The sequence below is a fragment of the Pleurodeles waltl genome, chromosome 3_2, assembly GCF_031143425.1.
Source record: "Pleurodeles waltl isolate 20211129_DDA chromosome 3_2, aPleWal1.hap1.20221129, whole genome shotgun sequence".
In the NCBI taxonomy this organism is placed as follows: domain Eukaryota; kingdom Metazoa; phylum Chordata; class Amphibia; order Caudata; family Salamandridae; genus Pleurodeles; species Pleurodeles waltl.
In genome coordinates, this window is record NC_090441.1 from 107,351,029 (window position 1) to 107,423,117 (window position 72,089).

Sequence of the window (72,089 nt, forward strand, 5' to 3'; positions counted from 1 at the left end):
ACTTTCTGTACTCCTGAGGAATCACCAATCTCCTGGCAGTTCCAGGTTTTGGATCCCTTGCTTCAGTGTACAAGAGGTTGTCCTCCCAGTAAACTCTGTGAGAGTCACTGACATCCCCATTTGCTTGTTTGACAGCTTGCTGCCTTAGACCCTCTAGTGTGGGACAGGTATGCTGTGCCACACTCTGCTCCTCCCTGGCAGGCCCCCCATCACCCAAAAGCTCAGCAGTGTCTGTTTCCAGCTCCTTTGGTGTAGGTTCTGCACAGGGTGGAAATTCTTCTTCCTCAGACGTAGAATCCACTGTAGAGGGAGGGATAGTAGGTAGTGCTTTCTTCTACTAGCCCTAGCTTTAGGGAGCACTTGGTCCATTCTTCCAGGATCCAAGTCACCCTGTCCTTTTTGCTTTTTGGCCTGAGCCCTGGTTAAAGCAAAAATATGCCCTGGAATGCCCAGCATTGCTGCATGGGCCTCCAACTCCACATCTGACCAAGCTGATGTCTCCAAATCATTCCCTAGTAGACAGTCTACAGGTAAATCTGAGGCAACCACAACTTTCTTTGGACCAGTAACCCCCCCCCCCCCACCAGTTGAGATTTACAACAGCCATGGGGTGGCTAAGTGTGTTGTTGTGAGCATCGGTTAGTTGGTACTGGTGACCAAGTAGGTGTTGTTCAGGGTGGACCAGTTTCTCTATTACCATTGTAACACTGGCACCTGTGTCCCTGTAGGCCTGAACCTCAACACCATTTATTAGGGGTAGTTGCTTGTACTTATCCATGTTAAGGGGACAAGCAACTAAGGTGGCTAAATCAATAGCCCCCTCAGAGACTAACACAGCCTCTGTGGTCTCCCTAACAAGACCAACCCCAACTAAGTTACCAAAAGTGAGCCCAGCTACTCCCTTGGATTGGCTATTAGTAGGTTTGCTCCCACCACCACTGCTATTACTAGGGGCACTAGGTGTAGCAGCAGGGGTTGTAGTGGTAGGAGGCTTGGTGCTTTTCTTTGGACAACTGGGATCTGTTGTCCAATGGCCTTTTATTTTACATAAATAGCACCATGGTTTCTTTTCTTTGTTTTTTTTTTAAGAGGATTTGGACCCAACGCCCCCACCAGAGTGTTTTTGTGGGCCTGATGAAGACTCATTTTTAGATTTGTCCCCACCCTTGTCAGAAGACTTACCATCCTTCTTCTTGCCATCTTTGTCACCCCCTGTATGAACTTTTCTGTTCACCCTTGTTCTGACCCATTTGTCTGCCTTTTTTCCCAATTCTTGGGGAGAGGTCAGATCAGAGTCCACCAGGTACTGGTGTAACAAATCAGACACACAATTATTAAGAATATACTCTCTCAGGATTAAGTTATACAGGCTTTCATAATCAGTAGCTTTACTGCCATGTAACCACCCCTCCAAGGCCTTCACTGAATGGTCAACAAAGTCTACCCAGTCTTGTGAAGACTCCTTTTTGGTTTCTCTGAACTTCATCCTGTACTGTTCAGTGGTTAAGCCATAACCATCTAGGAGTGCATTCTTAAGAACTTTGAAATCATTGGCTTCACTTTCTTTCACAGTAAGGAGCCTATCCCTACCCTGTCCACTAAATGATAGCCATAGGATAGCAGCCCACTGCCTTTGAGGGACATCCTGTACAACACAGGCCCTCTCAAGTGCAGCAAACCACTTGTTAATGTCATCCCCCTCCTTATAAGGGGGAACTATCTTGTGCAGATTCCTAGAATCATGCTCTTTTGCAGGATGACTATGGGGAATACTGCTTCTGCCACCATGGGTTTCTAAACCCAATTTCTGTCTTTCTCTTTCCACTTCTAAGGACTGCCTATCCAAATCCAGCTGTTGTTTCTTGAGCTTCAGCCTGGTTTGTTCCACTCTCAATCTATTGAGCTCCCTTTCTAACACTCTGTCATCAGGGTGGGTGGGTGGGACATGACTTGAAACAGAAGTATGGTGAGAATGAACAGAAGTAGACCTGTCCCTAACAGATGGCACCCCAACAGCTTGGCTAACAGAAACATCACTTCTACTATGATGAGAAGGAATACTCTTACTGTGCGACAACACTATCAGTATGGTGTGACTCTACATCAGTACCAGCTATGCTAGGTTGCCTGATAATGGGCAGGCTAGGAAGTTGTCTTTCTAAATCTTTTGCTAGGGGTGCCCCAGGGTCAGATTGGGAACCATCAGCTAATTTCTCAACAGAAGTGGCACCTCTGGCCTTATCCTGTTCAACAAGCATATTAACCAACAGTTCTCTAGAGGGATTCTTCCCTACACTTAAACCTCTTTCTATGCAGAGACTCCTTGCTCCTTTCCAGCTAAGGTGATCATAAGCAAGTTTGGACAGATCAACAGTTTGGCCTGTACCAGACATTTTAGAAAGTGTTTAAGTGATAGAAAAAGTGAAAAAAAGTTTTTAGAACTTTTTAAAGAACAGGAAAAAAAACTTGTAAAACTTTTAAAGAACTTTTTGAAAGTTTAGAGGTACTTTTCAGCACTTAGTAAAGAAGTGAGAGAAGAAAAGCAAAACTTTTTGGTTAGGTGTACATACACTGAACTTGTTTTGTATATTTTTCTCTTATGAAAAGTACAATGACAAAAGTGGTAAGTAGTTGCAAAGTACTTATCCCACCGCTGCACAACCAATGTAGGAGGCTGGACTGGCTTGTAGTGAGTACCAAGGGGTACTTACACCTTGCACCAGGCCCAGGTATCCCTTATTAGTGTATAGGGTGTCTAGCAGCTTAGGCTGATAGATAATGGTAGCTTAGCAGAGCAGCTTAGGCTGAACTAGGAGACGAGTGAAGCTCATACAGTACCACTAGTGTCATATGCACAATATCATAAGAAAACACAATACACAGATATACTAAAAACAAAGGTACTTTATTTTTTATGACAATATGCCAAAGTAGCTCAGTGAGTACCCTCAGTATGAGGATAGCAAATATACACAAGATATATGTACACAATACCAAAAATATGCAGTATAGTATTAGAAAACAGTGCAAACAATGTATAGTTACAATAGGATGCAATGGGGACACATAGGGATAGGGGCAACACAAACCATATACTCCAAAAGTGGAATGCGAACCACGAATGGACCCCAAACCTATGTGACCTTGTAGAGGGTCGCTGGGACTGTAAGAAAACAGTGAGGGTTAGAAAAATAGCCCACCCCAAGACCCTGAAAAGTGAGTGCAAAGAGCACTAAAGTTCCCCAAAGAGCACAGAAGTTGTGATAGGGGAATTCTGCAGGAAAGACCAAAACCAGCAATGCAACAACAATGGATTTCCAGACGAGGGAACCTGTGGAACAAGGGGACCAAGTCCAAAAGTCACGATCAAGTCGAGAGTGGGAAAACACAATACACAGATATACTAAAAATAAAGGTACTTTATTTCTTATGACAATATGCCAAAGTATCTCAGTGAGTACCCTCAGTATGAGGATAGCAAATATACACAAGATATATGTACACAATACCAAAAATATGCAGTATAGTATTAGAAAACAGTGCAAACAATGTATAGTTACAATAGGATGCAATGGGGACACATAGGGATAGGGGCAACACAAACCATATACTCCAAAAGTGAAATGTGAACCACGAATGGACCCCAAACCTATGTGACCTTGTAGAGGGTCGCTGGGACTGTAAGAAAACAGTGAAGGTTAAAAAAATAGCCCACCCCAAGACCCTGAAAAGTGAGTGCAAAGTGCACTAAAGTTCCCCAAAGAGCACAGAAGTCGTGATAGGGGAATTCTGCAGGAAAGACCAAAACCAGCAATGCAACAACGATGGATTTCCAGACGAGGGTACCTGTGGAACAAGGGGACCAAGTCCAAAAGTCACGATCAAGTCGAGAGTGGGCAGATGCCCAGGAAATGCCAGCTGTGGGTGCAAAGAAGCTGCTACTGGGCAGTAGAAGCTGAGGATTCTGCAAGAACAACAAGGGCTAGAAACTTTCCCTTTGGAGGATAGATGTCCTACGCTGTGGAGAGTCGTGCAGAAGTGTTTTCCTGCGGAAAGATTGTAAACAAGCCTTGCTAGCTGCAAAGCTTGAGGTTGGGGTTTTTGGGTGCTGCTGTGGCCCAGGAGGGACCAGGATGTCGCCAATTGCGTCAGGGGACAGAGGGGGCACCCCGCAAGACAAAGAGCCCTCTCAGAAGCAGGCAGCACCCGCAGAAGTGCCGGAACAGGCACTACAAAGTGGAGGGAAATGGTGCTCACCCGAAGTTGCACAAACAAGTCCCACGCCGCCGGAGGACAACTCAGGAGGTCGTGCTATGCAGGTTAGAGTGCCGTGGACCCAGGCTTGGCTGTGCACAAAGGATTCCCTCGGAAAGTGCACAGGAGCCGGAGTAGCTGCAAAACACTCGGTTCCCAGCAATGCAGTCTGGCGTGGGGAGGCAAGGACTTACCTCCACCAAACTTGGACGGAAGAGTCACTGGACTGTGGGAGTCACTTGGACAGAGTTGCTGGATTCAAGGGACCTCGCTCGTCGTGCTGAGAGGAGACCCAGGGAACCGGTGATGCAGTTCTTTGGTGCCTGCGGTTGCAGGGGGACGATTCAGTCGACCCACGGGAGATTTCTTCGGAGCTTCTAGTGCAGAGAGGAGGCAGACTACCCCCACAGCATGCACCACCAGGAAAACAGTCGAGAAGGCGGCAGGATCAGCGTTACAGAGTTGCAGTAGTCGTCTTCGCTACTTTGTTGCAGTTTTGCAGGCTTCCAGCGCGGTCAGCAGTCGATTCCTTGGCAGAAGGTGAAGAGAGAGATGCAGAGGAACTCGGATGAGCTCTTGCATTCGTTATCTAAGGAAATCCCCAAAGCGGAGACCCTAAATAGCCAGAAAAGAGGGTTTGGCTACTTAGGAGAGAAGATAGGCTAGCAACACACACCTGAAGGAGCCTATCAGAAGGAGTCTCTGACGTCACCTGCTGGCCCTGGCCACTGAGAGCAGTCCAGTGTGCCAGCAGCACCTCTGTTTCCAAGATGGCAGAGGTCTGGAGCACACTGGAGGAGCTCTGGGCACCTCCCAGGGGAGGTGCAGGTCAGGGGAGTGGTCACTCCCCTTTCCTTTGTCCAGTTTCGCGCCAGAGCAGGGCTGAGGGGTCCCTGAACCGGTGTAGACTGGCTTATGCAGAAATGGGCACCATCTGTGCCCATGAAAGCCTTTCCAGAGGCTGGGGGAGGCTACTCCTCCCCAGCCCTGACACCTTTTTCCAAAGGGAGAGGGTGTAACACCCTCTCTCTGAGGAAGTCCTTTGTTCTGCCATCCTGGGCCAAGCCTGGCTGGACCCCAGGAGGGCAGAAACCTGTCTGAGGGGTTGGCAGCACCAGCAGCTGCAGTGAAACCCCGCGAAAGGCAGTTTGGCAGTACCCGGGTCTGTGCTACAGACCCGTGGGATCATGGGATTGTGCCAACAATGCCAGGATGGCATAGAGGGGGCAATTCCATGATCATAGACATGTTACATGGCCATATTTGAAGTTACCATTGTGAAGCTACACATAGGTATTGACCTATTTGTAGTGCACGCGTGTAATGGTGTCCCCGCACTCACAAAGTCCGGGGAATTTGCCCTGAACAATGTGGGGGCACCTTGGCTAGTGCCAGGGTGCCCACACACTAAGTAACTTTGCACCTAACCTTTACCAGGTAAAGGTTAGACATATAGGTGACTTATAAGTTACTTAAGTGCAGTGGTAAATGTCTGTGAAATAACGTGGACGTTATTTCACTCAGGCTGCAGTGGCAGGCCTGTGTAAGAATTGTCAGAGCTCCCTATGGGTGGCAAAAGAAATGCTGCAGCCCATAGGGATCTCCTGGAACCCCAATACCCTGGGTACCTCAGTACCATATACTAGGGAATTATAAGGGTGTTCCATTATGCAAATGTAAATTGGTGAAATTGGTCACTAGCCTGTTAGTGACAATTTGGAAAGAGATGAGAGAGCATAACCAGTGAGGTTCTGGATAGCAGAGCCTCAGTGAGACAGTTAGTCATAACACAGGTAACACATTCAGGGCACACTTATGAGCACTGGGGCCCTGGCTGGCAGGGTCCCAGTGACACATACAACTAAAACAACATATATACAGTGAAAAATGGGGGTAAAATGCCAGGCAAGATGGTACTTTCCTACATGGATCATGGTACATACATCACACACTACCTACTATGTATCAGGGGTAACAGTCTTTCTATGCACATGGGCACGTAACCATCAGCCCACACATGCTAGTTCAATTCTTCATGCACATTTTATCTACCTCATCATCATACACTCAACCTTTCACTCATTGGTATTGTATTGGACTCACCTGCTCCTCTGGGGCACCATAGAGCTGTTCATACAGGGGTAGGACGTCCTCCACCAGCTTGTCCAGCTCTTCCAGAGTGAAGGCAGGGACCCTATCACCTACAGGACGTGGCATGGTTGCTCCCAGAGGAAGTACACTGTAGCTCAGGTTGTGGAGGTCTTGCTAGCAGCAGTGTCAGGAGTCAAGTGAGGGATTGTGCTGAAGATGGCAGTCACATCTGCAACGTACAGGATTGTCATCACCAGTGGACATCGCCATTGGCCCACATCTGCCAAAAGCTGTGATGTGTTCCAATGGCAATGTCCACTGCGGTTGTAATCACCTACTGCCATGACGACATATGCCGGCAAAGTCAGGTCACTTCTTGATATCCAGTAGAGTCAGTCAGGCAGCTGCCATTTTAGGGCTCACATATGTATGATGTAGTAATGAAAGTAGCGCCCTTTACTCAAACCTCATATCTATGACAATGTGTGGAGTGTAGGCTTACCGTTTACAAGTATTGATATGCATGCCATTAATACAGGGAGTGAAAAGAGAAATTGAGGCTTTTGTACATTAAACAGTGTTGTCACCATACTGATCACAATCTGAAGATGGTCTAGGTGCAAATAGCAAATGTTACATGTCTACAAGGATGATGTAATTATCACTGACAGTGACATGTATCCACACGTAAGGTACATGCAAGGGTTTAGGGGATTAGATTCTGATACACTTTCATAAATAGGCTCGATATTTGCTGTTTACCACTTATTCACTGTTTCATGTGACATTAGTCAGATATATGTGTGACGTTGTTGTGATCATACTTATTATGTATGGATTGAGTCATTCACATACATTCTGGTGTTGTCCCACATAGTTACACTGGCGTGAGGAGAGCAAGACAACCTCTAGTGTACCATCCACTAGCAGACCTGCAGACCATGGAGGCATGACATGTAATCCAAATATATCGCCTGGATAGGCATACAATTATGGATCTATATCATCTGTTGGAGCCAGATCTGATGCCTGATATTCGCAATCCCAATTGCATAACTCCCATCGGTCAAGTCATGTCAGTCCTGCACTTCCTGGCCACTGAGTCCTTTCAGAATACAGTAGCCCTAACTGCAGGGATGTCTCAGCCCATGTTCAGTCTGGTTTTGAAGGCTGTACTGTCTGCATTGTTGAAACACCTGGAAAGCTACATCAGATTTCACCAGTGTAAGGATTTGGCCCATGTGAAGGCAGATTTCTATGCTTTAGCACCCATGTAGGCTTGGTACCCCCAAGTGCAAATGAACAGGTGTATAAGTACAGGAAAAAAGTCCACTCCATAAAAGTTCAAGTGGTCTGTTTGGCTGACCTCTACATTTCACAAGTTAGTGCAAGGTATCCAAGCTCAGTCCATGATTCCTTCATCGAATGGAACAGCAATATCCTACTGCTGAGGATACAACTATACTCAGAGAGGCCCTGGTTGGTTGGTAAGTCACATATGTCATGTGTGTCTGTACCTTTTTTCATGGTACCATTTATGTGTATGTCCGAGATTAAAGTTTGGATTGGTGTTACTGTACCTTACAGGGGACTCTAGCTACCCAAACCTTCCTTGGTTATTGACACCAGTGAGGTTCCCAACTACATCAGAGGAAGTCCGCTTCACTGAGGCCCACGGAAGGACAAGGCATGTCATGGAGCTGACTTTTGGGCTCCTGAAGGCAAGATTTTGCAGCATAGACAAATCTATCTGGAGGATACAAGGTATGTGAAATAATTGTAGCCTGCTGCATGCTCCACCACCTTGACCTGAGACATCAGATATCATTCATACCAGATGATGGGGAGCCAGCAGATCCTGTGGGTGCCAAGTGAGAATGAGCAAGATGGGAATGAAGCTGGAGACATTAGGGCAGATGTCATCAATCAGTACTTCAAATGACTCAAGGTATGTGATGTGATGTTAAAAATGTGATTCCAAGGAGTATTGCTGAGGTAATGCATGCCAGGTAATGTTCTTTTTACCACCATCAGTTTGGTCTTAAGTGGCTCCAAAGCTCATGGCTCAGATATGAATGCTGCATGTTCCTTTGAGTTGTGTACAGAACAATTATGTACATAGTCTATTGCTCATAAAATACACACTCAAAGTCACTTTTGTAGTTATGAATAGACAATGTGATATTTGTCTTCCACCCTGGCATATGCCTTATCTTTGTCAATCACAAATTTGCAGATTGTGTCATGACTTGAACGCTTCTTACCACAGTAATCCACCTGTCTCTGTGCACCACCTGGTTTCTTGCTTGTTCTTGATTGACCAAAGTAGGGGCGACCCTTTCCAGTAGCCATGGTGCTGCTGATAATGAAACACCAAGCAGGCCATAACCTCCAGAAGAAGTCCAAGAGAAAGAAAACACAGCAGGGAAAAAAACTCTAATCAAGGAACTCCTGGAAGATAAGAAAGAAAAATATTGAGGCAAAAAAAGGACTGGAACAAAAACTGAAGTCAGGAAAAAAGGTAGAATCCAAATCACGGGATACAGGAGCGAGGAGCACAACTGGAACGGAAGTGTTTGCAATGCAAGGAACAGAAGCCAAACTGTGCTTATATACAGACAAGACAGGAAGTGACATGCAGGAAGTAATGAAGACACCATCCTGAATTGGGAAGAGCCACATAAAGGTAAATGAAAAAATAACCATAGTATAAGATAGGAAGCAAAGCATGCAGGGAAAGAATACAGACTTCTGAGTAAGAGAAAATATGGCCAAAGAAGAAACAAAAACAAAAAAGGGAAAGAGAAGATAGGAAGAAAAACAGCAACAAAATGGTAATAAAAATTAAGGGGGCAAAAGGTGGATTTAGCGAGATATGGAGCCTAAAGGAAAGGTCTCAGGTCGCGCTGCAGCCTGAAAAACAGGATGCAAACTGAAAAGTGGCCCACAGCAGAAACAGCTGACCGAGACGCGGACCGCCGATCTGACTGCGGCCCGCGAGAGGGGCGCCGCTGTTCTGCAAGGCTTCACAGTAGGCCACCTCCCCGAAGCCCCAGGCTTGTCTGAAAAATGTTGAAAAAATGTGCGGACCAAGGGCGGAGCATGGACAGAGGAAGCATCTTCCCACAAACAATCACTAATGGGATATCCTCTCCAGCGAATCAAGAATTGGAGGCGATTTTGAAAAAAGCGAGAAACGCATATCTCCTGTACTTCATACTCTGGATGGCCATCAACCAAAAGAGAAGGGGGACAATGGGCATCTCTCTTGTAAGGATCAGGAATAAAAGGTTTAAGTTGAGACACATGAATAACAGAATAAATCTTCCAAGTCAATGGTAGACAAAGTCGAACAGAGACTGGATTCACCACATGCAGGACTCTAAAAGGTCCATAGTAACGGGGTTTGAACTTATTCTGGGACAGGCGAAAGGGCAAAAACTTAGATGAAAGCCAGACCTTGTTCCAAGGCTGGTAAGATGGTGCAGGACTACGCCTAGTATCGGCAACCTTCTTCAGGTAATATTTTGTAGCTAGGAGATTGGTTCATAGCAGATCCTGAACCTGACGGAGAGTTCAGACAACTGAGGTAACTGTGGGTTAAAGTACAAAAGAAAGGTGTGAACTTTGTTGCACTATGGACTGCATTTTTATAGGAAAATTCAGACAATGGTAAGCATGAAGACCAATTACTTTGAGTTGCATTACAAAAGCAGCGTAGATACTGTTGTAATTCTTTCTTTAGGCGTTCTGTTTGACCATTGGTCTGAGGATGGAACCCCGATGATAGAGCTACCTCAATATGCAAAAACTTACTAAATGTTCTCCAAAAACGGGACACATATTGAGGGCCTCGATCGGAAATGATTACTTGCGGGAGGCCATGCAATCGAAATATATCTCATAGAAAGATCTGACTCATCTCCTTAGTGGTGGGTAATTTCTTTAGGGCCGAAAAATGAGCCATTTTAGTAAATGAGTCAACCGTTACCATTTTGACCTGATAACCAGCAGAGGATGGCAAAGAACAAATAAAATCTGTGGTTATAGTATGCCATGGAATAGATGGCACAGACAATGGCATCAAGAAACCTGCTGGCTTAGTCTGAGGTGTCTTTGTTTGAGCACATATTGGGCAAGATCTTACATATGTTTCAGCATCAGATTTTAACGTGGGCCACCAAAAGGAGTGGAGGAGCAGTTCCTGGGTGTTCTTAATTCCACGATGTCCAGCAATAGGGGAGTCATGACACATTTGCAAAGCTTCAGTTTGCACTTTCTTGGTAGGCAAAAATAAGGTGTTTTTATGATAATAATATTCTTGATGCTCCTGCAAATGGGAATGTAAAGTGTTCCATTCTTTCATGGATAAATTCTGAAACTCTGTCTTCAGGCGGTCGAGAAAGGATTGAGCGACTCCCACTATTCGACATGGCTCTATGATGTGTGGGAAAGTAGTAATTGTGCTCTCAGGATATTGGCGAGACAAAGCATCTGTTAGAACATCTTGGGATCCAGGTATGTATGTACAAAATCGAATTGACTAAAAAAGAAAGCCCATCTGACTTGCCGATTATTCTGGCATTGAAAACTGCGGAGGCATTGTAGATTGTGATGATCTGTTCAACATCAAAAGCTTCCTGTGAACCCATTAGAAAATGTCTCCATTCTTTGCAGGCAGTCTTTAATGCTAGTAATTCCCTCTCTAACATGGAATAGTTTTGTTCTGCATCTGACAACACATGGATAAAATAAAAGACAGGATGTTCGAGGCAATCATCGTCTTGTCTTTGTAACAACAGGGTTCCAATAGCTCTGTCTGATGCATCTGTGACCAAAATACATTTCTTAGCAGTGTCAGGATGACATAATATGGGAGCTTGTGTGAAGGCACATTTAAGACCGTCAAAGGCTTTTGCTGCTTCTTCTGTCCAAATGAAACCTTTCTTTAAGCTTTCTTTTTTAGTGGTCTGGGTTATCTGACTCTGTTGGTGGGCAAACTCCTTTATAAATTGTCTGTAGAAATTAGTTAACCCTAGAAAGCAATGTGTCTTCTCAACCGAAGTAGGAGAAGGCCAATCTAGTATGGCTTGTACCTTTTCTGGGTCCATGGCGATGCCAGCTTGGTTGATACGGAAACCAAGATATTGGACCTCGGTCTTGGTAAATTCACACTTTTGAGGCTTACAGTATAGATTGTTTTGTCGAAGTCTTTCCAGTACCTGAAGAACATGCTGAGTATGGTGTTCAGGACAACGAGAATAAACCAGAATGTCATCTAGATAGATTACAACACTTTGATTCAAAAGATCAGAAAAAACTGAATCCATAAATCTTTGAAATATGGAAGGTGCATCAGTCCGACCAAAATGCAGTACGCAGTATTCTAAATGACCTAATAGAGTGTGAAAAGCAGGCTTCCATTCATCACGCTCCTTAATTCATAAAAGATGACAGGAACCCTGTAGATCCAACTTGGTGAATATAGTGGCCCCTTGGACTGCTTCCAAGATATCCTTTATAAGAGGTACGGGATATCTATCCTTGATGGTAATCTTGTTTAACTCTTGAAAATATATACAGGGGCGGAGATCTTTAGTCTTCTTTGGTACAAAGAAAAGAGGAGACCCGGCAGGTGATGAAGAGGGAACAATCAATTTGGTTTGTATGTTTTCATCTATGTATTCCTTACGTACTCTTCTTTCCTGCTCTGATAAGGAATACATTCTTCCAAATGGAACTACTTCCCCAGGTATTAAAGGAATAGCACAGTCATAATCTCGATGAGGAGGCAAAATGGGTCTTTGACCAGTGCATCCTTTATTTCGTCTCATAACCCTCGATGGAAGAGTGTCACAAATGTGCGTTCAACCCATGTGGTTTAATCTGCTAGTTGTTTGAAACAGGTGATGTAAGTCAGAACATCTTGAGTCCCTTGTTGTCGCCTCTTCCACAGCAGCTTCCAGTACAGGTCTTTCGAACATTTGTTTGAAAGCTTGAAGAAAATCTGAATAGTTAGACAATAAAGAGTCATTGGCAGCTACCAAGGGGGTTGCCCATGCTAAGGCCGGACCAGACAAGGAGCTTATCAAATAACAAACCTTGGTCTTATCCTGGGAAAACTGAGAGGGTGGAAATGCAAAATATACTGTTGAAGAGTCCAGAAACTCCTTTAACTTGTTAGGATCTCCAGAACAGCATGGTGTAGAGGCGGTGATAGTAGGCACTTCAATGGACCGAGATACCAGAGCTTGTGTTAGAGCTGTATTTTCGGTAATCAGTTGTTGTAGTTCCTGTGCCTCTTGCTGTACGCTATGAAGCACAGACTGTGCTGTTTCCACTACATCTTCAGGTGGTCCTTCCATGGTTCCAGAGCAACGCAGAAATGTTGGGCGTTGCAATCTGTCACGACTTGAATGCTTCTTACCGCAGTAATCCGCCAGTCTCTGCGCACCACCTGGTTTCTTGCTTGCTCTGGATTGACCAAAGTAGGGGCGACCCTTTCCAGTAGCCACAGTGCGGCTGGTAATGAAACACCAAGCAGGCCGTAACCTCAGAAGGAGTCCCAGATGAAAAAAAAACAACAGGGAAAAAACCTCTAATCAAGGAACTCCTGAAAGATAAGAAAGAAACACTATTGAGGCACAAAAAGGACTGGAACAAACACTGAAGTCAGGAAAAAAGGTTGAATCCAAATCACGGGATACAGGAGCGAGGAGCACAACCGAAAGGGAAGTGTTTGCAACGCAAGGAACAGAAGACAAACTGTGCCCATATACAGACAAGACAGGAAGTGATATGCAGGAAGTAATGAAGACACCATCTTGGATTGGGAAGAGCCACATAAAGGTAAATGGAAAAATAACCATAGTATGAGATAGGAAGCAAAGCATGCAGGGAAAGAATACAGACTTCTGGGTAGGAGAAAATATGGCCTAAGAAGAAAAAAAAGGAAAAAAGGGAAAAAGAAGAGAAGAAGAAAAACAGCAACAAACAGGTAAGAAAAATTAAGGAGGCAAAAGGGGGATGTAGCGAGAAGCCGAGCCTAAAGGAAAGGTCTCAAGTCGCGCTGCAGCCCGAAAAACAGGTCACGAAGTGAAGAGCGGCTCGCGGCAGAAACAGCTGTCCGAGACGCGGACCACCGATCCACTGGGGTGCTGCCATTCTGCGCGGTGTCACAGATTGGCTGTTTGTCTCATCCTCTTTTGGCAGTGTCGCAGGCAGATGGGATTTTCAGACTGACATGGGCAGTGGACATGAATTGGACCAGGTACTGTTTTCCATCAGTTCTGTGGTGTGTGAATTATATGCTCAGACTGTCAGGACAGTGGTTTGGAGGTGTCCTTTTCCACAAAATAGACTTGTTTGATATTGGAGGTGGCTCAATGCTGGCATGTGTGTGTCCATTTGAGTCTAACACATGTCATGATGTGGTATCCAGGCACTATACCATCATTTTGGTTTGTGTTGTATGTGATCTAACTTGTGCATAGCTGTTAGTGTGTTTCCTCATGGCAGACAAACGTGCATGTGTCTGAAGACTGACATAGGTGAGAGGCAATCCTACAGATACCTGACCATAGTAAGTGGAAGGTTCCATGACTGGGAGATTAGTACTGGCCTCTGTCTGTTTAATGGGGTATAGTCATTTGGGAGGATAAGGTATGGGTATGTGATAAGGCTTTAGTTAATGATACATTGAAAGGATCTTTCTGCCTCCTGGGATGGTGATAGACTGACATATCCCTAACGTCTGTTTTCTGTGGGCTGATAGTGAATGACACCTACGCTGAAACACTGAAATCCACAGCATGACTTCACAATGTGCTGATTGCCATGCTCCAAATAAATATGTGAAGATGTACAATACAGGTGACTTGTGTCATGTGTATGTTAAAATTCCCAATGCAATATGTATCCTGGTTGTCCAGTATATGTGTGATGACCATAACAGAGCTATAACATTGGAGAGGAAAATGTTGGTACAATAGTTGTCATACATGACTGTTATTTATGGTTGATACATCACACTTACACATGATCTGGGAGTAAGTAGTATTTATTGGGGAGTAAACAACAAAATGAGTGAATTGTATCAGAAAGTAAATAAAATTAACAGTGAAGCATTCAGCCATGTTTGATGAAATGCTCAGGGTAGCAGCTACACCATTTGGGAACTCAAGTCCAGTGTCCTTGCACTATATGAATATGGAGTTCGGTACCGGGATAGCGAACAGAATGTATCAGTCACACACAAGGGGAAATAGTCAGGAGAGGTTCACTTCCTAGCAGTGGGTATAGCTTTGGCATCTGCTCCTCCTGGATGTCTGGGTGGATGTCCATGTTTGCGGGGAGTGTTCTTCTGCTACAGAGGGTGGAGTGTCTGAGGCATTCCCTTCCCTTGGCAGGGCCTCAATTTCACTAGCAGCCACAGATGTCATGGAGACTGATGTCTCATGGTTAGTGAAAGAGGCCTGATGTTTCGGTGCCAGAGCTACTCAAGGTAGTATTGATGTCCCTCAGCCCAGGATATCATTTTGGGCCTGCCACTGCTGCATGGCTTCCTGGTGGTTGTCCCTCTGCAGCTGTCTGATCTCCTCCATGATGGTCAGTACCTGGCCAATAATACATTAGGAATTTTGGTATGCTCCCAAGACTTGGGACATGGTCTCCTGGTCAGTAGTGTCCAATGGAGCTCCCCATACTCTGGCCCACACCATCCTTCCTGTGCAACCTACCCCCACATACCTGTTCCCTGGCACAGTGTGCCCACTTCCACTTGTGGCAAGACCATCATTGTAAGGGGTGACATTAGGAGACTCAGGTACCTGTACTGGGGGGCACACAATGGACAAGACTGTCCTTGGGACACAGGTTGGGGGACGAATAGTTGCTTGTGATATAGTTGCAGCAGGGCTGGGAGGAGTCGCTGTGGTCAGGGAGAGGCTGACAGTTGTTGACTGACCAGGTGTCATTGAGAGGCCAGCTTTGTCCTGAGTGTCCAAACATCCAGGGCTGTTTTTCTCACATGGGCCTTTTTCCAGAGGGGTAGTGTCTGTCTCTGGTATCCTCTTCATGTTGGGGATGGCAAGGTTACATGTAGGAAAAGTGGAACACACAGTTGGTGTAAGTGATGCGACTAGTGAATAATCCATGTATAAATCAGACAACTGAACATGGTATGTGAGATGCACACACTGCCTTTACATGCACACACTCCCTTTACAGGATGCCCTGGCATAACAATGACAGCTGTTACTTAATTTGGGTCAGTGCAACGTGTGACACAGATATGTGCAATTGCATACAGCATGCTTCATGCTCTTGAAATATGCTGGTGTTTAAACGGCTGCAAATACCCTCAAATCTTGTCTGACATGACAATGTACACTTCTCTCCTAGTAAGGTGTATGACGTAATTGAGCCAACTAAAAGCCGAACAATGCACAATGGTGCCATTGCTGGAACACCAAATTAATGTTACAATTTGCCCTGGACCTCTGTCTGAATGTACTGCAAGTGCGTCCAGTTTACCATTTAGGTTTCCCCCCCCAGATGAGTACATCACATTATTAGGGATGTTTTCTCTGAGTCCAGTTTGGTGTGGGACATCGTTGTAACTGTGATTAGCTTGTAATGGTACTTGTAGTGGGCCATTGTATAGCTGTCACTGACATGGTGTGTTACATGGTGGACATTTCAGTTTTATTAACTTAGAATATTTGTTTCACATGCAAGACATTTCATATTTAGTACACCGTTCTGGTTTTGTTAATGTTGAAACAGTGCCTTCTGGGAGTTGTAGTGCTGTAAATCCCTAAGACTTCACATGCCCTTCCAAACACTGTGGCCCAAGATGAGTTTACTTGACATGTGGCATGGCAGTGAGGGTTATTTAAGGCTTTGGACAGGGGGTGTTGGTTGGTTTGGTCATTGGGGAGGGGAAAGGTGATTAGTGAACATGCAAGACGTAACTGTTTAGTGACATGAATGTTGTTGTGACCTACCCAACTCCACTCCCCCAGGTATTTCTGTCAGGTCCTCAGGATGTCCAAGACCTTCTCCTCCCATGATGTGAACTGTGAGGCAGGAGGTGGGGGCTACCGCCAGTCTTGAGGACCTCCAGATGTTGCCTGGATGCCATGGAATGTGTCTTGCAGCTGAGGTCATTCCAGATGTCCTCCCATGTGCGTGGGTAACTGCCTACTGCATTCACCCTGTGAACTATCCTTTGCCACAGCTCAATTTTCCTGGCTATTGATGTTTGCTGAACCTGTGCTCCAAATAGATATGGCTTTACCCTGACAATTTTGTCCACCATGACCCTCAACTCATCATCAGTGAAACATGGGTGTTTTGTGGGGACATGGTAGTGATGATAAAGACGGTGAGGTTGTGATTAAAAGGATGAGTAATGTTTGTGATGAGGTGTGGGTGCTGTGATGTGAGTGGGTGACAGTTGTTGTGTATTGTGTGGTTTTATGAATTGTGTGCTGTGTATGTTATGCAAATGTGAGATGTGTGCTGTGTGTAATGTGTAGGGTTGCCTATTATTTGTTTTGCTAGTTCTCTCATTTTTGGCTAGTGTCTGGCTGTGAGCGGAATTCTGGTTCCAAAGGATTATGGGTTGTGTAGGGGAGTGTTTTATAGTGCAGTGTGTAGGTGTGTCGGGTGTGTGACTGTATGTAGGGGGAATTCCAACTATCCAATGTGGTTTAGTGTTCTGACTGATCTGAGTTCAGACCGCCGCGGTTCGCACCGCCAATGGTTTCCTGCCGCGGAAGATCCACTGTCGTTATGTGTGGATCGTAATTAGATCAGTTGATTTTTGCCAGGCTGGTGGTGCTGGTGGTTGGACCCAATTTATACCCTCCTTCAGTATCCTGCTGTTTTCAGGATTTTGGCTGTTTTTGGCAGGCTGAGCTCCTTAACTCTTAAAACGGCAGTCAGATGACTGCCAGCATGGTAGTCTTTTGGCGGGCGCACTTCGGCAGTCCTATTGTCAGACAGCTAAAGCCATAATGAGGTCCTAAATCTTCTATCATAATGATAATGAGGAGACAGTAGCTATTCTGTGTTCCTCATAAATATAATTTCACTCTGTTAACACAGATAATTTGGATGTATCTTTCCAACAGTAGAGTATAACTTTGAAACCAAGTGCAATAAAAAGGTCAAATAAGGTTTGGGGGAAAGGTGATCAAAGTCAGGTGTCATAGATCCTAAGAAAACATTTTGGATTGTTTTTTGTATATTACATTGAACAATTGTTAAAAATGTAGACAAAATAGTTTTCCAAAACGTATATACATGAGAGCAATAGTAAAGTAAAAGAGTTAATGTACCATTGGAATTAAACAAGACTAGCATAATGGAGAAGTAGCCAAATTACATTTAGAGATACATCCCGAAGTGATTATAGCACTATTATAAATAAAAAATAGAGATTGTTTCATATGCATAGCTTTGGAATTATTAAATAGTTTGAGCCATAGCTTATCCCAGTAATGAACGGAAAAGGATACGGAAAGGTACATTTCCCATATTTCAATAGAATGTTGGGTTCGCACAACAGTTGGTATTAATAGGGTTTTATATATGCAATCAGCTTTAAGAATAGAATGATGATGGATAATATCTAAAGATGTCGAAGGTAGGAGTGGAATTAGTGAAGGAAGGAAATTATGAGTGACTAAAAATGAATAGGGAATTGAGGACACTAATTCATATTCCTTTAAAAAGTGTTTGGTACATTATGTTGTGCTTGTAGTTCAGGAAGGGATATAACTGAATTATCTTTTACCAGTTGGTAAACAAACATAATACCCGTCTCTTTCCGGTGCTTAAAATAAAAAGGTTTGTGACAAAATGTTGGAAACCTATAGTACCGAATTGAGGAGTATAAAAAGCATTGTTGAAAATCAAGAGCAGCAGAGGATATTATATGTAATAAATGCCAGGAGTATTTTAAAATGGATTGTTTGTAAACAAATGCACAATTTAACATATGAATCACATCTGTGAATGAAAAGTCATTCATAAGTATTGTTCAAATAAAATCCATAGTGGTATGAGATGGTTTGGAATGCCATTAATGAAGGCCTATAATTGTTGAATTAAAAAAGCGGAATGATATGGATTAAAGTCAGGAAATCGAACACCACCAACTTAATTCTTTGTGCGTTTGAGTTCAGAGAGGGCAATTAGTGGATCTTTGTTCCAGAATTTTTTTTCACAAATGGAATTAATTTGTGAAAAGTAATAATTGAAGATTTTGAAGGTTAACATAGAAAGTGTAGAAAGAACAAGTGGTACAATCACCTTTTTGAAGGTATGTAATCTGCCCCACCATGATAAATGCAGAAGAGACCAAGATGAGAATAACATTTGTATTTTTTTTTTTAATATTAACGTTATGGCTGATTATTTAGGAAATGGTAGGAGAAAACCAAGAACTAAAATATGTAATTCAGGAAGGCCACCATGTAAAGTTTATGCTTGCAGACATGTACTGACAGAAAGATGAATTTAAAGGTAATATTTCAATTTTGGAAAAGATGAGTTTATATCCAGAGATGTTAGAATATACATTAATCTCTTGTAAAAAAAAAAGAAAAAAAAGATCTAAGGAGGACAGGGCATTGGATATGTAAATACGAAATTTCCTAGCTATCGTGAAGGAAAGTTTCAATTCTATTAAGGACACGGAGGCGAGGATTATGCAAATCTTTCTTCACTCTTTATTCAACAGCAAGTTCAAAGTTAAACAAAACATGAACAGAAAAACTACAAGTTCCATGAGCCCGCCGCCATGGTAACGAGTATCCAATGAGGTGCCCTCCTTCACGTCAGTATAAATGGCCCGAGACACGTCACACTTCCTCGACTTCACTGCGGAAGGAATCCTGGTAGAGTCAATTGGTCGTAGTTTCGGAACCTAAAAAATAGGTGTAATTAGATGCAAATCCGATAGAACACAGGAAACCTACCAAAGGCAACAAAGTTATGAACTCTAAAACACATATAAATGAAAATATATCTGAATCAAGTGTTTACCTGAAAAATTAAAAATATGAGCAGAATAACCAATAAACAAAGGCATAAACGCAAGTATACTACCTTGCTACGCAGATAGATGTAATCGGGAGGGAACATATCCGCGAAATGTATGTGGGTGGGATAATCCTCGCCTCCGTGTCCTTAATAGAATTGAAACTTTCCTTCACGATAGCTAGGAAATTTCGTATTCTATCACAGGACCGGAGGCGAGGATTATGCAAGTTCAAAGCTTACTTACCACCAGTGCGGCTGCGTCGTGAATTGGTTTAAAGTAAAACTTCTTAAAAGTAGACTCTGAAGACCAATCAGCAGCATGCATGATGTCCTCCAACCTGCCCCCCACTTGTATGGCTTTGGAAGCCATAGCTCCCCGAGTAGAATGAGCCCCAAAAACTCGAATATCTATACCTGCCTCAGAGAGAATCCACCGAATCCATCTGGCAATGGAGGGAGAAGAAACCGCCCTAAACGGCTTCTTAATAGAAATCAACAATTGAGTCTCACCTGGAGGTCTACAAGAACTGGTCACTTCCTCATAGACTTTGAGACATCTAACCACACATAGCCTCGGGGAATCAGGAAAAACGGGATAGGACACCGACCTGGTATTATTCTTTGTTCTCCTTGCAATAGTAAACGTGACTCCTTCTGGAGTAAAGACTCGAGCGGAAACATCCAGTGCTCTGATATCTGACACACGCTTACAGGAAATGAGGCAGAGAAGCATGGCAAATTTTGCCGACAATTCCTTCATCGACAAATATTGGTTGTCCCGCCAAGAGGATAAGAGATTAAGAACCAAGTTCACATCCCAGAGCTCCGAATATCTAGGTTGTGGAGGTCTGGAGAGTCTAATACCCCTAAGAAGTTTACAAACCCAGGGATGCCCCCCAATCGGGAGATTATTCAGGGGAGGATGGCCCGCAGAGATGGCCGAGCGAAAAGAATTGATGGTGCGATACGCTAAGCCGGATGCAGCTAATTCCGCCAGGAAATTGATGATGTCGGCAATGCTGGCCCCCATGGGATCGCAGTGTTTGCCCACACACCAACTAGACCACCTATTCCATGCTGATCGATATCGTTTGCATGTACCAGGGGCCCAGGCCTGTGCGATGAAGTTATTAGCTTCCTGCGAAAGCCGGTTGTTTTGCCAATGATGCCGGAAATCTTCCAAGCTATGAGGGGAAGATGACCTTGAAGGATTAGAGGGTGGCAGAACCCCGACGGATCCAGGAGTATCGAGGGAAAATCCGGGAGGCGAAGAGGACACTCGCACGAGAGTTCCAGCAGAGTCGGGAACCATGCCTGTGATCTCCACCAGGGGGTTATTAGAATCACCGTCGCCTCTTGGCGGCGAACTTGAGCAGCAACCCGCGGGATAAGAAGAAACGGGGGAAAAGCATAACCCTGAAGAGTGCCCCAATGTTGGAGAAAGGCATCTACTGCCATCGCTCCCGGATCCGGACGCCAGCTGAAGTATAGGGGAAGCTGGGCATTCCAACGAGACGCAAAGAGATCCACTGAACAGGGACCCCAATGATCCATGATCGCCTGAAAAAACGAGCGATGTAGTCGCCAATCGCTGGGATCCCGGAGAAACCGAGAATTCCAGTCTGCCCACACATTCTGGGTTCCCGGAAGATACTCCGCTGTGACTGAGATTTGGTGTTGAAGGCAAAAATGCCAAAAATCTATCGCTAGCCCCGCTAGGGCTCTTGATCTTGTTCCCCCTAAACGATTTATGTATTGCACTGCCGATACGTTGTCCATCCGTAGTAGAACTACGCATGAGACCTTGTTTCTCGTGAGAGACTTGATTGCAAAAGAACCCGCCAGGAGCTCCAGGCAGTTGATATGCATGGTTAGTTCCTGCGGGGTCCAGCGTCCCCCCAACGAGATGTCCCCGCAACGAGCCCCCCATCCCTGGCGACTGGCATCTGACTCGATCACCAGATCCGGGGCCGCTCCAAAGATGGCCCTGCCATTCCATGCCTCCATGTGGTCCAGCCACCAACACAACTCCGTCCTTGCCTCTTGAGACAGGGAGATCAACTCGGAGTACGTCACCCCTCGGCGAAGGTGAAACGCTTTCAAGCGTTGCAGGGCTCTGTAGTGTAGGGGACCCGGAAAAATGGCTTGAATCGAAGACGAAAGCAGGCCTACCACTCTGGCTAACTGGCGTAGAGAGATCTGGTCCCGTTGCAGGACCTTTCTCAGTTCCTTCTTTATCTTGGAAATCTTCGTCGCCGGGAGACTGAGAGACGCTGAGCGGGAATCCACTAGAAACCCTAGGAAGACTAACGATTGAGTCGGAGTAAGTTGCGACTTCTGTTGGTTGATCACAAAACCAAGGTCCTGGAAAAGCGCAATAGTTGTGTTCAGATTGAACATCAACCGAGACCTGGACTGATCCATCAAAAGGATGTCGTCCAGATAAATTATGAGGCGAATGCCTTGTAACCTCAGAGTTTCCACTACTGGTTTGAGAAGTTTTGTGAAGCACCACGGCGCCGACGACAGGCCGAAGGGGAGTGTGGTGAATTCGAACACCTGGTTGTTCCATAAGAATTGCAGGAATCTGCGATGGGGTGGAAAAATAGGGACCGTGAGGTACGCGTCCTTGAGATCTAGACGAACCATCCAGTCCTCTTGTAAGAGGAGGTCGCGGAGCATGTGAATACCCTCCATTTTGAAATGTCTGTAAACCACCCACTCGTTGAAAGCACGAAGATTGATAACGGGACGAAACCCTTTGTCCTTCTTTTCCACCAAGAAGATGTTGCTTACGAAGCCTGTGGGGTGAAGGGAAGTAAAGGAAATGGCACCTTTGTGAAGAAGGGCCTGAACCTCTAAATCTATGAGTTCTGAGTCTTCTGCCGAGAACGCGATGGGCTGAGGCAGTTTCTCCTGAAATGGGGTACCCCAGAATTCTATTTGAAAACCTGAGACAGTTTGCAGAACCCATGCGTCGGAGGTAATGCGCCTCCAATTGTCCCTGAAAAACCTCAATCTCCCGCCAAAATTTGTTGGGGAAAAAGGGATAAGCCTCACCCGAGGGACCTCCTGGGGCATTATATGCTCCTCGTGCATTTCTGGAACCTCTGCTTCTTCCCCTGCCTCTGTTGGGGAAGAAGGTTCCTTGTCTGCCGTCCCTCCAACCGTTGTTGCGGAAGGAGCTGGGGCCTTGCTGGAAAGGACGGCCGGAAGAGCGACCCCTGCCTCGCCCGGCCCCGCCAAAAACCTTGTTGGGGAAAACCTTCTTAATCGAAGATTGCGCTTTATCCAAAGCTGAAAACGTAGCCACAAATTTTCCCAACTCTTTCACAAAGGGATCGCCAAATAAATTGCCTTGGGCAACAGCCCCTGCCTCCGAGTTAGACAGTTCCCCTAACTTGGGGTCGATTTTGATCAATAAAGATCTGCGTCTTTCTGCAGAGATGGCACAGTTCGCGTTGCCCAGAAGACAAACAGCTCTCTGAGCCCATCCCGCTATGATGTCCGTCTGAAGGGGAGTGTTTGCTTGCTTGGCCCGCTCCGCCAATTGAATAATCTGTGTGAGGGGACCTAACACATCAAGAAGTTTATCCTGGCATGCCCTCCAGGAGCGATCAATCCCTTTTTTGGGATCCTTGGTGTACTTGGAAAAAAACGTACACATTTTTGGGTCAATAACTGGCGTGAAAGCAACCTTATCCGATAAAGACGGGCGTGGGCACTCCGCCCGTAGACGAGTGCGCACCTCTTTGTCCAGAGGTTGCCTAATTTTACTGGCGACATATTCAGCCACCTTGTGGTCTGGACGCCACTCCGAGGAACGCGGATGGTAGATACCCTCCGGTTCAAACATATCGGAGTCAGAATCAGCGTGATCCGAAGGATCTGGTAGGGTAGCACCCGGACGCCAAGGGCGACCCGAGTCGTCATCTAAAGATGATGAGTCCTCATCTGAACCTCCCATGAAGCCTTTGGGGGATCCCAGATCAGGGTTCCATAGGTGGTGAAGCTTGTCACCCAGTACTCCGGGCAAACGGTCCTCCCGGGAGGGTACGCGCTTATGCGCGCGCGCACTCTTGGGATTGGGTGAAAATACACCATCCCCCAGGTGCCCCGCGTCGCGCTTGCGCATTTTCCTGGGGGCCGAAAGGGTAGAGGAATCACCCTCCGCTCCCGTCACACCAAACATGCCCGTACCTCTGGACACCTGTTCAGTAAGCTTAGCTACAGTATCCCTAAGAGGGGCTAAAGCGTGAGAAATAGCCTGGGAAAACAAAGTGTCCACTCCGGGGGGAAGGGTACGGTGAGAGGGACCCTCACCTGGGGACATGTTGGTAAAAGGTTCATTCTCTTGGGAGGAATGCATAATGAGGACTATGACAGAGTGTACACCCAACAAAAAATATACAATATATAGGGTAAAAAATCCCTACCCTCTCTGTCTACCGATAGCGAGCCAAGAAGTAATGCCTTCCCTAATGGGGTAATTCTTACCCAAACGGGTGTCAGGGTAGGGAATAGGAAAAAAATGCACCAAGGTGCCAAGCATGTAGTAGAGGAGAAGCCCTCAATTCTGGGAAAAAAGAAGCAAACGCTAAACGCGAGCCGCGCACTGAGAGGCACGCTCTCCGACGATAAAGAACACAGCGCGCGCTCCCTCTGGTGGGCCCGACGTGTATTAAACACGGCGAGGGCCGAAAGGAAATTAAACGCTCGAGCGGCCCGTCCGTTCCGGACCGCTCATGGCGATAAAGCTGCTACAACAACAGAAAGCCCCGCAAAACAATTGAGCGGCAGCGCGCCAAGTTTAGGAAACAAACTCCCAACGGAGGCAGAAAAGGCACTTATCTGAGCAGTGAAGAAAGAGGAAGTGTGACGTGTCTCGGGCCATTTATACTGACGTGAAGGAGGGCACCTCATTGGATACTCGTTACCATGGCGGCGGGCTCATGGAACTTGTAGTTTTTCTGTTCATGTTTTGTTTAACTTTGAACTTGCTGTTGAATAAAGAGTGAAGAAAGATTTGCATAATCCTCGCCTCCGGTCCTGTGATAGAATCAGAACATCATCAGCATAAGCTGATAGCTTATGGCCTGATTATGAGTTTGGCGGTCTGTTGACCGCCATGGTGGCAGCAGCAGTCCAACCATTGCCTTGTTGGTGGTCTGACTGGCATGTTACAAAACATGCCAAAGACCCATCCACAACGCCCACCCACACCGCAAGCACACCTAGACCCTGGTGTTGGCGAGATAGGCAAATGCCTCTATCAGACTGTCAGTGCAACCACCATCCCAATAATGATATTGCTTCCTACTGATGTGACCATAGTGGTCCTACCACCACACCACATTTGAGCTTGGGAAACAAAGGCAAATAAGTCTGAAACTCACTTGTTGGCAGCCTCACACATCCGGTGCTGCCATGGAGCTTATCCTACATGTTCTGCCGATGCTCGTGATCTTCATTGGCACACAAAATCAGCCCCATTGTGGATGCAATCAACGGTAAGTCACATACCTACCCGTTTCTTCCAACTCCACAGCAAATCAACTTTTCCCACTGACATGGTATGTGTGCTGTGCTTTGTGCCCCAAATATATTTTGGGTGCCCTGGTTCAGAGTTGTACACAACGTATGTCCCAACACAGCCCCACAGTGCCCCCTTTGGCCAGATCACTGACACTACACTGCCACACTCTACAAAACTTGATATGTGTGCACATCCCAGTTTGTGATGTTTTCATAACATTGTGTCACACAACAGCAAACCCATATCAATATCACACCTGTAAATTGAAGTGACACCCTCACATTGTACACATGCAATGACCTTTTGTGACAGAACACATACATCTGTATGGATGTGTCATTGAACCTAAACACACCTTCCCTGCAAAATCCTTCTAATGGACTCATACATATCAACCACATTGCAAGAGAATGTAAGGCGAATGGAATGCAGAATCATTTGTGTGACAAACATCCTAAGCACACAATGTAAACAATTCCTGCAGAATAGGTATGGTGGCATCAGGAGGTCAGCAGAAAGGCTGCTGTGCTGGGACGCAGTTCACTTTGCACATACCTCAAAAAATGCTATTCCCCCAGTTACTGTGGCCTGATGAATATCACGGTCAACCAATAGCATAACCAAGTATCATGTCCATGTGGCAAATGTGTAAGTGCAAGTCTAGAAAGCACATACTCCAGTAACATCATGGGTCACACATTTAGATAAAGTAGGTTTACAGTACACACATTTCAATGGGCACATATCCATTTGATTGTATAGGAAGGTAGCACAATGCTCATCCTCCATGTGTGGACAAACAAACCTCTAGCTTCTACACATTAAACAAAATTCCAATATACATCAGGGGGAGAAATGTAACCCAATAGATGTTGACAGTGGCCAAGCCAATAAGAAATACTTGCTATATGAAACAACATCCAATGCAAGGCCAACCCAATTGAATCACACACCCCACATCCCTCCATAGTCCTTTGTCCTGGGTGACTCTATCAATGGTTCCAAAGTCAGATATTGTCAATCTCAGCAAATGAATCATCAACCAGGGTGAAAAAAACACAACTGTAGTCATTCCTCACACATTAATCATTGTTGGACCTGGCCCTTTTTGTTGCGCTATCCCCAAGCTTTTTTGCCACCTTTCGCCTACTTTTTCTGAACTCTTGCTGTTGGCTCTAGGACTCTGAGCACTTTATCACTGCTGTTCAGTGCTAAAGTGCAGGTGCTCTCCCTTCTAAAGTTGATATGATTGGCTTACACCTAATTGGCACATTTAATTTACCTGTAAGTCCCTTGTACAGTGGTATCCCTATACCCAGGCCATGAATTAAATGCTACTAGTGGGCCTACAGCGCTGCTTGCGCCACCCACAGAAGTAGCTTTTCAAACCTGTCTCAGGCCTGCTAGCGCAGGGCCTGTGTGTGCAGTTTTCTGCCACAGGGACCTGGCATCTAAATGTACTTGCCAGGCCCAGAACTCCCCTTTTACTGTATGTAATTCACCCCTAAGGTAGGCCCTAGCTAGCCCTATGGGCAAGGTGCTATATATGTAGAAAGCAGGGCATGTGTCTGGTTGCGTTGTCTGTCCTGGTAGTCACAAACAGTCTATTTGGTGTCTCACTGCTGTGAGTGCTGCCTTGCTCATAGAATTGCATTGAAAATGCATTGCCTTATGTCTGAGGGGCATTGTCTGATTTATGAGGGGTAGCGTAGGCATGTTTGGTATAGTTGTAATGGTAGTGAGGAATGCTGCATACTGGTGTAGGTGGATTTTTTATTACCATTATAGAAATACCACCTCTAGAAAATGACAATTTCTCTGTGCTTATGACTATGGTGTTTTGCAGCTTGACTCCAATCCACGTCTGGGACAGAGTGACAGCTGGGCTTTGTGCATGTTTTTCAGACAGCCTGTACACAGGGAGGGTGAAGGTGTCACATAGGCGCATCTGCAAATTGAATGGTGCTGAGAGAAGGGAGGGTGGGGCTCAACTCCATTTGTAAAGGCTGTGAGCTGGCCTCACACGAAGGGCTCATTTACCCCTAACTGATGTCTGGAGCCTGTGCTGGAGGAGAAAGGGGACACTCCTAGAACTAATTGTAACTGGTTGGAACCTCCTTTCCCCCTCTTTGTGAGTGTTCTGCACAACTGAGTATAAATACCGGGGATTTTCTCCATGAAAGACACACAAGAAACATTCTTGAGGAAATGGACACAGAATGCTTTTGGAGGGACTCACCAGAACTGCCTTGGACTGCTGCTGCTGCTGTGCTGACCTGTAACCTGCTGGGTCACTAGGTGAAACTGCCACTGACTGCATACCCCATGTGCTGGCCTGCTTTTTTTAGGGTCCTACTGCCCTGTGCTCCACTTGTGTCCTCCAGGGTCTGGGTGCTGTGGCCTATGCTCCCTACATCTGCTTGCTTTTCAGTGCAAAGGAGCGCTTTGCACTTGATTGCAGTAGCGCCTGAGGAGCCTTGAGAGCGCTTCTAGAATAATGCTGCCAGGAGGAATCAGTGCCGTGACCTGGGCAGGCTGTATTGTTGAAGCGCATCCGGAATGTGCTGTGCTTGGTGCCCCCAGGGCACGAGAGGACAAAGATCAGAGCAAGCACGCTCCCTGCTCTGCCCACGTGGCGACGAGTACTGAGCACTGTGCCCTCAGGGCACCAACTGACTCCAACTTGTAGCCAGATTCACCACAGCAGTCCGGGAGGGCTGGAGGAAGGCTTGCACACCACATCGGGTGCAAGTGTCTCGCCTAGCAGGGGTGCGGCTGCTTAGGAGTGCAGAGACATCATTGGAGGTCCCTTGTGCCGCTAGCCCCTGTGCTGCCATAAAGGTCCATGGACGAGAGGGAAACCAATCAGAGATCCCCATGCCAATGGGCCCCTTCTCCTGATGATCCAGAGGCGCGCGGGTGGGGTGGAAGCCTTATCGGATGCCGCCCACTCCACGCTGGGCCCCCTCTTGTGGTGGGGAGGATCACGGGTGGGGTGGTAACCTCGACGGAGATCACCCGTTACCACTGGGTCCCTCCCTCTTTCTCTTAGGTGGGACTCTTGTGGCACATAGGCAGGCTGCAGTGGTGACCTGCAAATCCACCATAAAGATCGGAGCAGAGGAGCTCCATGGATGGGATGCCGAGGTCCCCGTTTTTGGCCCACATCGTTCTTGTGCCTAGTGGGGATGGCGGATGGTTCTCCCTGGCCCGGGTGAGAATATTGGGGGTTATTACAACTTTGGAGGAGGTGTTAATCCGTCCCAAAAGTGCCGGTAAAGTGACGGATATACCACCAGCCGTATTACAAGTCCATTATATCCTATGGAACTAGTAACACGGCTGGTGGTATATCCGTCACTTTACCGGCACTTTTGGGACGGATTAACACCTCCTCCAAAGTTGTAATAACCCCCATTGTGTCCTGATATGGGCATTTATGATGGTAATGTGTTTACTGTGACCCATACATTTATGGTAATATGTTTTGATGACTTGCCATGTGTTCTCTGGTGTTCTGATGTTCCTGTTATAGGCATTTATGATGGTATGTTCACTAGGGCAAGTGCATTTTTAGTAACATGTTTACTCTGACCTTATGCCTTTCTGGTGATATGTGCTTTTACCCTGATGTGTGCACTTTGGAAATGTTTACCTGACTACTGCTTATGTTGCAGGATAACCAGTAACCTATATGTTCTATGGGACTACTGCTGGCTTTCGCAGATTAATAGTACTGTGTCATGTTCTGACCACTGCTTGGGTAGCAGGGTATTAGTGACATGTTGTGTTTAGTCTAATGATGTTGTGTACAATACAGTTTATTTTTATATAACTTGGTGTTGTGTTTCCTTGGTGGTGGGGATAGTGTGTCGCGTGTCTTGTGTGTGTTATGCAAACACTTTACACATTGCCTCTGGGATAGGCCTGAGTGCTTGTGCCAAGCTAACAAGGTTGTGAGCAGGTGTTATCTTGGATGTGTTACTCCTCACCCTGACTAGAGTGGTAGGGTTCTGCCTGGCTTAGGTGCATCCCCTAGCTAACCAGAAACCCCATTTCTAGCAATCATGAACATTAAAAAGGTAGAAAAGTAATGGCAGGACCAATGTATAGCAAAGCAAACTACTAAACTTTATTTGCAGGCCTCCAAAAATTTAGAAGAGGCCAATAGCCAGCTCTTGGTGAAAGCTGTGCTGAGCACAGTGCTGTGCCCCACAACCTGCCTCACAGATCACTGCCACAGAAATCTCCACAGGCAGGGGCATTTAGTGAGCATTCCAGGTGCCTCAATGATCACCCTTGAGTGGGTTCAGGTTTCAGATGGGTGGGTTTGGTCTTGGGAGGGGTGGGCTTCACTTTGTGGCTGTGTTTATGGGTAATGGGGTGGTGTCTGGGGGTATGGTGGATGTGGTGGCTGTGTCTGTGTGTACTGGGTAGTGTCTGGCATATGGTGGATTAGGTGTCTGTGTCTATGTGTGTTGGGGTGGTGTCAGGGGGTATGGTGAATGTGGTGGTTGTGTCTGTGTGTGGGGTGGTATTTGGGGATATGGTGGATGTGGTGGTGGTTGTGAGTGGGGTGGGTGACTGTTGAGTGCTTGCGTGCTTCTGTGTCTTGTGGTGTTTGTGTTTATGTGTGCTGCTTGTGGCTTTTGAGGTGTGTGTGTGTGAGAATGATTGTGCTTTGGACAGGAATGGGAATGGGGACATTGGCTGGAGAAGTGAAAGGTGGTGGGGGGTAGATGGCTGCCATGAGGGAGAAGGCCAGAGCCTGAAAAGATCTCTAGAGACCATGCATAGCACTGTGAAGGCCTTCCAGGTATAGAACTATCTGTTAGAACTGGGTGCCCTGTACCTGGATGGCATTCAGAATGGCAGTCTGACTCACAGAGATGCTCCTCCAGATGTCAATAGCCACCTCATTTGGGGCAGCAGGGGTAAGAGGGGCAAGGGTTGAGGTGCCTGGTGCAAAGGAGAAGGCTACCCTCTTGGGGAGTGAGCATGACCAACTGGTTGGGGAGCAACAGGGAAGGTGGAGATGGAACTAGGGTTGGCAGACAAGGATGGAGCATGTGCGGGTCCTGAGTGGTCTGCTACCACTGGAGGTCGACACAGAAGAAGATGATGGAGTCAGTCTTCTCCGTGGCACTCCCCTCACCCTCTGGGCCACTGGCTCCCTCAATGTCAGATGACTGAAGGTAACGTGGACAGCTGCTTCCCTACTGAGCTCTGTCTCCTGCACTTGCCCTTGTTGATGCTGAAATGACAAAGACAAATAGGGTCAGTCCATGTGCCAGAACACACTTGAACAACAGCCTTGATCACGAACCATTGCCATAGTGTACAGTGGCACACAGCAACAAGGTCCTCCAAAGTGCCTCCTACAATTGCAAAATCACATGCAGGCAAGCTACATGAACTGAAAACATTTGCACACAGGAACATCAGCATCACAGACAACAACAGTTGCATGAGTGAAGTTGTCCAATCACAATACCCATGGATCAAATAGGAGACCGTGTCACCTTGAATGGCTTGGCACTTGTAGCACCCTTCGCTAACTTGTTGGCATCAAATATAATAGCAATGCCAAGGATATTCTCACAGATTCCACACAAGGTCCTGCAATCAACAAATGTTCATAGACACAATACCACATCAGGATGAAATGATGGGCAACCCACCCAGCCATGTTGCAGTAAGAAGTACAATAGCCCAAAGAAGGTGACATGGAAACATCCATGTCACATGGTAAAAAGTCACTAATGGTAATTTCACAATATGTACATTGTCAAAATAGTGTGATGGAAGTCGTACTAATGTTTCTTTGCTAGATAACCCATATTCCCAGAAAATCTGGTCAAAATGTCTGGGAGATTTTTTTACAAATATCCACAGCACAATGAATCAGCAAGGCCTAGAGAAATCACCTGTTTCGATTGATCCTGCTGAAAACACCCTTCTAATATTGTATTACTAAAAAAAAAAAGTCAATTAAATGTTGTTGTGGCTCAGGAAATCTCCAGAATCTGAATTTGGCCTTTAACATGTTTTATCAATGGGAAGGCACATCTCTGTACCTTTATATCATGCAAACACAGATTGCGTTTGAATTACTGAGTGTACACACTCACATATGACTCCAACATTTCTGCATATCACTCCCTAATGCATGTTGACAGTCAGGTAATGATTCTTCAACAATTAACATGTACAAAGCACTTATCCAAATGATTCAACATCAATGGCATGGAAATGCACATTGTAAGCATGTAAGTACTGGAGGTCTACACATCATGTCCATCATTGCTCTGCAATTGTCCATGATAAATTACATGGAGTAATTGGTTAGGGTATATGTGAACCATTAAAAAATGTTGACACACTCCTGCATGTGATAACACAGGAATTGTATTCCAATCATATGAAACTATTTAACAAGAGCTTTTGGCATGCACACATATGTGATGGAATCAGACATCATTACATAAAGACAGGTAGATCATGTATGAAACATTAGTGAAAATGTTACTTTAAAAGTGCAAGTTATAGCTAACATGTAGTCACAAATACTGGTGCCAACAGTGTTGTTGCACAAATCATTTAACTTTGCATTCTCTACTTACCAAGGTAAAGTATTGCTCAGTGACTGCACACAAAGGAATATGTCTGCTATGTCACACGTATGATGACCTTCACATGAGAGACAGTAGTGAGCTATCAGCACTCTTGACACATTGAGGACAAGTGGCCTGTTGGGTACAGATGCCAATGTACTCCCTTGACCAGGCACATGGCTGAGTACAGTGATCTAGTACCGCATGTTGTCTGATGTTAGTGCTGACACACTGAAGACAAGTGGACTTTTGGGTACAAAAGACACCCACAAAGTGAAACAACATGAGATGATTGACCACTGCACTCAACCATGTGCCTGCTCAAGAGAGTATAGTGTTAGTCGACTGTACTCTTTTGTTTCATCACCATGCACCAAATACCATACCTACACAAACAATAACTCACTTGTGTATTGTACATTGGTCACCTCCAATATTTATGAGAAGATAACTGCCTCCAGCACATCAACCTGGCAATGTAACAGATGTGAATCTGTCCAGGACTCACTCCTTTGTAGCTGCTGTGCTCCCCTCAAGTGGCCATCAAGCTCAGGGTAGGGAACCGCCAGTATGCAGGACATCAGGGGGGCACTGTCTGGCATGCACCCCACCCACATTGGGAGGACAGCCCTAGTTAGACCTCTGTAATCTTAAGGGCCCAGCATCTCAGGTCCTCCCACCTTTTTTGACTGTGGACGCCCCATCACCGAAAGACCACCCCAGGTCCACACCCTCAGGGTGATGGCTCTCCAAATCCTTTGCTATGGATGGGCGTTGACCTGTATGGATGCAATAGACAAATGAAGAGGTCATAATTGCAATTTTTAACTGGTTAACGGGTAACTGGTTGTGTAACACACATTTTTTAAACATCTACCACAAGCATTTTGTAATTGTCAACACCCAAAATGTGTAAAGCATACATAGTACAGGGAAATAAATGCACACTTTTGTAGCCATCTGCAGACTATCCATAAACCAGGACATGGCCTACACTGACCAAGCAAACGCACTGACATATTGTATCCAAGGACCAAGCAACATATACTTTAATGTGAGTCACTAGGAAACACAGCACACCATTGTGACCTCTGGAAAGATAAACTACTTGTGCATGACTGTACAGACACCTCTACATTCAGCCACATTGGCTTACTGCATGCAGTCCATACAGGCAACTACCATGGTAAAGACTGCACCGCAGGACTTAGGTGACAATGAAGGGGCTGGCATGGGTTTCACTGGAAGCTTCTTCTCTGTGGATGTGTGGAAATGTTGTCTACATAATGGAATCCCATCCCAATTCTGAGTGGGTTTTTGTGTATGCACTAGTATTAGAGGAAACTCTTCTTACCATATGTGGAACCCCTACAGAGATGACAATCAACATACCAATGTATGTTTGGTCTTATTTGGGTGCATGTAACAAAGCTAATGATTCACATGTCATGATCTCCCCTGCATCAACCAACAATCTGCACTGTGGGTTTTTCACTTATGCAAAAGGCCTCTACTATACAAACATGACTTCTGGAAAGGTGTTAACAGATGTGTGGGAGTAAGGAGTCTATCATTAAGCAATGACACACATTGACAATGAGGGTCAATGGAAGTAAGTACTAGGTCAGGGTTTACCTCAGTCCTTATTCCTAATGTAGTCAATGTAAAAGCATGCAGGTCAAATTTTGCTTCAGAAGACTAATTTTGGCCACATCTAAGGATCAGAATGTCTACATGTGGTGGACCCAGTGCCTTGGTTGCATAGACATGGTCACTGTATACCAGCCAAGACTATGTCCCATACAGTGAAAATGCTTTGCCCAGCCTTGCTTTATGCATACAGAACCTACATGACAAGCACATTACCATCACTTCCATGAATGACAGTACATCCAATGGCCATCCTGTATGTGAGTACATGGTTGTGTGGCACTCTGAAAGGCTCAGTGAGTCTTACATGGGTATCATACCATAGTTTGTCAAGGCATGATCTGGGCTGAGTGGTTTATGGGACTTTACACTTTGCCAACAACTTCCTCAACTTACTCAAACAGTACACATACACAGCTCATGCTGTACCGCAAATAAATGTACTGTATTCCACAGAGTACAGGGTTCCGCAACCTGTACATCCAATGTATGGAACACAGATTGTGACGAAAGGCAACCCAATGACTCACTGGGACTCAAAGGCACATTCTAGCCTCTTTAACAAGTTTCTCCAGCTCCTCTGGAGAAAAGGCAGGGGCCCTTTCACCTGCTTGGCCTGGCATGATTGCTCCCAGAGGCAGCACACAGCAACTGAAGTGGCAAGTGAGTTATTTTGCGAAGTGTGGCGCACACACATACACGGTCATTAATGACTGGCACATCTATTGGTCTGTGACTGTCACAGTCAACAAAGTCAGCCTATGGCTGTGTCAGTGGTGGGAGGTTTCTAAAGTACATCAACCGGGGTCAGGCATCCTCCATTTATCAGTTGAAAATGGCAGTTTTGTTAAATTTTAAATGTGCTACAACATCTATTAATGTGTAGTAATATCTCAACAGATGTAAAGCTCTCTTGATATGTAGATTCTCCAAAACAGTCCTCAGTGTAGTGTGTTGCTGATCCAAGATGCCATAGAACTGCTGTACACTGTAATCAGCAGGTGTTTTTTCTTTAGTGGTCTGAACATACTTCACAATATCATTCAGCACAAAAAGAGAATTTAGATGTGTTATGTGCACATATATGTAGTAGACACATGTCTGGGCAACCATGGGGATCATAGCTGGACCTTGAGTAGTACACAGTTTTGATGTGTATTGGGTGTAATGTTTTTCCAGTCAGTAATGTTTTGAGACATGACTTTGGTCTTAATCATCACAAATGTTGGTCTGGACACACTGACTAATGCTCCAACTCTTTTGATTCCATAAATAGGTACTGTGGGAGAGGGAGGATGCAACAGCTTCCAGTCGACCTTCCATTTCCAGACTTCCAGACCATGGAAGAATGTAACATAATAAAGGAGTTCTGTCTTAATATTCAAACAATCTAAGATCTATGTTTTCAGTTGGAGCCAGATCTCATGCCTCAAAACACTAATCCAACATGTATACTACTAAGAGTGGGCAGCAAACTCTGCTCCACCAGTGGAGTTCTTGGAGTTTTTGCTGCTCTGCTCTCCACTTGGAGCATGGAGTTCCGCAAAAAACCTCTGCCTACCATCAACGGAACAGATTTTGGCATACTCAAGCTCACTCCTCTGCAAACCTTTCCAAGACCGCATTAAGTCACTTCTGTTTCAGCCAATCACACAGTAAGAAGTCCATCTAGCAATCTAAAGTCACTATGCTTTTCCAACTTTAAAGGAACTATTTTTTCTCGCACTGGTTTGGCACACCATTGCCTGACCTTATTGTAAAATTCTAATAAAAGGCGCCTGTTATTGAAAGAAGTAATTCCAATCAACAAGCTTATATCTAGTCGTGGCCTGTCCAAGAAAATTCTGTGCTGGTGGTGTCTCAAGTTATTGCGGACTGACACCGTGGCTGGAGATCTGCAGGGGAATGTTTCATACTGCTGTACATTCTCTGGTTGTGTCTCGGCAGGTGAGGGATAGCACTTGGAGAATGCTGTTTTCTGGATCCCACCTTTGGGCCCCGAGCGCCACCGGCCTCTTCCCCGGGAACCACCGCTCTGCACAGGGGAAAGGTAAAGGGACAGGGGAACGGTGTGCCTGCCGGCAGAGGACCAGAGCATGGGGCAGTAGAAACTGCAGTGCCCTCTGTCAGATTTGGGTCTTCCCTCCCCACCATCAACACAATCAGCATCAGCCCGGCACACCCGCAACAAGGAGGTAGCATGAGCCCCGACAAGAAGCGGCACAGCCCCAGACGCAGTGAGTGCAGGGGATGAAGCAGGTGTGAATACTGAGGGAGATGGTTTGGCAAAATTCCCACAGATGTATTCAAGGTGTGTTTGTGCTAGTAGCGATATCTGACGGTTACCGCTGTCTGTCCATGTTTTTAGCCTATGTTCAGGGTCCTTATAGACTGTGATTCCATTAAATGGATCCTCATGAGCTGAAGCCAGGATCCACAGTCATTCTTAGCAGCAAACCTGTGACTTGTTTCATATGGTTGTCCATTCTCTATCCCTGAATCTACCCTCACCACATGTCACACTCCCTCATTTCTGGGTTTCATTTGTCAGGGGTGGATAATAAATCTGCCTGCAAGTGGAACTCCATGGAATTCCTATGACTCTGCAGAATTCCGTGGAGTGAAACTCTGTGAGCTCTGCCCAGCCTTATATACCACTCATTGTGACATTCATGGCAGTATTACACTTCCTAGCCACAGGGTCATTTCAATAAACATTGGCTATTTCTGGTGGCATGTAACAACCTGTGTTCAGTGGTGTTTTAAAAGATGTGCTATCAGCAATGATGAAACACATTGACAACTATATCAGGTTCCCCAGTTTAGCCAATGTGAAGATTGAATTCTATGAATGTGGTCACCTGCCACATGTTGTGGGTGCCACCACATGCCAATGAACAAGTCTATTGCAACAGAAAACATTTCTATTCAATCAGCGTGCAAGTTGTCTTCTTGTCAGATCTGTACATTTTAAACGTCTGTGCCCTATTCCCAGGTTCAGCCCATGATTCCTTTGTAATACAGAACAGCACCATACCCAGCTGATGTCACAACTGCAACCGGAGAGGGCCTGGCTTGTTGTTAAGTTAAATCTGTTGTGAACGTGTGTGTGCAATATCAGGTGCTGCAATCAGGAAGTATGTGACTCAATGTGGCACGTATGTCAAATTACAAAACAGGAGACTCAGCATATCCCAACCATCCTTAGTTGTTAACATTGCTGAGGAATCCAGTTATTCCAGGGGAAGTCCACTTCAATAGGCCCATGGAAGAACACGACGGCCAGTTGAGAGGGCTTTTGGGCTAGTGAAGACCAAATTTTGCTGTTTGGACAAGACTGGGGGAGCCCTCATCTATTCACCTGGGAAGGTGTGTCAAATCACCCTGGCATGCTGCATGTTCCATAGCATCGCCCTGTGAAAGAATATCCCTTATATCCCAGAGGAGGGGGAGCCTACGGTCCCCTCATCTATTCACCTGGGAAGGTGTGTCAAATCACAGTGACATGCTGCATGCTCCATAACATCACCCTGCAAAAGAATACCGCTTATATCCCAGAGGAGGGGGATCCTGCGGTCCCACTACATGAGAATCCACAAATGCCAAATGAAGATGATAGTGGTAAAGAGGAAGGAGCAGACTTGGGACAATATCTCATCAACAGCTTCTTCTCATGAGTGTAAGTATTTCATGAGATGCCATGACTTTCACAGTACAATGAACTCTTTTTATTTTTTTATTTTTCTTATTGCGAGAAAACACCAAAATCAGATAAACGTTGAAGCCTTAAAAGTCATATTCATCAAATCACAATTGGTCATCATCATTTCCCTTAATTGAAACCCCATTACCTCCCTTCCTATTCCTGCCACCCAATAATTATAGCCTCTTGAAGTCATCCCCATCATGTCTCATGCTGACCTTCTGGTTATCCAACTTTCAGCGAGGCACACAGTCCACCCCTGTGCTAATTCCATTTCCTCTAGATTTAAGTCCATTTTCTAAGACACCCCCTGCTCTCGTAGATCCCTTTCTCTGCCTATATGCACCAATCTAGGTCCAACTTCAGGTCCTCCAGATCCAGAGGAATATTTGCTTTCAAGGCACAGGCAATTTTGCGTTTTGCCACCACCAATCCCAAAGTCATCTACATCTGATTCCTATGGGTGAGATTAATTGCATCCCAGATATTTAGCAAACACCACTTAGGCACAGGCTCTGCAATGTTACCACATACATTATTTAAAAAGGACACCACTGAGCCCCAGTACCTCTGTATGATCGGGCAGCTCCATAGTATGTGGTAAAATGACCTGTTGTAGCCACAATTTGGGGGACATAGGGGTGAAGCTATTTTACCCATTTTTGCCAAGGTGGCATAAGCGTAATAGCTCCTATGAAGAATTTTCAGTTCTACTAACTAAAACCTTGCTCAGATAGCTACTTCCCTGAGGATGCTAAAGCCTCTCACCTCTTGTCATCATCAAACTCCCCTGTGTCACGTGCCCAGTGTGTCCTCAGGCTCCGGCATACATCTGGCAAGTTATTGATAATTGTACAATATGTGAGGGAAGGTGCTTTCTTAGGCATGTGTTCAGACATTAATCAATCTTGGTGTCAGGATGATTCAGGAGGGTCTCCCCATCTAGGTAACACTTTATAGAGTGCATGTCTGATTTGAAGTTAGCGGTACGCCTCACTAGGGGCAAGCTAAAACCCTGTCTGGAGATCCGCAAAGGAAAGGATGGTACCCTGTGTCCACAGATCAACCACTTTTGTGAGGCCAATGAGATCCCATTTACTGAATCCTGGCTGTGTAACTAGTGTGCCCAAAACTGCTGTTTCCCATTGGGGGATATTTTGTGTAATGATGTTTTTCAAACCCAGTACCTGTAATGTTTCATGCCAGAGTGCAAGCCCTAGGAGTGGGGAAGGTCTGGGACTTTTTCCCACAATATAGTGCTTCATGACCTCTCCAGGCTGCATGGCATTACGGTCCATTCGATAGGCTGGTTCTGTAGCCAGAAGGAAAGTCCAGTGTTTAATAGCAGTGAAGTGAGCTGCCCGATAATAATTATGTATATCCGGCAGGACAATACCTTCATCGTACCAGCTTCTCACTAACTTTTTAGTGGCTATACATGCAGGGACCCATTCCACAGTAAAATGTGCACCTCTTTGTAAATATTTCAGAAGTATGAAGTAGGGATAGGATATGAGGCATTATGAAGTGCATCAAGGACGCGAGGCAGTGTCATCATTTTAAATAATGCCACCCTACCCAGGAGCAATAATGGAAGGGATCTCCACCATTCGACATCTTTCTAAAGACGCAGCAGGGGAGACTCTAAGTTGTGGGAATAGAATACATTCGGATCTCCGGTGATATATATACCCAAGTAACGGAATCCCTCTGTAGCAGTGCATGCTCTGCAACCTACAGGGAAATGCAGGGCTGGGCCATAGAGAAGGTAAATCACAGATTTGTCCTAGTTGATGGTGTAGCCAGAGTAATAGCGGAAGTGTGTGAGGATATGCATCACTCTGTCAAGGGTGGGAGTTGTTTGCAAGATGTAAAGCAGGATATCTGTACAATGAACTCTTGCTATGGTGATGTGAGGAGTATATTTTTGGAACAGTTCTGAAGCTGAAGCACTGTCAAATAATGACAAAGTGTGTCTGACGACAAAGCTTTTGATACAATAACATTTAGGAAATGTTGCTATGTTTGTGGGAGATTTATAAAATGGACAGATGTTTGCTATTTGAATTGTGTCATGTGTACGGTAGGATAACTATACTGCTTGTTTTTTAGTTTGTTCAGGTACCTTCACCATGACATCCTCATTTGGACATTTCCAGGTTGTGACATTGGCAGGTATATGATGCTGTTGGATATATGAACTGGAGATGGATTCTTCCTGGGAACGTAGGTCATAGCATTTGGATGTACAAGGTCTGTGCCAAGACAGCTTGCACAGTGATAGGATGTAAGTTTGGAAGACTCCATTGGACTTGTCATGTGCTGGCCCTGATCCATCATGTGTGTCATCATGTGATCTGAAAATATGTAGTCCTAAGCCAAATTCATGTTATTTTCCCTTCACATTGGCTAAACACTCTTTTGTGTGAACTGTATGTAGCTGTTTATTTGTTTGTTTCATCATTGCAGTCCAAAGTGCCTGTGGCATATCACTGATATTTGCTTGTGTCATACCACCAGATGTAGAAGCTCTGTATTGTAATGACCATGTGCTATGAAACTTGTACTGCCATCTTTCTGGCTCTTGCATTATATGATGTTGGATTCCTTTTGTGAGGTTGGCGATTTGGCTTCAGCTGATAAAATCAGCCAATTTCCTGTTCGCCTATTCTACAGGACAATGTATGATATTTCCGTTCCTTCCATAGTCTGGAGGTCTGTACCTGTAAATATGAGTCTACTCCCCAGCTATTCCTGTCAAGCCCTTTGGATGCAGGATGGCCAAGACCTTCTCTTCCCAGAGAAAGAGTTATAATGGGGCACTTGGATGACCACCACCAGTCTTATTGCCTCCATGTGTTGCCTGGAGGCCAGGGAATGCACCTTTCCTCTCAGGTCATTACACCTCTTCCTAATATCCTCCTTTGCATGCAGGGTGGGTCCTACAGCATTCAGTCTGTCGACTATCCTTTGCCACATTTCCATTTTCCTACTGAGAAGAGTATGCTGGACATGGGCTCCAAACAACTGTGGCTCTACTCGTATGATTTCATCCACCATAACTCTCAACTCGTCTTCAGAAAAACAAGGATTTTTGGAATGTGACATGGGTGAAAAATGAAGTGGGTAGCAGGGGCTTACTGAAAATAAAATTGATATGGGGAGTAAATGGACAAACGTGCGTTAAAGGTTTTGAATGGGATTGTAAAAGAAGGGGTGCCTTATCTGTCAATGATGTGAAATACTGTAGGCTCTGGGCTCTTTCTTGCAGTGGAGAGGTAAAGGATCATGGTCTGAGAAGAGGTGTATTTTTTGTGTGTTTTGCAGGTATGTTTACTGGGCCAATATATGTCATCTGTGTTGTTTTTTAATCCATCTAATGGGCACCGGACTGCTGCTCTGCCGAATGTGTACTGCGGTGTCTGACTACTGTCAGCTGACCACCGCAAGGAAACCACCACCTCGACTCTGTTTTTGTAATGGGCTCGGCGGTTCCATGCAGCCATGACAGCGATGAAGTGAGCACCGCCAAGATTGCAGACCCCCATGCAGCTGATGGGCAGATGTTTGTTTTGGCAGTCAGCAGTTCAGCCTATATATATCGCAATACAGTGGTCTGGAGACTGCCGGCACCGTGGTCTTTTTGGGACCGTCACCTTTGTGGTGTGTCTGTCTGACCACCAAACTCCTAATCGGGCCCTAAGTTTCCAGGGAATTGTGTTTGAACGCAGAGATAAGTGTATTACATCAAATGCTTTCAAGGAAAAGCTCTATACAAACAATAAAAAGTAAAGTGGACACGTAACACATTTGTCTGGTACCTCTATATAAAGTTTTTAAAAAAAAGTGGAAAAATAACCAGTAACAAAGACACTGGCATGAGGACCAGAGTACAATTATTTTATGAATTAAATACATTTGGGACCAAAGCCAAACAATTGGAGAGTAGTAAACATAAATTGGCAATTTATGCGTCAAATGCTTTTTCAGCATCAAGTGATAGGGCTGCAAGCAGAGCATTATGATTCTTAGTCAATGCAAAAATATTAGAGAGCATCCTGGCATTATAGGCAGCAAATTTGCTCTTGATGAAACTCAACTGATCAGGTTTGACAAGGAGGAGCACAACAGATTCGAAGTGAGATGTGAAAATCTTGGCAAACATGTTTTTATCATAATTTATTAGTGAGATAAGTCAATAGTTTTTACAAAGTGTGAGATCTTTATGTGGCTTAGTGATAATAACAATCAAGGCTTCCAAATAAAAGCCACTAGCTTTTGAGTTCAAAAGAAAATAATTAAAAAAGCTTTAATAATTTTGGGGCAAAAAAAGATGAAAGGAGGAAATTGGTTCAATTGAAAAAACAACTGGGCCAGGAGCCTTAGCTGTTTTTAGTGATTTGATTGCATCTATAATTTCTTGAAGTGAAATACCAATTTCTAATTCTTTGAAGATGTTAGGAATGGAAGCAGGCTTAGTAAGACTGTTAAATATTTTTTTTAAATGTAGAGAAAGAAGCGGGTATTGGTGGTATGTTAACTGCACATCCTCTATGTGTCCAACAGTAATAAAGAGCGATTATAAGACTTGATCCATCAAAATTGGGGGGCGGTGCCGGATGGTTGCCAATGCCCTACTACTCTAATGCTTAAATATTACTTAGAAGAGCGCATACAATACAAGTAGTTTTTTTTACTAGATTTTCTTCCCCAATGGACCTTGCAAATTGTTTTTCAGATTGAGAAGCCTGTTTTTTTTCAAACAAGAAGCAAGTTTGTCAGAGACTTCAACTTTCTGTTTCTGTCCAGCAAGCTCCTCCCAGAGCTTTGTCCATACCCTGGTCACTTTTTGCTTGGATTTCGAGGTGGAAGGATCACTCTCTTTGTATCCTGGATCTACTTATGGATTTTGCTTTTATGAAATCATCACACAAGTAAGATTTAATACTATATTAAATAAGGGTGTTGTTGTTTGTTTGGGCATGCACCAGTATTTCTTTGTACTTTAATTTTATTTAAAAATGTATAGTGGTGGTTGGTGGCCTGGAGTTTAAGTACGCCTAGTTATTATTTTTTTTGCATTATATTGATTCGTCACCTTTTGTAAAGGAAAATTGTTGCACAGCTCAGTACGTTTTCTACATGTTTCCATTTGCAATATTATTTTAGCATGTGTCCTAGATTTCCAAAGAACTATTGAGCCAGTCGTCCCAAGCCAGTACTAGTAGTCATCAGTGCATGAAATAAATGTTTCAGTGGTATATGTTTTTAAAACTTCGTTTAGGCCAGGGATGACATTGGATTAATTTAAATTTTAGATGTTGGCTATTGTTTGCATTTCATTTTTTTGCAAAAAGTGCATATATTGTGGGGGTAATAATATTTGAAGGCATAGGAGGATGTAATTTGATCATGTGGCTGGCTAGCAGCTGTTTTGTCCATCCAGCCAGTGTCCTTTGTCATAGGCTTGCATGGGTTCTTTGTTTGCCTTGCCTCCTTGCGCCTTGTTGTTATTTGACCATCTGCCTGGCTGGTAGCCATTTTGTCCATGCAGCTAGTGTCCCTTGCCATTGCCTTGCATGTGTTCTTTGTTCTCCATGCTTCTTCCTTGCTTCTTGTTGTTGTTTGACCATGTGGCTGGCTGGCAGCCATTTTGTCAATTCAGCCAGTGTCCTTTGCCATATGCCTGCATGTGTTCTTTGTTTACTGTGCCTCCTTACTCTTTGTTGTTGTTGGTTGACCATGTAGCTGGCAGCCATGTTGTGCATGCAGCCAGTGTCCCTTTACCATAGGCTTGCATATGTTCTTGTTTGCCATGCCTCCTTGCTCCTTGTTGTTTGACCATGTGGCTGGCTGGCAGCCATTTTGTCCATACAGCCCGTGTCCATAGGCTTGCATGTTTTCCTTGTCTCCATGCTTCCTCTTTGCTGTTGTTGTTTGACCATGCCATTTTGTGCGTACACTGTGCAGCCAATGTGTGTTTGAATTGACATAGGCTTACATACAAACATGGTTATTGTTCATTTGTTTTTCATTTTCTATTTTCTATTTTTATTTTTTCTATTTTCTTTTTAAAATGTAATTTAATTTTTATATCTTTTTTGTTCATTTTTTAATTTACTTTTTTATTTTAATGTTTATATTTTAGCTTTATTTTTTATTTTCTATCTTTTGCCTTTTTACTTTTAATATCATTTTCATTTTTACATTTATTTTTTATTTTTTAATATCTTATATATTTTGTGTTACTTTTTTTTTTGTAATGTTTTTATTTTTATATTTTTACTTTTTAATAAGTTTTTCTTTTTCTTTTTATTTAATTCTGCATTTTGCCTTGATCCCTCCATTCGATCCAGTCCATTCCTCCTTCCATCCGTCCACCTATGCATTTCCCTTGGACCACCTTGCCACCATCAGTTATTTGATTTAAAAGATTATTCCATTTACCCATGCATCTCTCTCTGACTACCCCAAGTGTCTCCTAAAACAGATGTAAATAAAGCAAAGAGCTACATCTTCCTGTTGTCTGATTTGTAATGTAATTTCTTTATGGTGTGGTGGTGTGGATTGCCTTTACAATAAATACAAGGTGTATTACATAAGTAATCAACCACCCTAAGATTGCATTTCTCTGTACTATTTTCAACCTGCAACATCAATGGCGTGCCACATTTCATTAACTATATGTTTTTCTTGCTTGGTTGTTTTTAGGTGTACAAGAGGAGAGACCCCACATCATCCACAGTACTGCCAAAGAGAAGGCCCTACAGTTACTTCGGACCAAAGGCACCAAACTCTTTTGCTTGTGCATCTTAGTGCCACTGCAAACTTAGAGCAAGTTAAGATGGCCCCAAAGAAAGTTGCTTCCAAGAAAGTGTCCAGTGAGAAAAAACAGGTTTCCGCCAGTGGTATGCTAACTGAAACCATTTTTGGGAGAAGCGTGCCTGCTGCCACACCGGCCTCAGGGGAGGCACCTGGGAGCACTCCTGCATCAACAACAGCAACACCCTAACCCAAGTCCAAGATGATGTCTGTCAGTGAGGCAGCCACTGCAATCATGGCGACCCCAATGAGCAGTGATTTTGAATTGGATTTGTCCCTTTCACAAAGTAGTACCCAATTGGTTCAGAAAACAGAGCAAAGTGGACAGCAGCTGCAGCCAGATCTTCCCAAAGTTAGAGCAGAAGAGGAGATCAAGCTTTCTGTTGAGCAAGAAACTCCTATTTTAGAATCAAGAGCTCCCAGATCTCTAGCAAGAAAAATGAAGGGTACTACTCCACTATCTGCTCTAAGAACCACCTGTGATGATGATGATAGGGACATGGAGTGGAGTCTGGGAGACACATGGCAAGGGAAAAGAAAAGTTCCAGAAAGCCTTAAAATCATGGAAGGGGATGATGATGAGGATGATGACAATGACACAGTCTTTGTAGAAGCTGACATTGCTATCCAACCTACTTCGAGGGATGTTGCACAGACAGCACCGCCAGCTCCCATATTTGTAAGGCCCTGGCAAAGACCTTCACCGACCCCCACATAAGTACAAGTATGCACTGCAGAGAGGCAATCAACACACCCACGACCACCTACATCCAGTTCTTCCTTAGACATTGGCAGCATCCCAGTAAGAAAGTACTCCTCCCCAGTTTGGGACTGTTTTACGATTAGCAAACAAGAGGAGTACATTGCTATATGCTCTATTTGCCACACAAGTGTTCATTGAGGTGGGCCTGGTTCACATTATGGTACTGGAGACCAGACGACCCATATGAAAAAACGTCATGCAATCCGGTGGGAGCAGCACCTTAAACAAATGGCTCAACGTAGTTGCGGTGGTGATGTTGAGGAGATCCAGGAAACATCAGCTACACCTGGTCAAATCACAGTGGAAGGTGAGAAACAAGAGGGGGGCATCTTCCTCATGCAAAGCAGCCCTGTCTCCAGCAGTGCACCAGAATCACCCACCTCAGTGACCTCAAAATGGCACAGGAAAACTCGGAGTCTGATGGGGACACCATAGCATACGGTGACTGAAGCACCACAATGAGCATTGAGTCTACCACCACCTACATTTAAAAACTCACTTGCATCAGTGGTCACACAAAATAATAAAATCCAGGCTACAATTACAGGCATGTTTAGGCACGAGGGGCCATATGATTGTACAATGACAAGCTGCCAAAATGTAAGCACTGGACCTCCTCCCTTTTCCTTTTGTGGAAGGAGTGTGATTCTTAGAGTTTGTGGCAGCCCTCTGCCCAAAATGTAAGGTTTGAAGCAGGAACTATTTTACCAGAGTTAGTATTTCAGCACTGCATCATAATGTGCTGCAGTTGGTTGGGACAAGGTTTGCAGCAAAGTGTTGTCCACACTAACTACCTGACGATAGACATGTGGACCAGTGTGAGGAGACTGATTACATGTGCATCACTGCACACTGTCTCTCTTTTCTGGGGATAAAACAAAGCCTATCTACTGGTCTTTGCCTCCAAAGACATTTTTAAGAGCATTCGATGGCATGCAATAGTAGCCATGTTTGCCATGGAGAAGTCACACACAACTGCAAACCTCTTGGAGGAATTTAATAGCAAGGTGTCTGAATGGCTGCGACCTAAGGTCTTCAAGATGGATTTGTTGCCACATACAATGCAAGTAACATAGTCAAGGCCATGGCAGATGGTGGCTATTTCAGAGTCCTGTTTTTGGTGCACTTCATCAAACTAGGTTCTGCAAGACTTTCTTAAAAAAGGAGACATACTGACCACCTGCAGACGCATCTATACTCATTTCAGCCATTCTTTTGAAGCTAGGAAACAGTTGCATATTATTCAGTGTAATAACAGAGTACCAGTTAAAGCTTAGATAGAGGAGCTGCCAACAAGTTGGAACCCAACCTATTATATGTTGCAATGTCTGTTTGAGCACTACAAACAGATCAATGACTGTGTCATTGAAAGAGGAGGTGATGCAATTGGGAGAGCTATAACCATGGATGCAGACAAATGGGACATAGTAAAATGCCTCACACAGATGCTTCTCCCTTTTGAGCTTTTCATGTGGGAAGTTAGCAGCGAAGACAGTACAATGGGCCAAGCTATCCCGTTATTGCATCTGCTACAGGAGAAGCTGAAGAAGGTGTCTAAAAGGTTCGCTTTCAGGTGTCTGAAAAAAACCTAGAAGTGCATGCCTTGGTTACTAGCCTAAGCTATCGTTTGACTTGCAATGCAAGGCTGCAAAATGACATCATCTTGTCCAAAGAGTACATCTGTGTAAGCCTATTTTCTTCACGCTACAAAAAAATTATTTCCGCGATCATTTCTTTTTCTGAAGGGGGTGTTTCACAATACAAGAGTTGGGTTGTTGAGCAAGCAGGAGACCTGAAAGAAGAACAGCTGAAATGTAAAGTCCCACTGTGTAGATGCCACCATCAACTTCCACAGAGGTCAGTCTTGTCTCACATCTGCCAACCCCACCAACAAGAAAACCGGCAACAACAGCAACAGAAGAATCAGATGCAACCTCTGCATTGGCTTGGTTTCAAGTGGCAAGTTTTAAGTCCAGTGCAGAGGCAAAGGAAAAGTTAATCAAGCAGGTGGCAGCACCAATGACCATTCAGAGGATGGTGCAGGAGTATCTGGATGACTCGAAAGAGGTGTATAGGGATCAAAACCCACTGGTGTATTGGTATGGGAAGATGTGCCAATAGCCAGAGCTCAGGAGGCTGGCAATGACATTTCTGGCTTGTCCTGTAGCCAGCCTGTCTGCTGAATGTGTGTTCAGTGCAGCTGGTGCAGTGGTTACAGTCAAAAGGACCAGTCTCTCTCCTCAAAACATGGAGAAATTGGCCATGATCAAAATGAACAAGCATTTCATAGCAATTGATTACACCTCTCCTGAAACTCCACAAGAGGAGGAAGAGGATGATTGGTCTGAATCAAGCATGTTAGCTGACCAACTTCTGGGTGAACCACCAGAATATGAGGACAAACTCTATTTCCCAAACTGAGTATGCCAATGCCACCACAGAACGTTTTCATTATTTCTTATTCAGCTGCTTTTTCTTTCTTTGTTTAAAAAAAAATGCTAATGCAACATTATGTTTGTGTTGGATTTATGCTGCCCCACCATTGATTTTATGGTCACATACAAGCCCGGATTGGAGGACCCATGTGCAGTGAAGAAGCCCACACATACCCTTCAGGATGTTGGAGATGCTGCCTGCATCCCTCACACACCATTGTCTAGCCCCATACACCACCTATCAGTGCTGCCCTGGAACATCATTGATGAAAAGACTGCCAGTGCCAATGTCTAATTTTAATGTGTGGATACCATCATTGAGGAGGTATTTTGTTCAACCACTGTGCTTGGATTGGAAGAGGTAACTAAGGGCCAGATGTAGAACGCGTTTTGCAGGGCGCAGACTGCGAAAATCGCAGTTTGCACCATGCAAAACATGCATCGTGATGCAGATTCCCATTTTGCGAGTCGGTACCGACTCGCAAAATGGGAATGCAACTCGCAAATAGGAAGGGGTATTCCCTTCCTATTTGCGACTCGCACTGCGATGCAGACTTGCTTTGTGACCACGAACGTGGTCGCAAAGCAATTCGCAGTTACCACCAGTGTCACACTGTGGTAACCCATTCGCAAAAGGGAAGGGGTCTCCATGGGACCCCTTTGTGAATGTCGCTATTAATGTCCACTGCCTACTCTGAAAAAACAAAAACAAATGGTTTTGTTATTTTTTTGTATTGCAACTCGTTTTCCATTTACTTGCAGGGTCTATTCCTTTTTTTGGTTTCTCCTAACAAACCACCCACTTTACTTACAAAACACAAATATACACAAAAAATACTCCAGTTCTGTTTCTCTATTTGTGCTTCAACAGTAGTGCCCTTCACAAGTCTACCTTGCTCGGTTTGAGACTGGGACGGAGTTACTCTGAATCTGGAAGAGGAAGATGGAAGGGGTCAGGGCAGGACTACCTCAACAGCTAGAAATGAGCATGCTTTTTACATCAACGAGAACCCATTATGATGGTGAAGATTCTGAGGCCTAGTACTCACTCTGTGAACTGGAGAGAGGTGTGTTGATTTGGATGCTGAGTATGTTGTTGCTAGCTCAAACTGGAAACTCCTCTTGTGTTCTTGCTCTGCCTCCGAGTCTTCTTGGTATACTTCTGAGTCCTTCTGACTCCTCATGAAGCTTACCTTACTTTCTTTTGTCCTTTTCCTTTATTCCATAATACAGCTACTGTTTTTGTTTAATACACAGGCCTTCTCCTAGTTCTCTCCTGCACAAACAACACTTGCAAAGCTCAAGACTCAAGCTTACCTACCGGACAGGTTCAGAGTGACGGACATGCCAAGAATAATGGATATTTGCCAATACAGCATCATTTCACTTTTAACAATCAACATTTTTAGAACTGTGCAGCTTACACTCAATCCTCCATATTTCAAAATTAGAAGACAGAACACACTAAGGACATACTCTCTTGGACCTCCCTGGGGCAGAAGGACTGTTTTCAATTAATTTACTCAACTGTGCCTTACTGTCTTACTTATCCCTTTGTTTGCTTCCACAACAGAGTGATGATAGTGTGCTACTTAGCGGACCAACAAAGATTGTTGATATTTCCTTTGTGCGGTGTTTGCTTTTGTCCCACCTTTCCCCAAATCCCTTTTCCCATCCATTCATTGAGCCCCTAACCCTCTTCCCCAGGCTGTGTGATTTATTGTGGTGTGACCTAATGTTACACCATAAATGAATCACCCTCTTACCGGGGCAGACGTGGTGAAAGCAAGTAAGCAACACCAACTCACTGCATGACCTTCTACCTTCTATTACCTGAGCAATATTTCACACCGGCTGTAGGAAAGTACCATCTTGCCTGGCATGTTACCCCCATTTTTCACTGTATATATGTTGTTTTAGTTGTATGTGTCACTGGGACCCTGGTAACCCAGGGCCCCAGTGCTCATAAGTGTGCCTGTATGTGTTACCTGTGTAGTGACTAACTGTCTCACTGAGGCTCTGCTAATCAGAACCTCAGTGGTTATGCTCTCTCATTTCTTTCCAAATTGTCACTGACAGGCTAGTGACCATTTTTACCAATTTACATTGGCTTACTGGAACACCCTTATAATCCCCTAGTATATGGTACTGAGGTACCCAGGGTATTGGGGTTCCAGGAGATCCCTATGGGCTGCAGCATTTCTTTTGCCACCCATAGGGAGCTCTGACAATTCTTACACAGGCCTGCCACTGCAGCCTGAGTGAAATAACGTCCACGTTATTTCACAGCCATTTTACACTGCACTTAAGTAACTTATAAGTCACCTATATGTCTAACCTTTACCTGGTAAAGGTTAGGTGCAAAGTTACTTAGTGTGAGGGCACCCTGGCACTAGCCAAGGTGCCCCCACATTGTTCAGAGCCAATTCACTGAACTTTGTGAGTGCGGGGACACCATTACACGCGTGCACTACATATAGGTCACTACCTATATGTAGCTTCACCATGGTAACTCCGAATATGGCCATGTAACATGTCTATGATCATGGAAATGCCCCCTCTATGCCATCCTGGCATTGTTGGTACAATTCCATGATCCCAGTGGTCTGTAGCACAGACCCTGGTACTGCCAGACTGCCCTTCCTGGGGTTTCTCTGCAGCTGCTGCTGCTGCCAACCCCTCAGACAGGCATCTGCCCTCCTGGGGTCCAGCCAGGCCTGGCCCAGGATGGCAGAACAAAGAACTTCCTCTGAGAGAGGGTGTGACACCCTCTCCCTTTGGAAAATGGTGTGAAGGCAGGGGAGGAGTAGCCTCCCCCAGCCTCTGGAAATGCTTTGTTGGGCACAGATGTGCCCAATTCTGCATAAGCCAGTCTACACCGGTTCAGGGACCCCTTAGCCCCTGCTCTGGCGCGAAACTGGACAAAGGAAAGGGGAGTGACCACTCCCCTGACCTGCACCTCCCCTGGGAGGTGTCCAGAGCTCCTCCAGTGTGCTCCAGACCTCTGCCATCTTGGAAACAGAGGTGCTGCTGGCACACTGGACTGCTCTGAGTGGCCAGTGCCACCAGGTGACGTCAGAGACTCCTTGTGATAGGCTCCTTCAGGTGTTAGTAGCCTTTCCTCTCTCCTAGGTAGCCAAACCCTCTTTTCTGGCTATTTAGGGTCTCTGTCTCTGGGGAAACTTTAGATAACGAATGCATGAGCTCAGCCGAGTTCCTCTGCATCTCCCTCTTCACCTTCTGATAAGGAATCGACCGCTGACCGCGCTGGAAGCCTGCAAACCTGCAACATAGTAGCAAAGACGACTACTGCAACTCTGTAACGCTGATCCTGCCGCCTTCTCGACTGTTTTCCTGCTTGTGCATGCTGTGGGGGTAGTCTGCCTCCTCTCTGCACCAGAAGCTCCGAAGAAATCTCCCGTGGGTCGACGGAATCTTCCCCCTGCAACCGCAGGCACCAAAAAGCTGCATCTCCGGTCCCTTGGGTCTCCTCTCAGCACGACGAGCGAGGTCCCTCGAATCCAGCGACACCGTCCAAGTGACCCCCACAGTCCAGTGACTCTTCAGCCCAAGTTTGGTGGAGGTAAGTCCTTGCCTCACCTCGCTGGGCTGCATTGCTGGGAACCGCGACTTTGCAAGCTTCTCCGGCCCCTGTGCACTTCCGGCGGAAATCCTGTGTGCACAGCCAAGCCTGGGTCCACGGCACTCTAACCTGCATTGCACGACTTTCTAAGTTGGTCTCCGGCGACGTGGGACTCCTTTGTGCAACTTCGGCAAGCACCGTTTCACGCATCCTCGTAGTGCCTGTTTCTGGCACTTCTCCGGGTGCTACCTGCTTCAGTGAGGGCTCTTTGTCTTGCTCGACGTCCCCTCTCTCTGCAGGTCCAATTTGCGACCTCCTGGTCCCTCCTGGGCCCCAGCAGCGTCCAAAAACGCCAAACGCACGATTTGCGTGTAGCAAGGCTTGTTGGCATCCATCCGGCGGGAAAACACTTCTGCACGACTCTCCAAGGCGTGGGGGATCCATCCTCCAAAGGGGAAGTCTCTAGCCCTGGTCGTTCCTGCAGTATTCACAGTTCTTCAGCCTAGTAAGAGCTTCTTTGCACCAACCGCTGGCATTTCTTGGGCATCTGCCCATCTCCGAGCTGCTTGTGACTTTTGGACTTGGTCCCCTTGTTCCACAGGTACCTTCAGACAGGAATCCATCGTTGTTGCATTGCTGATTTGTGTTTTCCTTGCATTCTCCCTCTAACACGACTATTTTGTCCTTAGGGGAACTTTGGTGCACTTTGCACTCACTTTTCAGGGTCTTGGGGTGGGTTATTTTGCTAACTCTCACTATTTTCTAATAGTCCCAGCGACCCTCTACAAGGTCACATAGGTTTGGGGTCCATTCGTGGTTCGCATTCCACTTCTGGAGTATATGGTTTGTGTTGCCCCTATCCCTATGTTTCCCCATTGCATCCTATTGTAACTATACATTGTTTGCACTGTTTTCTAAGACTATACTGCATATTTTTGCTATTGTGTATATATATCTTGTGTATATTTCCTATCCTCTCACTGAGGGTACACTCTAAGATACTTTGGCATATTGTCATAAAAATAAAGTACCTTTATTTTTAGTATAACTGTGTATTGTGTTTTCTTATGATATTGTGCATATGACACTAAGTGGTACTGTAGTAGCTTCACACGTCTCCTAGTTCAGCCTGAGCTGCTTTGCTAAGCTACCATTATCTATCAGCCTAAGCTGCTAGACACCCTATACACTAATAAGGGATAACTGGGCCTGGTGCAAGTGCAAGTACCCCTTGGTACTCACTACAAGCCAGTCCAGCCTCCTACATTGGTTGTGCAGTGGTGGGATAAGTGCTTGAGACTACTTACCACTCTTGTCATTGTACTTTTCATAAGAGAAAAATATACAAAACAAGGTCAGTGTATATACACATAGCCAAAAAGTTTTGCATTTCCTCTTTTCACTCTTTTCTAAGTGCTGAAAAGTACTTCTAAACTTTCAAAAAGTTCTTAAAAGTTTAAAAAGTTTTTTTCTGTCTTTCCAAAAAGTTCTGAAAACTTTTTTTTCTCTTTGTCTATCACTTTAACTCTCTCTAAAAATGTCTGGCACAGGCCAAAAAGTTGAACTGTCCAAACTTGCATATGATCACCTTAGCTGGAAAGGAGCAAGGAGTCTCTGCATAGAGAGAGGTTTGAGTGTAGGGAAGAATCCTTCCTTAGAACTGTTAATTAATATGCTTAGAGTACAGGATAAGGCCATAAGTGCCCAATCTGTAGAAAAAGTAGCTAATGGTTCTCAATCTGATCCAGGGACTCCCCCAGGAAAAGGTTCAGGAAAGAAACTTCTCAGCCTGCCCATTACTAGACAGTCTAGCATAGTTGGTACAGAGGTTGAATCACATCATACTGATGATGTGCTCTCACATTATACTGGTAGCCAAGCTGTTAGGGTGCCCTCTGTAAGGGACAGGTCTCCTTCTGTTCATTCCCATCATACCTCTGTATCTAGAAATGTCCCTCCCACCCACCCTGATGACAGATTGTTGGAAAGGGAGCTCAATAGATTGAGAGTGGAGCAAACCAGACTGAAGCTCAAGAAGCAACAGCTGGATTTGGATAGACAGTCTTTAGAAATAGAGAGGGAAAGACAGAAAATGGGTTTAGATACCCATGGTGGCAGCAGCAGTATTCCCCATAGTCATCCTGCAAAAGAGCATGATTCCAGGAATCTGCATAAGATAGTTCCCCCTTACAAGGAGGGGGATGACATTAACAAGTGGTTTGCTGCACTTGAGAGGGCCTGTGCTGTACAGGATGTCCCTCAAAAGCAGTGGGCTGCTATCCTATGGCTATCATTTACTGGAAAAGGTAGGGATAGGCTCCTTACTGTAAAAGAAAATGATGCTAACAATTTCCAAGTTCTTAAGAATGCACTCCTGGATGGTTATGGCTTAACCACTGAACAGTACAGGATCAAGTTCAGAGATACCAAAAAGGAGTCTTCACAAGACTGGGTTGATTTCATTGACCAGGCAGTGAAGGCCTTGGAGGGGTGGTTACATGGCAGTAAAGTTACTGATTATGACAGCCTGTATAACTTAATCCTGAGAGAGCATATTCTTAATAATTGTGTGTCTGATTTGTTGCACCAGTACTTGGTGGACTCTGATCTGACCTCTCCCCAAGAATTGGGAAAGAAGGCAGACAAATGGGTCAGAACAAGAGTGAACAGAAAAGTTCATACAGGGGGTGACAAAGATGGCAACAAAAAGAAGGATGGTAAGTCTTCTGACAAGGGTGGGGACAAATCTAAAAATGAGTCTTCATCAGGCCCACAAAAACACTCTGGTGGGGGTGGTGGGCCCAAATCCTCCTTTAATCAGAACAAGGAAAAGAAACCATGGTGCTATTTATGTAAGATAAAAGGCCATTGGACAACAGATCCCAGTTGTCCAAAGAAAGGCACCACAGCTCCTACCACTACAACCCCTACTGCTACACCTAGTGTCCCTACTAATAGCAGTGGTGGTGGGAGCAAACCTACTAATAGCCAATCCAAGGGAGTAGCTGGGCTCACTTTTGGTAATTTAGTTGGGGTTGGTCTGATTAGGGAGACCACAGAGGCTACTTTAGTCTCTGAAGGGGCTATTGACTTAGCCACTTTGGTTGCTTGCCCCCATAACTTGGAGAAGTACAAGCAACTAACCCTAATAAATGGTGTTGAGGTCCAGGCCTACAGGGACACAGGTGCCAGTGTCACAATGGTGATTGAGAAACTGGTGCACCCTGAACAACACATACTTGGACACCAGTACCAAGTAACCGATGCTCACAACATAACACAAAGCCACCCCATGGCTGTTGTAAATCTCAACTGGGGGGGGGTATCTGGTCCAAAGAAAGTTGTGGTAGCTTCAGATTTACCTGTAGACTGTCTATTAGGGAACGATTTGGAGACATCAGCTTGGTCAGATGTGGAGTTGGAGGCCCATGCAGCAATGCTGGGCATCCCAGGGCATATTTTTGCTTTGACAAGGGCTCAGGCCAAAAAGCAAATAGGACAGGGAAGCTTGGATCCTGGAACAATGGACCAAGTGCTCCCTAAAGCTAGGGCTAGTAGAAGCAAACCACTTCCTACTATCCCTCCCTCTACAGTGGATTCAACTTCTGAGGAAGAAGAATTCCCTCCCTGTACAGAACCTACACCAGAGGAGCTGGAAGCAGACACTGCTGAGCTTTTGGGTGAAGGGGGGCCTGCCAGAGAGGAGCTGAGTGTGGCACAGCAAACCTGTCCCACATTAGAGGGTCTCAGACAGCAAGCTGTCAAACAGGCTAATGGGGATGTCAGTGACTCACACAGAGTTTACTGGGAGGACAACCTCTTGTACACTGAGAATAGGGATCCTAAACCTGGAGCTGCCAGGAGATTAGTGATTCCTCAGGAGTACAGAAAGTTCCTCCTAACACTGGCACATGACATTCCCTTAGCTGGGCACCTGGGTCAAATGAAAACTTGGGACAGATTGGTACCACTGTTTCATTGGCCTAGGATGTCTGAGGACACAAAAGAATTTTGTAAGTCCTGTGAAACCTGTCAAGCCAGTGGCAAGACAGGTGGCACTCCAAAGGCACCCCTTATCCCACTGCCTGTGGTTGGGGTTCCCTTTGAAAGGGTAGGGGTTGACATAGTTGGCCCCCTTGACCCTCCTACTGCTTCAGGCAATAGGTTTATCTTGGTGGTAGTGGACCATGCCACAAGATATCCTGAAGCTATTCCTTTAAGGACCACTACAGCTCCTGCAGTGGCAAAGGCCCTCCTGGGAATATTTTCCAGGGTGGGCTTCCCAAAGGAAGTAGTATCAGACAGAGGAAGCAATTTCATGTCTGCATACTTAAAGGCCATGTGGAAGGAGTGTGGTGTAACTTACAAGTTCACAACACCCTATCATCCACAAACAAATGGACTGGTGGAGAGATTTAATAAAACTCTCAAAGGCATGATTATGGGACTCCCTGAAAAACTCCGCAGGAGATGGGATATCCTTCTACCATGCCTCCTTTTTGCCTACAGGGAGGTACCCCAGAAAGGAGTGGGCTTCAGCCCCTTTGAACTTCTTTTTGGACACCCTGTTAGGGGTCCACTCACACTTGTAAAGGAGGGTTGGGAACAACCTTTAAAAGCTCCTAAGCAGGATATTGTGGATTATGTACTTGGCCTCAGATCAAGGATGGCTGAGTACATGAAAAAGGCCAGTAAAAACCTTCAGGCCAGCCAAGAGCTCCAGAAGCAATGGCATGATCAGAAGGCTGTTTTGGTTCAGTACCAACCAGGGCAGAAAGTGTGGGTCTTGGAGCCTGTGGCCCCAAGAGCACTCCAAGATAAATGGAGTGGTCCACACACAATTGTTGAAAAGAAGGGTGAAGTCACCTACTTGGTTGACTTAGGCACTGCCAGGAGTCCCCTTAGGGTGCTCCATGTCAACCGCCTGAAACCCTACTATGACAGGGCTGATCTCACCCTGCTCATGGCAACAGATGAGGGACAGGAAGAAGACAGTGATCCTCTACCTGATCTCTTCTCTTCCACAGAACAAGATGCTCTTGTGGAAGGGGTAGTTTTGGCTGATTGTCTTACTGCTGAGCAGAAAGATAATTGCATAAATCTCCTAGGACAATTTTCAGAACTCTTCTCCATTGTGCCAGGCACCACTTCTTGGTGTGAGCACACTATAGATACTGGAGACAGTTTACCTGTCAAAAGTAAGATCTATAGGCAGCCTGACCATGTCAGGGACTGCATAAAGCAAGAAGTTCAGAAGATGTTGGAACTAGAAGTGGTTGAGCACTCTGACAGTCCATGGGCTTCTCCTGTGGTACTGGTACCAAAACCCAATTCTAAAGATGGAAAGAAGGAAATGAGGTTTTGTGTAGACTATAGAGGTCTCAACTTGGTAACCAAAACAGATGCTCACCCTATACCCAGGGCAGATGAGCTAATAGATACACTGGCATCTGCCAAGTATCTAAGCACTTTTGATTTGACTGCAGGGTATTGGCAGATCAAAATGTCAGAGGATGCTAAACCTAAGACTGCATTTTCTACCATTGGAGGACATTACCAGTTTACTGTAATGCCTTTTGGTTTGAAAAATGCACCTGCCACTTTTCAGAGGTTGGTGAACACAGTCCTGCAAGGGCTGGAAGCTTTCAGTGCAGCATATTTGGATGATATAGCTGTCTTTAGCTCCAGCTGGGATGATCACCTGGTCCACCTTTGGAATGTTTTGGAGGCCCTGCAAAAGGCAGGCCTCACTATCAAGGCTTCAAAGTGCCAGATAGGGCAGGGTAAGGTGGTTTATCTGGGACACCTTGTTGGTGGGGAACAGATTGCACCACTTCAGGGGAAAATCCAAACTATTATTGATTGGATTCCCCCTACCACTCAGACTCAGGTGAGAGCCTTCCTAGGCCTCACTGGGTATTACAGGAGGTTCATTAAGAACTATGGCTCCATTGCAGCCCCTCTTAATGACCTCACATCCAAGAAAATGCCTAAAAAGGTATTATGGACAGCAAACTGTCAGAAAGCTTTTGAGGAGCTGAAGCAGGCCATGTGCTCTGCACCTGTCCTGAAAAGCCCTTGTTACTCTAAAAAATTCTATGTCCAAACTGATGCATCTGAATTAGGAGTAGGGGCAGTCCTATCACAACTTAATTCTGAGGGCCAGGATCAACCTGTTGCTTTTATTAGTAGAAGGTTGACCCCTAGAGAAAAGCGTTGGTCTGCCATTGAGAGGGAGGCCTTTGCTGTGGTCTGGGCTCTGAAGAAGTTGAGGCCATACCTGTTTGGCACTCACTTCATTGTTCAGACAGACCACAAACCTCTACTTTGGCTAAAACAAATGAAAGGTGAAAATCCTAAATTGTTGAGGTGGTCCATATCCCTACAGGGAATGGACTATACAGTGGAACATAGACCTGGGAGTAGCCACTCCAATGCAGATGGACTCTCCAGATATTTCCACTTAGACAATGAAGACTCATCAGGTAATGGCTAGTCTTATTGTCCTTCGTTTGGGGGGGGGTTGTGTAGGAAAGTACCATCTTGCCTGGCATGTTACCCCCATTTTTCACTGTATATATGTTGTTTTAGTTGTATGTGTCACTGGGACCCTGGTAACCCAGGGCCCCAGTGCTCATAAGTGTGCCTGTATGTGTTACCTGTGTAGTGACTAACTGTCTCACTGAGGCTCTGCTAATCAGAACCTCAGTGGTTATGCTCTCTCATTTCTTTCCAAATTGTCACTGACAGGCTAGTGACCATTTTTACCAATTTACATTGGCTTACTGGAACACCCTTATAATCCCCTAGTATATGGTACTGAGGTACCCAGGGTATTGGGGTTCCAGGAGATCCCTATGGGCTGCAGCATTTCTTTTGCCACCCATAGGGAGCTCTGACAATTCTTACACAGGCCTGCCACTGCAGCCTGAGTGAAATAACGTCCACGTTATTTCACAGCCATTTTACACTGCACTTAAGTAACTTATAAGTCACCTATATGTCTAACCTTTACCTGGTAAAGGTTAGGTGCAAAGTTACTTAGTGTGAGGGCACCCTGGCACTAGCCAAGGTGCCCCCACATTGTTCAGAGCCAATTCACTGAACTTTGTGAGTGCGGGGACACCATTACACGCGTGCACTACATATAGGTCACTACCTATATGTAGCTTCACCATGGTAACTCCGAATATGGCCATGTAACATGTCTATGATCATGGAATTGCCCCCTCTATGCCATCCTGGCATTGTTGGTACAATTCCATGATCCCAGTGGTCTGTAGCACAGACCCTGGTACTGCCAGACTGCCCTTCCTGGGGTTTCTCTGCAGCTGCTGCCAACCCCTCAGACAGGCATCTGCCCTCCTGGGGTCCAGCCAGGCCTGGCCCAGGATGGCAGAACAAAGAACTTCCTCTGAGAGAGGGTGTGACACCCTCTCCCTTTGGAAAATGGTGTGAAGGCAGGGGAGGAGTAGCCTCCCCCAGCCTCTGGAAATGCTTTGTTGGGCACAGATGTGCCCAATTCTGCATAAGCCAGTCTACACCGGTTCAGGGACCCCTTAGCCCCTGCTCTGGCGCGAAACTGGACAAAGGAAAGGGGAGTGACCACTCCCCTGACCTGCACCTCCCCTGGGAGGTGTCCAGAGCTCCTCCAGTGTGCTCCAGACCTCTGCCATCTTGGAAACAGAGGTGCTGCTGGCACACTGGACTGCTCTGAGTGGCCAGTGCCACCAGGTGACGTCAGAGACTCCTTGTGATAGGCTCCTTCAGGTGTTAGTAGCCTTTCCTCTCTCCTAGGTAGCCAAACCCTCTTTTCTGGCTATTTAGGGTCTCTGTCTCTGGGGAAACTTTAGATAACGAATGCATGAGCTCAGCCGAGTTCCTCTGCATCTCCCTCTTCACCTTCTGATAAGGAATCGACCGCTGACCGCGCTGGAAGCCTGCAAACCTGCAACATAGTAGCAAAGACGACTACTGCAACTCTGTAACGCTGATCCTGCCGCCTTCTCGACTGTTTTCCTGCTTGTGCATGCTGTGGGGGTAGTCTGCCTCCTCTCTGCACCAGAAGCTCCGAAGAAATCTCCCGTGGGTCGACGGAATCTTCCCCCTGCAACCGCAGGCACCAAAAAGCTGCATCTCCGGTCCCTTGGGTCTCCTCTCAGCACGACGAGCGAGGTCCCTCGAATCCAGCGACACCGTCCAAGTGACCCCCACAGTCCAGTGACTCTTCAGCCCAAGTTTGGTGGAGGTAAGTCCTTGCCTCACCTCGCTGGGCTGCATTGCTGGGAACCGCGACTTTGCAAGCTTCTCCGGCCCCTGTGCACTTCCGGCGGAAATCCTGTGTGCACAGCCAAGCCTGGGTCCACGGCACTCTAACCTGCATTGCACGACTTTCTAAGTTGGTCTCCGGCGACGTGGGACTCCTTTGTGCAACTTCGGCGAGCACCGTTTCACGCATCCTCGTAGTGCCTGTTTCTGGCACTTCTCCGGGTGCTACCTGCTTCAGTGAGGGTTCTTTGTCTTGCTCGACGTCCCCTCTCTCTGCAGGTCCAATTTGCGACCTCCTGGTCCCTCCTGGGCCCCAGCAGCGTCCAAAAACGCCAAACGCACGATTTGCGTGTAGCAAGGCTTGTTGGCGTCCATCCGGCGGGAAAACACTTCTGCACGACTCTCCAAGGCGTGGGGGATCCATCCTCCAAAGGGGAAGTCTCTAGCCCTGGTCGTTCCTGCAGTATTCACAGTTCTTCAGCCTAGTAAGAGCTTCTTTGCACCAACCGCTGGCATTTCTTGGGCATCTGCCCATCTCCGAGCTGCTTGTGACTTTTGGACTTGGTCCCCTTGTTCCACAGGTACCTTCAGACAGGAATCCATCGTTGTTGCATTGCTGATTTGTGTTTTCCTTGCATTCTCCCTCTAACACGACTATTTTGTCCTTAGGGGAACTTTGGTGCACTTTGCACTCACTTTTCAGGGTCTTGGGGTGGGTTATTTTGCTAACTCTCACTATTTTCTAATAGTCCCAGCGACCCTCTACAAGGTCACATAGGTTTGGGGTCCATTCGTGGTTCGCATTCCACTTCTGGAGTATATGGTTTGTGTTGCCCCTATCCCTATGTTTCCCCATTGCATCCTATTGTAACTATACATTGTTTGCACTGTTTTCTAAGACTATACTGCATATTTTTGCTATTGTGTATATATATCTTGTGTATATTTCCTATCCTCTCACTGAGGGTACACTCTAAGATACTTTGGCATATTGTCATAAAAATAAAGTACCTTTATTTTTAGTATAACTGTGTATTGTGTTTTCTTATGATATTGTGCATATGACACTAAGTGGTACTGTAGTAGCTTCACACGTCTCCTAGTTCAGCCTGAGCTGCTTTGCTAAGCTACCATTATCTATCAGCCTAAGCTGCTAGACACCCTATACACTAATAAGGGATAACTGGGCCTGGTGCAAGGTGCAAGTACCCCTTGGTACTCACTACAAGCCAGTCCAGCCTCCTACACCGGCCACAACAATATCTTCATTCATGCCTTGTGTGTGTGTTCCATCACTGTTTATTCTGGTCCAAACAGTCTTGAGTCTGAGCCCACTTCTGACTCCATGATCTCATTTTCTAAGTTTAGTTTCATTACACTATAGCTCCCACCATTGCTCAGAAGAAATTGATATTCCTATGTATTATTATCATATCAGGTCTTCTTCTTTGCTGTGTGTCAATATTGTCATTGTGGTAATCGGGTTTCAGTCTTCCTACAGTTATAATATATGATGATGACCCACTAAATCTCTATTTTCTTTCAATTGAGTTGACAGTGATGGCTAACCCTTTGATTAATCCTATAGTTGGAGTTTGCATTGGTGGGTGATGCTTTCTCTCAAGTTCTGTCTTCCCTGTTAGTGTGCTAGCCTGCTACTACTACTACCTACCACCAGATGCCATCTTGGAAAAACCCTACAGAAAGAAGAAGACTCCCTCACTTCTTCTATTCAGGTAGGCAAAGTATTGTGGATTGAAGTGAACTTGTTTAGTTAATATTTAACTCCTACTGAAGAAGATGCTGTCTATGTGTACTAAGCTTTTGTAGGCAAAATAGGCAAGGCAATCATCCCCTAGTGTCAATATTAGTTGCAGAGGGCAATAGAGCAAAGGTCTAAGTAAATTACAAACACTTTTTGTAGCAATTTAAAAATAACAGGCTACACTAAAAGACAGCAGTGCAAACTAAGGCCCATATTTATACTTTTTTTGCACTGCATTTGCGTCATTTTTTGATGCAAAAGCAGCGCAAACTTACAAAATACAATTGTATTTTGTAAGTCTGTGCTGCTTTTACGTCAAAAAAGCGGCGCAAATGCGGCGCTAAAAAAGTATAAATACGGGCCTAAAAGTCTAAAACACCAAAATAGAGATTTGAGACACAAATCAAGTAGAAAAATAATATCCCCTTTATTCTTTACATATATAAAACCCTCCCTCTCCACTCACAACAGTCCCACCCCTCTCCTTGAACAAATATAACCCTGTCCCCCAAAAACAAAAAAATGAAAAAAGGCTTTAAAAAGAGCACTGTCTATATGGATCCAGAGCTGGTTGATGCCCTGCTCTATCCTGGCAAGCTGTCTCTCCAAATGGTTCATCCGCTGCAGGATGTCTCTTTGAAATGCCCTGGTAAAGTGGGAGGGTGGAGCAGCAGGTGCAGTCAGGGACCCTGACAGCTTGAGGAAATGCCATCAATGTAGTGGCTTGGAGCCTGGGGTCTGGCGTGCTTGTCTGCTGGGTCTTGGGTCCAAGGCAGCTGTTTCAGCCTCTTCCTCCTCCAGGATCACCAAGTGCTGGCCCAAATGTTCCCCAGCTTCTGCTGCCATAGACGACCCAATATCTCCTGCCTAGTTGGAGTGATACTCTGGCATAGTAGCACTATATTGCTGATCCCCTAGGGGAGATGGAATTTGATGTGTTTATTATTTATGATTAGGAGAGTCAAAAGGCCAATATTTTATTTGTTTACCTACACATACCTCACTTAAGAAGCACTAACTGTCTGGTAGAAAAGAGTTAAGGCAGAATAAGACCAGATTATAAAGCTGATGATTTCATTTTTTTGTTTTAAAGACTTTTCTAGACACTAATTAGTCACATTTAGTGAAAAAATCTAAAATAATTACCTCTCATTATGATGAGCAAGGCATTATGCACTATGGAGTACAAGTTGCTGTGCCAAATTTATGAAGGCATGCTAACCAGTGCTTCAAGTACTTTGCTACTGTCTGCAGCTTGAGCAGCTGTAGCTGACAAATATCTATCTTTAATTCCAATGGCCATGCTTTTCCCCACATGCCTCTCATGTGGTTTAGTTTCTACCCTGGCAAGATGCAGATCAATAAATAAGATACATCACACATGTATACAAAAAAAGCAGATTTATTTTCCTGTCTGCAGTACGTAGATGAGGGGGAAAATGATGCACTGCACTACAGGGAAAGAAGTGGGCTATTTACATTGTATTTGTCACGTTTGTCACAGAGTATCGCCTACGCCAAACTTGAAATCAAATCGGGCACGTATTAGTCATACTCTACTCACTGGTCCCCCCTCCATCAGAAATTCTTTCCATCCATCCATGCATCCTTTCCTATTACTCTTTTCACACATCCTTTTCTTTTAACTTTCCGTTCTTTCCCATTCACATCATGCCATCATTTTTAGCATACATTATTTGTGCTTTTGTTGAGTTGCAGCTGGAAGAGGCCATAAGTAACCCAACTACCGCTGTAGCTGTAATGCATAGGATTCATGAATCCAATCATGAAAACACTCTTGTAGCTAATGAGTAACCTTAATTGTAAATAAGCAAGCAATTTGATTTATCAGCGCCCATCCTTGCCGCTGCGCCTCCCCCTGCTCCACCTGCTCCTGCAGCGGTTGAACTTGAGCCGGCTCCCCCTATGTCACTGGTGGTTGGCGTGGCTATAAAATACAGTTTTTTGATGCCGGATCCCATTCTTAAGATTTAAAATTTAAAACATTTAACCACAGTCCTTACAGTTCGGTTGGGACTGCAGTATCTTCTGTCAAAAATATAACTCTGGGCATTTTGTTGGAATATTAGAAAAGCCAGGTATACAAGCTAACTAAAAGCTTTACGTAATAGAGCAGCAGACAAGCCAACCAAAAGAATCATGTAATAGAGGGGCAGAGTTATAGCTTATGATTGATGATGACTTGGACTCATTGAAGAGCAATGAAGGGGTGAAACACAAAATGGTCAATGAAAGACAGGAAAGAAAAATAATGCAGAGATAACAGGAATTAATTTAACAAAACTTGGATAGGGAGTTGGAAAAAAGGGAGACAGTATAGAAAATTTAAATCAAGCCAAAATTAAAAGCACTATAAAACTGGGGAGAGGTATAAGTTAGGGAAATAATTAATAATAATATGAAATATTAGGATTTTCCGGTGAAGAGCAGAGCCATCAGCATTGGCACTGGTGGTCGGCACATCCCCAACTCCTGCTGGATCCACAGGTGCAGTGCTCTTCTTCTTGCTCTTGGGGTGTGCTGATGTAAGATTAGAAAGAAGATTAAAAAACACATCAGTGGTACCGTTAATCTCCACAAAATTATTATATAACAGCCAAATGCAATAACATTGTACTTAAATTAGATCACCTATGGTACTATACTTGTATGATCAACTATTGTTGAGGTGGCTATACTCCTATATCGAATTTCCTTAAGAAAATCTACATTTAGAACTAATGCATTGCAATGAATGATCTTTCATTTTATTCTCATTTCTCAAGCCCCGAGATGGACCTACTCTGTCTCCCTTTTTTGCAATGCATGCATACTCACATCAATGTGAAATTGCTTGGGACTGTACGTGCTACATAAAGTGACAGAGAACGCTAGCTCACACTATGGAATGAGTAGAAGGACAGAGGAGTCTCGATTACAATGGCTTCTTAAATAATCATCAAAGCGAGTACCTACCTATGAGTATCAAAATCAATGATGTAGCACTGAGCACCTGGCTAGCTATAACTGGATCACATAATAAATATTATTCTAACATAAACGAAATGTAACTTACCTCTGAGTGGAAGCTGCATGCTATTTGGAAAAAAGTTAGCATTGTAGACACAAACACAAATAAAATATAATACTCACTCACGGGATCTCCGCTTCTAGCAGGTCAAGCAATATCCACCCAGCGTTGCATCAGCAGTTGGGTGGTGCGCTGGACCTGGGTGGTGGCCCTGACTAACTGGTGCAAACTAGCCCAGGACTGCCGACACTCCGTCAGGGGGATAACCGCTCTGAGACCTACCACCTGCGGCCAGCATGGAGAGAATGTGGCGCTGTACATTAAAAACAAGTGTTGAACCGCTGCTGCTCTGACATGGTGCTGAGTGGGTAGGGTAGGAGAAAAGAAAAAGAAACAGGAGGAAAAGGAAGGAAAAGGGAAAAATAAACAAAAATACAAAAAGTTATAAAAAGCACACAAAAAATAAAACAACGTAAAAATAATGAGACACAAAAAGACAAATACAATAATTAAAAAAATAGGGGTAAATGAAGTATTGCAAAGATTAAGGGCAGATAGACGTAGAAGTCCCAGCACTATAAACAGAGTGAAAAACAAGATAGCCACGCCCTTGTCAACCAAGTGGTGGAGTTCGCATCAGATTTTGAACATGAGTATGCACTTCGCATTGCGTGTGACTTCAAACGCATTTCAAAAGGGCCCAACGAAGAACTCTACCTACTAGCGGAACTCCGCATAGCGCAGCAGAGTTTTTTTTACCACTCCGCAGAGTTCTGCATAGCACGACTCCGCACACTCTTCCCAGGCCTAGTGGTTGCCAAGGAAAGTAACATTGGGCAGACACAGGAAGATCCAAAAAAAATGTATTAGACTGGAATGCCTTAAAAAAACAGGAGCTCTCCAGATGGTGGGATGCCACCACCCTGAAGAGATAACTAGAGCTGAAACAAGTTTCTTGTATACTCCGGGTGATTATTTTTCCATTCTTTGATGACTTAGCCCCGGATCTTTTGGGGGGAATGGGAACATCTGATTCTGTCATCCTGTGTCGGCATGATTAACATCTTCATTTGGCATGCCGAAAGGAAAACAGATAAATTGTCATTAGAGATCACTTCTCTAGAACAGGAAATTTAAAACTTGTATTTACCAGAAGTTACTGAAAACATTTGCAATATTCTCAAAGAAGTAGTCAATGTACACCAACTATAAATTAAAGAAAAAAAGTTGGAAAAAACCCAGGAAGGGTGACAATGATTACCACAGTGGTTGTATCTTTACATTTGCCTGAAAATTTGATGACGTCAAAATTACCACTCAGTCTGTAAGATCAATGGAGGGGAATAATAGTGTATCCATCTCCAATAGTGTGACTGACATTTCTAGTGTTTCAAGAGAGGGGGTCAAACCACCAGAAGAGGCTGCTGTTAATGCAGCACCACCAGTAGGGGGTACTTGTTATTCCTTTTTAGGAGAACTAGAAAGGTACAGGAAAGGGACAAGCCAAAATTACAACAAGTCTAACATAAATACCAGAAAGCCAGGAGGGTTGGCAAACACAGCAGAAACAAACAAAAGGGAGAGAATGGTGACAAGATCAGTTTCCTAGAACCAAAGGACCTGAGTGCAAGTTCCTCAACTTTGGCTAATTCCACCTCTGCCCCTCCCAAGATACTGTACAAGTGATTAATCTCTCCTCTGTATCAATGTCTACTGACCAAATAAATGTACCAAGGCAGGGTTTAGACTTTTGTCCTACTTTTCAGCTAGACTATACAAAGAAATATTTTGATCTGTTTAAAGTTGTAAGCCGTATGAAACTGAAAAAGTATTTCATGGATAAACATTGTATAGATACTATGGGCAACCATTCTAGATTGAAATATAATAGACCTATCAGGGACATACAAGAAATTTTATTAATTTTGTCCCTTGAATACAAGGATTTACCTCCACCATTGTCAGATACCTGGAGTTGATTTCCTCAGGAGCAGAAGATTGGAACAAAACTAATATCTGTTTTGAGCACCCTGGAAGGGGAAAGGGGATTGTGATTTAGAGAAACTGCCTCAGAGATGATGCTTCGTTAAGGCACGGACTGCCACCTCACTGTTAGTTTAGCTGATGAATGGCACCTGAAAGATTATTGTCACAATTAATAAGGACACACGATAACATACCAATTAGCTTATCAACTATTCGTTGCTATCCAGCAATACTATAATCACTCCACCTGTTGCTCTCTGGGAAATTGCCTCTCTCTCTATTTATCTTATTGTTGTTATTAAAATTAAAAAAAAATCTTTAGAAAATAAACTCTCTCTGTTCAAATAGATGAATTGTTCGCTTCTCCACTGAGAGATTTTTTGAGTCTTTTTCCTCTGCAAACTTTTCTTCTCCTTCACTCAATAATGTTGCTATAGATATATATATATATATATAGTTAATTATTATCTCAAATTCAGGCAAGGAGGAATAACCTCTTAGTTAACTGTCTCTTATTTTTTTCCTCGTAAGGGAAATAAAAATAAACATTGGCTGTATAGCGTTTCTTGATTTAGTTGGTTATGTCAAGCATGCTATATTATTTGAGTCTTTAATATTTCTTTTTTAAAATATTTTCTCTAAAAGCTCTTTGAATTGTTGTATTTCTTCCTTACCACAGAGCTATCACCAAATCTTCAAATAAGTTTGTTTTTTTCAGAATGTTGCTTCTTAGGGTTTCGTTCGGTGAGACGCTTGTATTCTCTTTCTTAATCACAATACAGGCAAGATGTGTTTTCCTCACAGAATGTTTCTTCACAGATGCGCTCTTCCTCTGAACACCTGACTCATGTCAAAACGCAGTTGAAGTGCGAAGCACTCAGGCTTCGTGCGCGTATCCTAGCAACTGGGCTAAGGCAACACTAGAGCGGCAACTTCACTGTCTGCCTGAATGGCGGACATCTTTGGTTCCTGTTCTCGACCTCCGTTCTGTAAAAAGGTGCAACATGACTTGACAGATCTTCAGTTGTAAGATCTTTTAAGTCAACTAGAGGATGTAGACTGGACGGGGGATTGTATGTTTTTTACTTTTGATGTGAGCTCCCTATAAACGTCAATCCCATTAGAAAAGGGCCTAATAACTCTGGAATGAACACTTTGAAGTATGCAGACATTGTTACAATGCAGATCATGGTGCATTGTTTGTTTACAGTGCAGGTCATGGTGCATCAGTTTGGTTACAGTGCAGGTCATGATGCATCAGTATGGTTACAGTGCAGGTCAGGGTGCATCAGTTTGATTACAGTGCAGGTCATGGTGCATCAGTTTGGTTACAGTGCAGGTCATGGTGCATCGGTTTTCTTACATTGCAGGTCTTGCGACCCTATATGAACATATGGAGATTTTACTAGATCTGACTAGACTTCTTCTGTAACACAATGTCTTCATACATGATGGTAATTGGTACAGACAGACACAAGGAGTGCAATGGGGGCTAAATTTTCACCTTTGTATACCAATCTCTACATGGGACATTTTGAGAAAAATAATTTATGGTCTTATTGTCCACAGCTCATTTGCAACAAATTTTGTACTGGTGAAGGTACATAGACGTCATTTTAGTCATCTGGACTGGCACACACACAGGCCCTCATTATGTCCTTGGCGGCAAATCCCGCTTACCGCCATGATGAAGGCCGCCAACATACTGCTGCCGCGGTGGATATCCGTTCATCATATTATGGCACACACATACCAATCTGTCACAAAACAGCCACAGACACAAGTCCGCCAACCCAAATGTCAGTGATAAACTGGTTGTATCAAAACCCACACCGTAACGGCAACAGAACAACGGCCACAACATTATGACCCACGAATCACCACAGTGGACATTCAATGGCGGTAAACCATTGGCAGTGCATATCGCCGCGTTCAAAATACACACACACACATACAAAACAACACAACATTGGACAATTCAACTACACAAACATGACACCCATACACACACCACACCCACACACCAACACGACTATAAAACACACACCAACTTTACCCACAACCGCTTATGAATACAAATCATTGTCAACAGAGAGAGACAGCAAGAGCACACACACAACCAGAGCCCCATGCCACCCTCACCAATACACCACCCACGCACCTTACATCACACACCCCAACACATCACCCTACACACCCTCACCCACACCACTCACACTACACCCATGGCACCACAACAACACCCCAGATTCTCTGAGGAGGAGCTAAAGGTCATTGTGGAGGAAATCATCCGGGTAGAGCCACAGCTTTTTGGATCACATGTGCAGCAGATATCCATTGCTAGGAAGATGGAGCTCTGGTAGAGGATCGTGGACAGGGTCAACGCCGTGGGACAGCACCCAAAAACCAGGGATGACATCAGGAAGAGGTGGAACGACCTACGGAAGAAGGTGCATTCCATTGCAGCAAGACACCAACTCGTTGTACAGAGGACTGGCGGTGGACCCCTACCTCCTCCCCCACAACTAACAACATGGGAGGAGCAAGTCTTGGCAATCATGCATCATGAGGGCCTAACCGGAGTAGTAGGAAAACTGGACTCTGGTAAGTCAACTCTATACTACTATCACCCCCTAATCCTGCATGCCATCACATACCCCCAACCTCATCACTCCACCACCTCCCACACACCCCACCATCACAACCCACTCATCCCAATGGCAAGCCCAGCATGCCATACCAATGCATGGACACTACTCATAGACCTGCATGGACACCTATCACTAAAGCATGCACACTAAAGAGAATTACCTATCCCACCACATAACAACTCACACAAGGTAAAGCTGCCAGGGAACTAACAACCATAGAGTGCAACCCACCCATGCACAATATGTCACACACAGAAATAATAACACTGCATTTACATCCCCACAGGTATCCCAGCCAATGTCACCGGCAACATCCAGTCCCTCCACAGAAGAGGCCCACAATGATGACAGCGATTCTGCTCACCTGGATCCGAATGGACCAAACTTGCCCATCAGGGACCTCTGGACAGTCGGTTACCCAAGCACAGTTACATACCACCATAGAGCCTCCCCCCTCAGGAAACACCACCACAGCACCCACCCAGTGGACCCATACCTCTGTCCCCAAGACACGTCAATCAGCAGTGTGTCCACCACTACAGGGACCCCAGGGCACACCACAAACACAAGACAATCAGGGAACTGGGTCAGTGGGAGTGGGCACACGGTTCAGGGGACAGAGGCACAGGACAACAGGGAAGTTGGGAGGACTGCTGTGCACCAGAGGGAGCACAGGCCCAGGGAACCGACTCTCCAGGAGGCACTCACCGCGATCCTGGGAGCATACCTACATTCCCAGGATACGCTGGGCCAGATCCTGGTCAACATGCAGGAGAACAGGCGGCTGCAGGAGGGACAGTATCACGGGCTCAGGGAGGACATGAAGGCCATTAACAACACCCTGGTCTCCATTGCAGCGGTGCTGGCAGACATGGTCAACATTATGAGGGAGGCAGTGTCAAACCAGCGGGCCCCTGCCACTAGCCACACTAATGAACAGCCATCCACCTCCGCTGCAACTAGTGGACAGGAGGTCCCGCAACAGGACCAACAGGCCACCGGCACCCCTCCCCCTGCAGAAGGAGAACCACCCCACAAACATTCTCTGCGATCCAGGCAGAAGCCAGAGACTATTGACAAGACCCCCACCAGGGAACAAGACTCTCCTGATTGTCACCCTTGTTTTCCACTCTGTCACCCTGTTCATCTTGAACTGCCATTGCTCACCTTCCTTTGCCCCCTTGGACAATGTACCTATGCTACAAATAGACTAGACTCTACTCTGGACTTTCCTCCATCATCACCCCAGCCCATTGCACTTCCCCCTTTTCTTCAGAGCACTGCAATAAACACACTTTGAAAAAATATAAGTATGGAGTATGTCAAATGATTTAAGTATGTACTCATTTAACAAAGTTTAAACATTGCAATTCAACTTACAGTAATGTATACATAGGAAAAACCTGTAGTTGGCAGCAGTGAACACACCAGGAGTGATAGTGGGGCACCTACATCTGCAAAAAGATGCAAAGGGTATAGTAAGTGGGTATATAAGTGGGAAATCATAGCCTGTCAGTGACAATGTCAAACAAAAAACCTTCAATGAAATGTAAAGTTACACTGTCTTATCTGTGTGTCATTGGAAGTATTGTCTAATCATTGCAGTTCCTGTGTCCTCATCCTCATCCTCTGCCTCCTCATCTTCACTTTCCATAGGGTCCATTGCTGCCACTTGGCCATCTCCAGCCTCCTCCTCCTCCAGAAAAGGCAAATGGCGTCTCAAGGCAAGGTTATGCAACATGCAGCATGCCACGATTATCTGGCAGACCTTCTTGGGTGAGTATTACAGGCATCCAACTGTTAGATGGAGGCACCGAAACCTGGCCTTCAGGAGGCCGAAGGTACGTTCAATGATACTTCTTGTTCGTCTATGTGCTTCATTGTAACGTTGCTCTGCCCTTGTCTTGGGATTCCTCACAGAGGTCAGTAACCATGAGAAGTTGGGGTAACCAGAGTCACCTGCAAATATTGTTGGACAACTGTTAGCCACAGACTAACCCTTATGGCCGACACTATACCCATTCACTGACATCTGCTGGGTGGGAACCAGGGCTCACCTATTAGCCACACCATCTGCCTCTGTAGTTGGGCCATCACATTTGGGGTGCTGCTATTCCTCAGGATAAAAGCATCATGCACCGAGCCTGGATACTTAGCATTGACGTGGGAGATGTACTGGTCTGCCAAACACACCATCTGCACATTTATCGAGTAAAAGCTTTTTTGATTTCTGAACACCTGTTCATTTTGACGGGGTGACAAATGCAATATGTGTTCCATCAATCGCCCCAATGATGTTGGGGATATGTCCCATTGCAGAGACGTCAGCCTTTACTGTGGCCAACTCCTCCACCTTGGGGAAAACAATGTAGCTGCACATGTGTTTCAACAGGGCAGACAACACTTTTGTCAGCACTATTGAGAACATGGCTGTGACATTCCTGCTGCCAAGCCCACTGTCACTTGGAAAGAACCAGTTGCCAAGAAATGGAGCACAGATAGCACTTGCACAAGAGGTGGGATCCCAGTGGGGTGACGGATAGCATATATCATGTCAGGCTCCAGTTGAGCACACAGCTATGTGATTGTGGCCCTGTCAAGTCTGTAGGTGAGGATAATGTGCCTGTCATCCATTGTTGCCAAATCCACTAGGGGTCTGTATACAGGGGGAAGTCTCCATCTCCTATTCATCCACAACGGTTGCAATCTATGGGGCAAAAGATTGAGGAGTCAGTCATAATATGTACATTGTTGCCACTACAGTTCACTTCATGGTGTGATATTTTAATGTATTGGTGGCATATGTCCTGAATGTCCAATTGTGATCTGTGACGCAGTTATGATCTATGGCCTATCCCCCCCTGAAATGGCATCCGCCTGTCCTGTATGGAGGCACAGGTGGAAGTGAGGTAATTCCGCTGACGTTGTGCGCAGTTGCGGGAGGCGGTCCGGTTACTATTGAGCCCTATGGGGTACAGTGGCCAATGGTGATGTACACCGGAGGTGACGGTATGCATACCCGCGGACGTCACCGCCATTTTCTATCTGCTCTCTCACTTGCTACCTGATCTTCAACAGGAGAGGACCTACACTGCATGTGCTGCTGTGACCTGTGTCTGGAACCTACCATGGCCTGTGTGACTGGGGAAAGGGCCCCGGCCTTCACCTCGGCGGAGTTGGAGGGACTAGTGGATGGGGTTCTACCCCAGTACAGACTGCTGTATGGGCCTCCAGACCAACAGGTGAGTAACATGTGAGCACGATGCATGGGACATCAATGCATGGAGTGGTGTGTGTGAAGGCCTCGTGTAGGGGGGGTTGGTGGATGTCCCCTGGGCAGCGTGCAGCATGTATGCAGGGCCATGTCTGTGCGTAAGGGGATGGGAAGGGCTATGGTGGGCCATGAGTGTAACAGGCAGGATGGTCTAACTAATACCTTGGCCTGTGTATATTTCCTCTGCAGGTCAGCGCCCATCAAAAGAAGGCTATGTGGCGTGCCATCCTCAAGGACGTGCAGACCCTGGGGGTCTATGGCAGGCGGAGCACCCAATGTCGGAAACAGTGGGAGGACCTGAGATGCTGGGCACGGAGGATGGTGGAGGCCCAGCTGGGGATGGCCTCCCAACAAGGGGGTGCCCATCGAACGCTGATGCCCCTGATGGCCAGCATACTGGCAGTGGCCTATCCGGAGCTGGATGGGCGCTTGGGGGCATCACAGCAGCAACAAGGGGGTGAGTACAGTGCCCATCATTACGACTTACGCCTGGTGGTGTGGCATCTGGGTGGGGGATGTGGGCCTCTGGGTGCCCTTAGGCCAGGGCTGACATTGCAGGGTAGGTCCCATGTTGGGCAGGGTTCTGATGTGAAATTGCTCCAACCTAGGT